At 46.7% G+C, this 72,089-nt stretch overlaps 2 protein-coding genes, 1 long non-coding RNA gene and 1 pseudogene across 5 annotated transcripts in view; 3 read left to right on the plus strand and 1 right to left on the minus strand.

Annotated features, from left to right (window-relative positions):
• Window positions 1-17,043: 17,043 nt before the first annotated feature.
• Window positions 17,044-18,057, plus strand: LOC147970418 (uncharacterized; annotated as a pseudogene).
• Window positions 18,058-29,572: 11,515 nt separating this feature from the next.
• On the plus strand, window positions 29,573-52,518 carry LOC147970419 (uncharacterized). Its single transcript, XM_087523427.1, has 3 exons — window positions 29,573-29,812; window positions 51,263-51,711; window positions 51,858-52,518. Exons 1-3 carry the CDS (start codon window positions 29,573-29,575, stop codon window positions 52,516-52,518), a joined length of 1,350 nt encoding a protein of 449 aa, XP_087379553.1.
• Window positions 52,519-66,384: 13,866 nt separating this feature from the next.
• Window positions 66,385-72,089, minus strand: part of LOC125507995 (nucleobase-ascorbate transporter 3) — an 8,961-nt gene continuing 3,256 nt past the window's right edge. The window contains exons 8-15 of the mRNA XM_048672538.2: window positions 71,877-72,073; window positions 71,681-71,777; window positions 71,511-71,597; window positions 71,223-71,281; window positions 67,423-67,514; window positions 67,263-67,340; window positions 67,018-67,178; window positions 66,385-66,899 (exon numbers count right to left, since the gene is read on the minus strand). Coding sequence (XP_048528495.1) covers window positions 66,672-66,899; window positions 67,018-67,178; window positions 67,263-67,340; window positions 67,423-67,514; window positions 71,223-71,281; window positions 71,511-71,597; window positions 71,681-71,777; window positions 71,877-72,073 — 999 coding nt within the window. The 3' untranslated portion in view covers window positions 66,385-66,671. The remainder of the gene's footprint in view (window positions 66,900-67,017; window positions 67,179-67,262; window positions 67,341-67,422; window positions 67,515-71,222; window positions 71,282-71,510; window positions 71,598-71,680; window positions 71,778-71,876; window positions 72,074-72,089) is intronic.
• Window positions 68,553-70,692, plus strand: LOC147970420 (uncharacterized). 3 transcript variants are annotated; one of them, XR_015604027.1, is made up of 8 exons: window positions 68,581-68,669; window positions 68,783-68,945; window positions 69,059-69,170; window positions 69,270-69,363; window positions 69,487-69,549; window positions 69,644-69,705; window positions 69,798-69,890; window positions 70,591-70,692. It is a non-coding gene; the product is annotated as an uncharacterized LOC147970420 (long non-coding RNA). The 3 variants fall into 3 exon arrangements; XR_015604026.1 differs by having other exon boundaries at window positions 68,553-68,945; XR_015604028.1 differs by lacking the exon at window positions 70,591-70,692 and adding an exon at window positions 70,255-70,335 and having other exon boundaries at window positions 68,553-68,945.

A 72,089-nucleotide genomic window follows, 5' to 3' on the forward strand; every position in this document is an offset into this window, starting at 1 on the left:
CAAGGTTTACGAGTTCAGGCCCTTCTCGAAGGAAGTAACAGCCCTACGTCTCAGAGCCCAGAGGCGGTCGACTGGATTATACGCGTGTGAGTTACAGGGGGTGCGAACCCTTGTCCCAGAGGAGGGGGTGGCTTATATAGAGTACGCCAGGACCCCAGCTCCCCTCCGTTACACAGGGTTCAATATACATTAAGAGGAGGCGTTACAGGTAACGCCTATATTAAAGTGCTACAAATGATCATTAAGTATGTGAATGAATGCTTGACCGTTGCTGTGCAGAGCGGCTTTAGGTCTTCTGATGTGTCGAGTGGCCTGGGTAAGAGAGGTCTCCGAGTGATTGATAGGTCGAGTGGACTTCGCTCGACACCTTTGCGGGTCCTCTGCTTCTGATTCTTGAACTTCTTAGTTCTTAGGACAAGACTTTAGGTGGGGCGTATAGGTCAGGCCTATTACCCTACCCTAGGTCTATGTCTACATCATTAGCCCCCGAATGGATCGAGGTTTGAGTGAAAAAGAAGGATGGTAGTTGACCTGGTTCCCACCCTTGATCTGCCTTGTCTTCTTCTCCAAGTGGAGGTCAGCTGCTGAAAGTTTTGAGTTTGTTTCAGTCGCCTTGATCGATTCAAAAATCACTGACTGGTTTGTTCAGTGGCATCTGTCGAGTGATATCTCTGATTGGAATCTTTGGTGAGATCGGTTACAGAGGATCCCGGATCTCACGGGATTCGAAATTTGGGTGGAAGCGCGCCAGGCGGAGCGTCCCGCAGTAAGTGGAGTAGATAAATTGGACGTTTCGATTTCCGCGCCACCTTTTTCGCCACATATCACGTGTGCAACTGTTGGGGGGATTTGACAGGATTGATCGGGCCCACGCGTCAGCCACTCGGAAGTAGGCCTTTAAAAGCAGCGAGGCCGAGGCATTCGCACTGTGCGTGCTCATTCCCCTTCTTCTTCTCGCGTCTCCACCTCGCCTAGCACGACCACTCTCGACACCGCTGTTCTGCCGCCATGGGGAAGGACAAAACGATGGCGTTAGAGCGTGCGAAGAAGGCGACGGGGGCGGCGAAGAACAAGAAGATGAATCGGGGGTCTTCATCGCGCTCGGAGCTGCCGTCAGGTTGGATCCAGGGAGACTAGATCCGATCTTCGCTCCGGCAAGAGGACTTGGATGATTTGGCCGAGTTAGGGCTGATCGTCCATAAGACCGCGTGCCTGGCGAGGGGGGAATCGGAGCCGCAGCCGCAACCGGGTGAGTGTGTCTTGCTCGCCACCCATGTCGACCGCGGTTTCTCGCTTCCACCACATCCTTTCTTTCGGGGCTTCTTAAACTTTTTCGGTGCCCAACTCCATCACTTTACTCCCAATACCATCACGTAGTGCTGCGTTCGTCTCTATGTGTGAGAATTTCTTGGGGTGCCGACCGCATTGGGGCCTCTTCAAACACATCTTTACCATCCGATCCCAAACCGTGAAGAAAGCAAACTCGAAAGACGAGAAAACCCACGTTATCCAGATGTGTGGGGGCCTGGGCATTCACAACAGGAAGAGGAGCTCTTTTCCTCCGATGACTCTTCCTGAGTCAGTCAGGGGCTGGCAGTCGACCTGGTTCTACTGCCAGGATATCGCGATCCCAGGCCAGTCGACCGGACTTCCCCCTTTTTCTTTTGACCGTGTCCAAACTCCATCTTCCTTGCAAGTGACCGCTGTTGAGAAGGCAGAGACAGGCATGCTAGTTGAGAGAGTAGTCCAACTAATCAATCAGGGCGTCACTGGTATGGACCTGCTCAAGGTGTTCCTCAGTCGGCGGATCCAACCCGTCCAAGCTCGCGATCATTCTATGTGGATGTACTCTGGGGCTGGCAACACTGCTCGGGTTCATCCGGAGGAAGTGGAGGCCAAAACCGTGGCCGAGTGGCTGATGAGCATTACCGGGAACAAAGACAACCCCACGGGTGCCAGGAGAGTCGACCCTTTCAGCGACAGCAACCTGCCAGACAAGGTTTGGTCGTCATAACTGAATTTTTGAACATATTTTCTGACTGATTGGGGTTCCGACTGACTTATGATCGGTTCCTTGTTTTGCAGATTTACACGGAGATGTATTTGATGCCCAATGGTGAACAAGCCCTGGAGCAAGACCAAGAGGGCAGGGACAGCGCCGAGGAGAGCGGTGAGTGGGAGTCCCCAGCTGATGATGATGATGATGATGATGAGAGTGACGAGTCTGACGATGAGGAGGTAGCCGACTCGTCGCCTCGCTCTGAACGTCAATCCAAGCAGCGGCACGATCCCGCGAACAGACGCGGCAAAGCTGTGGCGTCGAGTGCTCCATCTCACAAGTGCGCTCGGTCTCCGACTCCAGAACTGACCGAGACGGTCCCCAAGCAGCCCAAAGCTAATCCTTCGAAGGCTCGGAAGACCTTGCCCAGGATCAAGATGGATGTCCCTATTGCCTCTGGGTAAATGTTCTTCTCATATTTTCTCGTTCCAATCGGTTTTCTTGTTCTGACCGAGCGGATGATGAACCTGTATAGCCCGACCTCGGCTGCGACTGATATGGATGTTGACAAGACCCCTGCCGATGAGGAAGCTGATGACGCTGTCACCTCCAAAGCCAGTAAGTTTGACCAACTTGAAGTTTGTCTGGTCGACTGGAATGTTGGTCAGTTGCCTTTATGGCTCTCTCTATTTATTGCAGCCCCACGAGACATTGTTGTGCTCCCAGATGATGAAGAGGAAGTACCGCTGAGAGGAAGGAGGAGGAAGGACAAGGAGCCGGGCGGGAAGGTGTCTGAAGCCCAAGTTCTTCGTTCGACTGGGACGCCTGGGGCGACGGTCGAGCGATCGACAGATCCGGCTCGAACTGGCGTCACCTTCGTTGTTCCTCTGTCGACTGATTGTCCCTCAGGATCAGCTGCTTAGGCTCCTGCTGCGCCGATGTCACTCCATGCTTCAGATCCGGCGGCTGCTTCGATTGCTCTACCTCCGTCACTTTTTACTGCATATCAAACTCCGGACGATCCACCGGCTGCTGCCAGAGAAGCTCTTCTTCAACTGAACCTTGTGATGGGGCAGATGAAGGTGGTGCATGAGGCCAGTCAGGTGGCCTTCAACGCCGGAGCTGCCATGCAAGCCAATGTCCAGGTTAGTTGATTTTTCAATCGATCGTTTTTCTTGTCTGATCACCCATTGGAGTGTGGATGTTCGAAAATAGTATATCTCTTTGTGTCAGTTCGAACTGATTCTTTGCACTAGTGGGGGCACGCTGAGTGCACCCACTGGGTGTAGTCCCCGAGACCGTAGTTGACTGCGAGCAGTCGACTGTGGTTTGAGAATTTGGATCTCTCTCTCCCTTTTTTTGTGAAAGCCAGTCGACCGTCGACTGTGGTCTGAAAATCAGTGGGGGCACGCTAAGTGCACCCACTGGGTGTAGTCCCCGAGACTGCCCTTGAATGTTTGATTCGGCGGTAGTCTTAGAATAATTATCTCTTTTTATCTCTGTCGACTGATATGTCTATGACTGCAGAAATCTTGTGATCTTGGGGCTCAACTTTCTGTCATGAACAAACAACAAATCAGCCTCAACCTTGATCTGGAACTGGCCAAGAAGAATCTCAAGACCGCTCATGATGAAGTAGCTGCCATGGGAGGTAACCAATCGACCACTTCATATCCCAACACTGGCACTTTTCCTTTCCATCTTTGAACCGAGTGGCTTCACTCGAGCAGATGTATGTAGTGAAAACCGCCAACTCCAAGCTCACCTGAAGAATGTTATTTCTTTAGAGAAAATGAAGGAAGCTTTGGAGAAGAAGGATCTGGATCTTGCCACGGCACAGAAGGAGGCGCGCGAGAAGACAGCGCTTGCTGACAAGAAGCTTGCTTCAGTCGACAAGTTAGAAGAAGAAAACTCCAAGCTGAAGACTGATGTATCTGACACCAATCAGGAGGTCGAGCGACTGAATAAGAACAAAGAGAAGTTGACTGACGAACTTGGAAGCCTCGAGGCCAAGAATGGCGAGCTAGAGTCTTATCTGGGCCAACTTGCTGCGAAGCTAGTCTTGAAACTTGAAGGTATTGACTAATCTGTCTTATTTCTGTCGACTGAGAAGTCTAATGGTGCCGTCGACTCATAATTCACTCGATCATGCAGAACTTTGCCAAGACTTTGAAGCAGAAACCGGGCGGGTCGAGATGGGTCTCGATCCCATCAACTGTCCAGTCAAAGATGATGTTGCAATGAACGTGCTGCGGTTGGAGTCTCGCATGGACAGCGCGGTTGCTTATCTGGCTCGCTTGAAAGCTGCAATGACTCGGGTTGATGCTGTCTTTGGCCTCAGGCGGAGCTGTCTCAAGATCTCGAGTCTTTGATGGCTCGACTGAATCAAATCCCTGAACGCGTGCAAGAATGGAAGAAGTCATCTGCTCGCTGTGGTGCTGACGTCGCTCTGTCTCTGGTTCGGGTGCACTACAAGGATGTCAAAGAAGACAAGCTGGCGGAGCTCAAGGTTGCTAACACGAAGAAGCACACGTTCCAGTCTTTCATGGACACCTTCCTTGATGCCGCCACTCGCATTGCAGACAGCATTGACCTCGACAGTTTCTGTGACCCAGCCAGTCCTTCTCCTGATGCGTGACCGAAAAACATTATGCTCCACTTTTATTTGCCTCGGAATGCCGAGTGATTGTGTAACCGTTAAACTTCTTCGGGCTTGATGCTCGAATACTTTTGATCTGCCATCTGGAACCTTGGGGTTTATCCGAACTTGGTTTATTTCTGAATATGCTGGTGTTTGCTTTCGACTGGAATTTGTTTTTTACTCGGAATACTCTTTGTGCTTGGAATGCAGCTCTGAGGTGGAGAATACTTAGGCGAGTACTTGGACTGTAGCTAAGCCTCCGAGTGGGAGGCTGGCTCACCACTCGGTAGGATTTTTAAACTTAGGCGAGTACTTGGACTGCAGCTAAGCCTCCGAGTGGGAGGATCGCTCACCACTCGGTAGGATTTTTAAAACTTAGGCGAGTACTTGGACTGCAGCTAAGCCTCCGAGTGGGAGGATCGCTCACCACTCGGTAGGATTTTTTAAAACTTAGGCGAGTACTTGGACTGCAGCTAAACCTCCGAGTGGGAGGCTGGCTCACCACTCGGTAGGATTTTTAAACTTAGGCGAGTACTTGGACTGCAGCTAAGCCTCCGAGTGGGAGGATCGCTCACCACTCGGTAGGATTTTTAAAACTTAGGCGAGTACTTAGACTGTAGCTAAGCCTCCGAGTGGGAGGATCGCTCACCACTCAGTAGGATTTTTAAAACTTAGGCGAGTACTTGGACTGCAGCTAAGCCCCAAGTGGGAGGCTGGCTCACCACTCGGTAGGATTTTTCAAACTTAGGCGAAACGGATTCGCAGCTAAGCCCCCAAGTGAGAGGCTTGCTCACCACTCGGTAGGATTTTTACAAACTTAGGCGAAACGGATTCGCGGCTAAGCTACCCACTGGGGGATTTCTCACATAAATAAAAGCAACAACAATCACTGAGAAAATTATAACACTTTTGTCTTTTGATAAATAAACTACAGATGTATTTCTTATTACATCTCATCCGAGTGAGTACTTAAGTATAAAAGGGGCGGAGCAGCTCCGCATTCCAAGCTCGTGGCACATCAATCTGGCGATCGACATTGTAAAGATGGTATGCTCCACTGTGGAGAACACTGGTGACGATGAAAGGACCTTCCCAAGTAAGAGCGAACTTGTGTGGTTTCTGTTGATCCACTCGGAGGACCAAGTCTCCTTCTTGGAAGGCTCGACTCTTCACATTTCTGGCATGGAATCAACGCAAGTCCTGCTGATAGATGGTCGATCGGATCATGGCCATCTCCCTTTCCTCTTCTAAGAGGTCGACTGCATCATGTTGGGCTTTTTCTGCTTCATCCTCAGAGTAGAGTTCGACTCGGGGTGCATTGTGAAGCAAGTCACTCGGCAAAACTGCTTCAGCTCCATAGACCAGAAAGAATAGAGTTCGTCCAGTCGACCGATTAGGGGTGGTCCTCGATCCCCAAAGAACTGATGGAAGCTCGTCGACCCATGCGCCTGCTGCATGCTTGAGATCACGCATCAGTCGGGGTTTTAGTCCTTTGAGAATTAGACCATTTGCTCTTTCTGCTTGTCCATTCGACTGGGGGTGAGCGACTGACGTATAGTCGACTCGTGTGCCTTGAGAGGCGCAAAAATCTCTGAACTTGTCAGAATCGAAGTTTGACCCATTGTCAGTGATGATGCTATGCGGAACTCCATACCTGAATATCAACTCTCTGATAAAGCTGATAGCAGTGCAGGCATCAAGATTCTTGATAGGTTTAGCTTCAATCCATTTAGTGAATTAGTCGACTGCCACCAGCACATGGGTGAAGCCACTCCTGCCAGTTCTCAGCGGTCCAACCATATCCAATCCCCAAATAGCGAAGGGCCAGACGAGTGGAATGGTCTTCAAGGATGAGGCAGGTTTGTGCGACATATTGGAATAGAACTGACATCCTTCACATTTGTCGACTATCTCCTTTGCCATTTCATTTGCTTTTGGCCAGTAAAATCCCGCTCAGTATGCTTTAGCCACGATGGTCCGAGAGGACGCATGATGGCCACAGGTCCCCGAGTGAATATCATCAAGAATTATTTGACCTTCTTCTGGTGTTATACATTTTTGCCCGACTCCAGTCGCGCTTTCCTTGTACAACTGTCCCTTTATCATAGTAAAGGCCTTAGATCGATGGACGATCTGTCGAGCCTCTTCTTCATTCTCTGGGAGTTCTTTCCTTAGGATGTACGCGATGTATGGCACCGTCCAGTCGGGAGTGATGACCAAAACTTCCATGATCAGGTCGACCACCGCTGGAACCTCAACTTCAGTTGGATCCGTGGCACTTTTTGGCTGTGGGGCTTCTTCGGTGAAAGGATCCTCTTGAATTGATGGTGTGTGGATGTGTTCCAGAAACACATTGCTGGGAATGGCTTCTCTCTTGGAACCTATTTTTGCCAAATCATCAGCTGCTTGATTTTTCAGTCGGGGTATATGATGCAACTCTAACCCCTCGAATTTCTTCTCTAGCTTTCTCACTGCATTGCAATAACCAGTCATGGCTGGACTTCTGACGTCCCACTCCTTCATCACTTGATTAACCACCAAATCTGAGTCGCCATAGACCATGAGGCGACGGACGCCGAGTGAAATGGCCATGCGCAACCCATACAAAAGTGATTCATATTCTGCTTCATTATTGGAGGAATCAAAGTGGATTTGGAGAACGTATCTGAGCTTATCTCCTCAGGGGGAGACCAATACTACCCCAGCACCGGAACCATTCAGCATCTTAGAACCATCGAAGAACATATTCCAGTGCTCCGAGTGAACTTGAGTCGGCAGTTGCTATTCAATCCACTCGGCGACGAAATCTGCTATTGCTTGGGACTTGATAGCTTTCTTTGCCTCAAACTTGATATCTAGGGGAAGGAGTTCAATCACCCATTTTGCCACTCGACCAGTTGCATCTCTATTGTGCAGAATCTCTGACAATGGAGCGTCGCTGACGGCTGTAATGGAATGGTCAGAGAAGTAATGTGCAACCTTCTTCGTGGTCATATAAATCCCATATACAAGCTTCTGATAATAAGGATATCTTTGCTTTGATGGGGTCAAAACTTCAGAAACATAATATACTGGGCGCTGAACTCTAAAGGTTTTTCCTTCTTCTTCCCGCTCGACCATAAGTACCGAATTGACGACTTGTCCCGTGGCTGCAATGTAAAGCAGCAAAGGCTCTTTGCTGATTGGGGCAGCAAGCACCGGCTGGGTGGAGAGCAGGGCTTTTAGCTCTGCAAACAATGCATCAGCTTCAAGAGTCCACTCGAACTTGTCTGACTTCTTCATCAGTCGGTAAAGAGGCAACGCCTTTTCACCGAGACGAGAAATGAATCGACTTAAAGCGGCCAAGCAACCAGTAAGCTTCTGGACATCGTGCACACGCACAGGGCGCTTCATTCGGAGTATAGTACCAACTTTTTATGGGTTGGCGTTGATTCCTCGTTCGGAAATGAGAAAACCGAGTAACTTTCCGCCAGAAACTCCAAATGTGCACTTTGATGGATTAAGCTTGATATCATACCTCCTGAGGTTGGCAAATGTCTCAGCAAGGTCAGTCAGCAGGTCAGAACCTTTCCGTGACTTGACCACAATATCATCCATGTATGCTTCCACATTCCGACTGATTTGAGTGAGCAAACACTTCTGACTCATCCTCATGAACGTGGCTCCGGCATTTTTGAGGCCGAATGGCATGGTAACATAACAGAAGCACCCGAATGGAGTGATGAACGCTGTTTTGATCTCATCGGGACCATACAGACGGATCTGATGGTAACCGGAATAGGCGTCTAAAGAAGACAGGCGCTCACATCCCGCAGTCGAGTCGACTATCTGGTCGATGTGGGGGAGAGGAAAATGATCTTTTGGGCAGGCCCGATTGATATGTTTGAAGTCAATGCACATGCGAAGTGACTTGTCCTTCTTGGGGACCATGACAACATTGGCGAGCCACTCGGAGTGGTAAATCTCTCGGATAACCTCCGCTGCTAAGAGCCGAGCCACCTCCTCGCCAACGGCCTTTCTCTTCTGGACGGTGGACCGTCGAAGATGTTCTTTGACAGGTTTCACTTTTGGGTCGACTCATAGACGGTGCTCAGCCAGCCCCTGGGAACACCCGGCATGTCAGAAGGCTTCCATGCGAAGATGTCCCAGTTCTCACGGAGGAACTGGATGAGCGCTTCTTCCTATTTGGAGTCGAGTGTCGTAGAGATATGAGTCGGAGCAGCACTGGGGTCGGTCGGGTGAATGTGAATCGACTTTGTCTCACCGGATGACTGAAACGCTGATTCCGTAGCGGGCTTCTTGGCTCGCAACAAATCACTCGGGTCTGCAGTTTTCTGGTGTTCCTGCAGCTCTACCACTGCCATCTGAGCATCGGTGATCTTTGAGCCTTTCTGAAAGCACTCTTCTGCCTTCTTCCAATTGCCAGTAATAGTGACCACACCTCTGGGACCAGGCATCTTTAATTTGAGGTACACATAACATGGTCGAGCCATGAAATGTGCATAAGCTGGCCTTCCCAAAATAGCATGATAAGCGCTCTGGAAATCCACAACTTCAAACGTCAACTTTTCTTTGCGGTAATTCTTGGAATCACCGAAAACCACATCAAGAGCAATTTGGCCGAGTGACTCAGCCTTCTTTCCAGGAATGACTCCATGGAAACTCATGTTGCTGGTACTGAGTCTGGACATCGGAATGCCCATCCCTTTCAACGTCTCTGCATATAGTATATTCAGGCCACTGCCTCCATCCATCAAAACTTTGGTCAGTTGAGTGCCTTCAACAACTGGGTCGACCACCAAAGCTTGCTTCCCAGGGGTGGCTATGTGCGTCAGGTGATTGGACTGGTCGAATGTGATGGCAGTCTGAGACCATTTCAAATAACTGGGTGTCGCCGGAGCGACCATGTTCACTTCTCGGTTGATAACTTTCAATCGACTTTTGCTTTCAACATCAGCAAAAATCATCAGGGTAGAATTGACCTGGGGGTACCCATCATCACTATCTTCCTTGTCTTCAACTTTGTCCGACTCCTTTTCCTTATCTTTGGGTTGTTTCCCTTGGAATTGCTGGATCAAGAGCCGACACTATCGAGTGGTATGTTTCGGATAAATGAGTTTACCCTCTTCATCTTTCTTTGTGTGAATGTGACATGGAAGATCCAACACATCATTTCCGACTTGGTATTTCACCTTCTTAGGGTTCCAAGGCCCTTTGGGCTTCCCCTTAAACTTTCCTTGAGTCACGGCCAAGGCTTCTCCAGGAGCAGCTGGCTCGGCTTTCCGCTTCTGCTTCCGACTGGAGTTCCCTCCTCCGGTTTCGTGGGCGACTGACTTGTGCTTGCCACTCCGGAGCCGATCCTCTTCTTCACCATTGGCATACTTGGTGGCAATCTCCATCATTCGACTCAGAGACATGTCTCCGGTTCGACCGAATTTCAGGTTCAGTTCTCTGTACTTAACACCTTCCTTGAAGGCACAGACTGCTTGGTGATCAGATATGTTCTCTACTGTGTGATGCAATGTGATCCATCTCTGGATGTAGGCCCTCAAAGTTTCATTCGGCTTCTGCACGCAAGATTGCAGCTCTGTCAACCCTGCTGGTCGCTTGCAAGTTCCTTCAAATGTTCTGACAAACACTCGGGCAAGATCTTCCCAAGTGTAAATGCTGCTAGGTGCTAACTGATTCAGCCATTCTCTGGCCGAACCTTCCAACATAAGAGGCAGGTGTTTCATTGCCACTTCATCGTTACTGCCGCCAATCTGAACAGCCACTCGGTAGTCCTCCAGCCAAGTATTAGGCTTGGACTCACCAGTGAACTTACTGACTCCAGTCGCCAACCTGAAGTTGGGAGGAATCACCGCGGTCCTGATGGCTCTGCTGAAGCACTTTGGTCCTGAGACGTGTACTCTGCTGCTGGTGGGTACGTCTCTGTCATGACCTTCTCGGTGGGCTCTGTTCCTGTCGACCAAACCCTGAACGAGAATGGATCTCGCATCAAAGCCTGGTTCCCTTGGGTCGACTGGAATCCTTCGCCCAACACTGTGAGGGCGTTTGTCATCCTGCTGTCGAGGCACGTACGATCCACTCCTTGGGGGAGGGGTGGGCACTCGACGTCGATCATCTCGATCGACTCGGTGATCATACTGCTCATGGTTCCTGTTCTGATCACGCCGGTCCCCACGTCCCTCACGCCTCGGGGGCGATCTGGCTGTGGGCCAACTGGACTGTATCTGTAGCGACGGATCTGCTGTGGATCCTATTTCGCGATTGTGATACAGCTGAATTCTGATCTCCTGCCGCCCGGAGTGATGCTTTGATCTGTAACAAGCATCTGCCAGCCTCTGGCTGAGAAGGCTGAATCGACTCTGCTATACGGGCTGCAGCTGCTAAATTCTGAATCAGAGTTCGATATACCTGAGTTGGTGGCGGAAAGAGCTGACGTCGACTGGATGTTGGAATCCGTTGTCGCTTACGCTCGTCGAGTACTCGCTGGAGGTTTTCCAGTCGAGTGCGCTCAGCCAAGTTGGCCAAGCGCGCGTCCTCTAAGGCACGGGCCTCGGGGGTTTCTCCAACGATAGGAGTGTGCAGCGCATCCATGTTTCGGCGGCGAAGTTCTTCCCTCTGCAGCGAAGTGAGGGGCTCGGGGAGATACTCTTCATGGGCACGCGACGGATCGCCTCCGCCGTCGCCTCTGTCGGTGTGGGGAAAGCCGGGAGGACTGCGTGGTCCATCGACCATCAGTACCTCCGCCGCTGGATCACTGCTGTCGCACTCGGATGCAGTCTCTGCGGAGCCAGTCGACAGGTCTAACAGGCCGTAGAGAGATTCGTCGGGCTCGATCGCCGCGACTTGGGGGTGGCCAACTGGTGAGCCACCGCGTGTCTCACCCACTGCTGAAGTCTCGACCAACCGGAGCGCTTGCGCCGGCGGGAAACAGGGAGGGAGGACGACCTAGGGGCCGACCGATACTGGGTCGACGGCTGCCGCAAGAGGACGCTGCGAACGCACGCGCGAAAGTGCATTGCCCCCGGACAGGGAGCGCGTCGACGTCGAGCGGAGCCTCCTGAAGCCAAGCGGAGTCGTCGGTGATGAACGTGAGCGCGCCGAGACGGATCTCGCGGCCCTCCACCAAAACTCCGCCAGAAACCATGATGAAGGGGATCGGAAAAATCGCAACTTCTCCAACAAGTCGCTAAGACACCTTCCCCAAGGTGGGCGCCAACTGTCGTGGTTCTAAGTCTGACAGTAGAATATGGGGGTAGGAACGGAGAGGCAAGATCTTGGCTATGGAGGAGTTGTACACACAAGGTTTACGAGTTCAGGCCCTTCTTGGAGGAAGTAATAGCCCTACGTCTCGGAGCCCGGAGGCGGTCGACTGGATTATACGCGTGTGATTTACAGGGGGTGCGAACCCTTGTCCCAGAGGAGGGGTGGCTTATATAGAGTACGCCAGGACCCCAGCTCCCCTCCGTTACATAGGGTTCAATATACATTAAGAGGAGGCGTTACAGGTAACGCCTATATTAAAGTGCTACAAATGATCATTAAGTATGTGAATGAATGCTTGACCGTTGCTGCGCAGAGCGGCTTTAGGTCTTCTGATGTGTCGAGTGGTTTGGTGGTCGAGTGACCTGGGTAAGAGAGGTCTCCGAGTGAATGATAGTTCGAGTGGACTTCGCTCGACACCTTTGCGGGTCCTCTGCTTCTGATTCTTCAACTTCTTAGTTCTTAGGACAAGACTTTAGGTGGGGCGTATAGGTCAGGCCTATTACCTACCCTAGGTCTATGTCTACATCATCGCGTGCTTCCAAAAGTCATGTGCTACAGTGCATGTCAATGGGCCGGCCAAGGCTGGCTTCGCCCTATGCGCCGCACACTCTATTGGACGCAATGAGCCTCCAATAAGCGAAATCACTAATTAAGGAGTACTCGTTGCAAAGAACACTCCACTTTCCCAGGTTGCAACAAGTGGCGCACATGCAGCGCGCCACTTGTCGCAACCTGGGAGTTTTCCCTTTTTTCGTAGATCCATTTATTCAAAACGTTTTATCTTTTAAACCGTGCGTCCAAATCTTGAACCGTTTTCATCATTGGATTCCTCGCATCGAGATCTTCAAAACTAGATCCCATGTTGATAGGTTTTGACAAACTTTTTTTTCATGAAAAAAAACAGACGAAAAAAACCAGGCGAAAAAACCAAACCGGGAGCACGGTATTTTTCCCTTTCCGAAAGAGGCACGCCTGCGCCTCTTGCGAAATCACACCCGTGCCTCTTGTGGAAGCAAAACCTTGACTCTCGTGGAAGGAAAAAAACAGAAAACGCATTTTTTTCGTTTCCGAGAGGCACGACCGTGACTCTCGCGAAAGCACAACTGTGCCTCTCGCGGAAGCAAAACCGTGACTCTCGTGAAAGAAAAAAAACAGAAAACACGTATTTTTCCCTTTCTGAGAGGCATGGCCGTGACTCTCACGAAAGAACAACCGTGTCTCTCGCGGAAGCAAAACCGTGACTCTCGCGAAAGGAAAAATAACAGAAAACGCGTTTTGTTTTTCCCTTTCAGAGAGGCACGGCCGTGACTCTCGCGAAAGCACAACCGTGCCTCTCGCGGAAGCAAAACCGTGACTCTCGCGAAAGAAAAAAAAACAGAAAACGCGTTTTTTTCGTTTCCGAAAGGCACGGCCGTGACTCTCGCTAAAGCACAACCGTGCCTCTTGCGAAAAAACCGTGACTTCCGCAAAAGAAAAAAAATAAAACGTGTTTTTTTCGTGCAAAAAAATCGAATTTTTTTATCGAAAAGCTAAGAAAGACCGGGAGAAAACCAAAACATCGAAAAAAAACTGGGAAAAAACCGTTTAAAAGCCGAAAACGCATGCAGAAAAATAAAAAATAAAAATCGGAGAAAACGTCCAGAGCGCGACACGTGGCGAATGGCTGAGAGCGCGCCAAGTGGCGCTGATCGTTGCGAGGCTCCCGAAGGAGCGCTCGTTAACTAGTTGATCCCATCCAATAAGAGCTTACATGTCAAGTTGTCGCTAAATACACGACGCCAAGAGAAAGGGAAGAAGGCCCAACCACAAGTTCACAAGCCCTGGTGGGTTATGAAATCAAACATATTCATGAGTAAAAGAGGAGTGGCTCAACCACTAGCTATTTAGGGCATCCACAGTGTAGGTATTTGTCGCCTCTAAGGCTGCATCCAAGTCTGTAAACGTCGACTCTATACACTGCACCCTCTGCCTCTAAGTCAAAAAAAACTTGGAGACGCCTCCAAGCTAAGCTCCAGCCTCCAAGGCTTCTTGCTGAATAAAATATTTCATTGTCCCCACTTGTCAGTCAGATAATTGTAGGAGGAATTGATGGGTTGGTTGACAAAGGTAGCATATATTATTCAGTTATTGGTCTAGTTTTGGCATTAAAGATAGAGGCTACACATTGCGCAGTTTTCAGCTGAGATTAAATTCAGGGCTATGGGTCCCAGTTTAGAGGCAGGTTTGCCTCTAGACATTGTGGATGCTCTTAGGTTAAGTCACATCTGCCCCTTCAAAAAAAAGTTAAGTCACATCTGGTTGGGCCTCCTACGCATTTTTCCTCCTCTGCGTTTTGAGGGTGTAAACACTACCCTCTAAGATGGCCCATTAAGGACAGTATAACCACACCTTATCCCTGCCCTCTCAGTGATTTGGGTTTTTGGCCGTCCATTTTATTTATTTGAGAGTTCCTGGCCGTTAGATTTAATGTGAAAAGCAATTTGTTTCGTAGTGTGGCTAATCTGGCCCAGCTGCCCTATGGGCTGCTGCTCCACAGGCCGAAACGAATGCTTCTGGTGCATTGCGCCTTCGGCCAGCCGGCAGCCCATTTGAAGGAGGTAGTCCTACGAGCGACCGGTCCATCCACTCCCAAATCCAGTCATGTTTATCCACTCGCCCAATCCCGATCAGATTGAGCTTGAGGGAACGAGACCGCCGGTCGACCCTAGCGATCAGAGGAGAGGAGCAGTCGGTGTGGCCGATTCCATCCATTGAAGATGGGGCGAGGAATGGGATCGAGACCGCATCAATTCCAGTCCGATTTATACACTCGCCCAATCCCGATCGAGCCTTCCCAGCGACCGGAGAGGAGCAGTCGGTTCCACCCATTGAAGACGGGGTGAGGGATGGAATTGAGTCTATCCGGTCGATCCCAGCGACAGAGGAGCGGAATCTGGGTCGAGGCAATCCAATCCAGTGCATGCCAGATTCAGGATGCCTTGCCTATTTGAAACCGCTCTTCTCTCCTTCAAGCTAGCAATCATGGCCCTCCTCTACTGGAAACTGCTCTGCCCTCCTTGAAGCTCACAATCATGCGTTTATTCATTCATGGCTGGTAAAGTCACAAACCTTCCTTATGCCCGGTGGTACTATATAATGTTTCCCTCCTTGGCTGTGTATGCACACCCTACTTCAGCATCTACATTCGAGCTGCGGCACGCCAGGATGGCGGTGGCGGCCCGTGCCTCAGGCTCGCCCACGAAGCGTGACACGAAGGCCTCCTTTGCCTCCTCTCCCTTCCTTGCCTCCCCACGGGGCGGCGGCGACGGCGGCAAGGACAGCGTGCTGCGCTCGTCCCCTCCGCTCCACCAGAGGTACCTATTAGGTTGATCTCTCCACCGAGTGGGCTCAATGGCTCATCGGGCCCTGATCTATTCGCGCCCTGATCGGGGGCGCCCAACCCTCTTACGGTTGGTGGGCCCCTGTGACCTACGATATATAAAGAGCTGGGGCCTGGGGCACACGGTACGAGGTTCACCGTGCCGCCAGACTCCCCACCGATATCCCCTTCCGATCTAGGGCAATCGCAGTGCTCACGGGAAGCACCACTGCCACCTCTCCATCTCGATCTCTCTGCTATCACCGGCCTCTACATCACCATGGTCGGCTCTGGATCGAGCTCTTCCCCACCCAAGGAAGGTAGGTTACCGGAAAGATCTAGCCTACACGATCAAAGTGGGTCAATCAATGGTATCAGGCCATCTTGGTTAGGTGATCTTCGGTAAAAAGATAGAACAGAGAAAGAAAGTTTACTCCCCCCGAACAACCCTAACCCCAAAACGAAAAAGATGGGAAAAGAAGGGCAAAGAAAAGGTGCGCCGCCGCAAGGCCGCGTCGTTCCTCTCGATCTCGATGCGCATCGGCAAGCTGAGGCATCGAGAAGAAGAACACCACCCCTTTTCAAGGGCAAAGAGAACCACCACCAAGCCGTTTGACGGCGGCGCGTTCACCCTCGTGGTGCTCGCGCACGCCGGCAAAGGGATCAGCGGGGGCGCTGTGTTTGATGGCGCAGGACCTCTCGAGTCTCTCCCTTTTTCTGCATGAAGGAGGAGGTGGTGGATGGGTGAGAGAAGGGGGAAGGGAAAAGGAGAGCACAGCGGGGCGCGGTGGCTCTCGCCGCCGTCGCTGGTGGCCGGAGCGGCCGACAAGGGCGCTGCTCTTTTTTCCCCGACAGAACAGAGGAAAAGAAAGAAGAAGGGAAAAGGAAGGGAGAGTAGGCGCACGCGGCGCGGTGGCAGTCGACGCCGACGCCGGCGGCCGGACCGGGCGGCAGGAGCGAAGCTCCTTGACTCCGCCGTCATGGAGCGAGAGATGCAGAGAGCGGCGCGGGGGAGGGGAAGAAAATGACTAGGGTTTCCCCCTCCCGCGGGCGCTGGCTCATTTTGTTCGAGCGAGGAGGATGCTGGATCGTTCGATCGCATCGGTTGGCTGCGCTGTGACCCTAGCGCCACAGATGGGCTACTGGGCCGAAAGAGGAGGCTTGTGGGCGCTGCCGCGCGAGCTGGGCCGAGGCCTCAGCTGCGGGCGGCCCAGGCCGAGTTTAGGCCAGCACGAGCGCCGCGCCGCGCAGGGAAGGCCATGGGCCGTTCTTTCTCCGCTACGGGCCGCGTGCGCTAGACTGCGCCGCTGCTATTTTTTGAGAATAGAAAAAATTCTGAAAAGAAAGGTTCATGAATTTTTATAAAGAAAATAATAAAGTTCATGATTTTTTATTCGGTCAAAGAAAAGTTTCTGTTAAGAGTAAAAATTCGTGAATTTTTATTCATGATTTTCCGCTGCGTAAATAATTAATAGTGCTCTTTTACAAAGAAAATAAAAGTTTATATGTAGTATTAAGTTTTTTAAGAGCATGTTAAAGTGATTATTAAAATGAATATGATTATGTTATTTTTTATGACCAACGTTGTTTAATAACATGATCATGTTTTATTATTGAAATTTAAAGGTGCATTTATTTCTAGTATTTTGCCCAACGATAATAAAGATTTAATTGCATAGACAATTATATGTTTAATTTGACCAACGTTAGATTAATGCATATGATTGTTATATTGATGTCACTTAAATTGTGATTTCAGGAGGCTTTCACTTGATGAGTTGCCTAAAAGAAGTTCCGACACTCAGAGGTGACAACCACACTGTGTGGAGGAAGAAAGTTGAACTGGCATTTGTGTGTGCTGATCTGGACTGGGTTCTGGATGAACCACAGCCGGTCAGACCTACAGAGCCAGTAAGAGAGACTACTGATGATGATGTTGCATGGGCTAAAAAGAGGGGGGATTATGCTCCTTTGGAGATGTCCTAGACAATCAAAAGTGGGTCAATGCAAATAAAAATGCATGGCCTTTATAAAGAATACAATTGAGAGCACCATTGTGGGCTCCATTGCAGAGTGCACTTCCGCAGGGGAGTTGCTGACAAAAATAAAGAGCCAGTTCACTGGCTCTTTAAAGATATATGCCACCCAGGTGTTAAAACAACTTGTGAAAGAACAATACACAGGTGGTGGAATAAGAGAGCACATCCTGAGGATGAGCAATATGGCAGCAAAGTTAAAGCCCATGGATGAGGATCTGGAGATCGAACCAAAGCTCCTGGTCCACCTGGTCATGGCTTCACTGCCAAAGAAGTTTGAAACTTTTGTTGTGAACTATAATATGTCACCTGGAACATGGGACATAGAAAAGACAATTGCTATGTGTGTCCAAGAAGAGGACAGACTAAAAGCTTCACATGGTGGAACACTCAACTATGTGAAGGATTACAAGAAAAAGAACTACAACCAAAACAACATAAGTTCTCCTTCAAAACCACAAGGAAAAGCTCCCTATCAGCATCAGCGTCAGCAACAGTCTTTCCCAGTGGACAAAGACACTTGTCTCCACTGTAAGAAGACCGGACATTACAAGAAAGACTACCCTGTTTGGCTGAAGTCCTTAATGGCAAAGCAAGGTAACAACATTGTTTCCTTAGTTAATGAATCCTTGTACACACAGTTTTCGAAATCTACTTGGTTGATTGACTCAGGGGCAACTGTTCATGTTGCAAATTGTTTACAGGGATTCCATTCGACCCGGACTACGCTAAGAAGAGAAGGAGGCATTGAAGTAGCCAATGGAATAAAAGTGGAAGTTGAAGCTGTCGGCGACATCTCATTGGAGTTAGCTGATGGATTCAATCTTCTACTTAGAGATGTTCTTTATGTTCCTTCATGTAATAGAAACTTAATTAGCGTTTCATGTTTGGACAAAGAAAATTATGAGTGTTATTTTGGACATGGCAAGTGTGCCATCTGGTATAATAATGCTTATGTGGGTAATGCTTTACTACATGATGAGCTTTATTTGTTATCACTTCGTGAAAAAGTGCATTCTGTATGCAATGTGAATGAACATGTTTCCACGTCGAATAAAGAACAAAAGAAAAGAAAGAGAACATTCGACTCATCGAAATTATGGCACTATCGCTTGGGCCATATTTCGAAGGGGAGAATAGAAAGATTAGTCAAAAGTGAAATTCTTCCACAGTTAGAATTCTCAGACTTAGCACAATGTGTAGATTGCATTAAAGGAAAGTATATAAAACAAATCAAAAAAGGTGCAATCCATAGCACAAGCACACTAGAAATCATCCACACTGACATTTGTGGACCATTTCCGGTGAAAAGTGTGGATGGATATGACTCGTTCATAACATTCACAGATGATTACTCTCGCTATGGTTATATTTATCCAATCAAAGAAAGATCTGAAGCGTTGGATAAATTTAAAATATTCAAAGCTTAAGTTGAGAATCAGCATGATAAAAGAATAAAGATAGTAAGGTCCGACCGTGGGGGAGAGTACTACGGTCGGCACACTCCATATGGCCAAGTCCCTACGGTCGGCACACTCCATATGGCCAAGTCCCTGGACCTTTTGCAAAGTTCTTACAGGAGACTGGCATAGTTGCCCAGTATTCAATGTCGGGTGAACCTCAGCAAAATGGGGTAGCTAAAAGGCGCAACCATACACTTATGGATATGGTGCGCAGCATGATGAGTTATTCCAACTTGCCATTGGGATTATGGATGGAGGCGCTTAAAACCGCCATTCACATTCTCAATAGAGTACCAAGCAAGTCGGTGCCCAAAACACCGTACGAGCTATGGACAGGAAGGGTGCCCTCCCTACATCACTTCAGGGTGTGGGGGTGTCCTACTGAGGCCAAAATGTTTAATCCAAACATTGCAAAGTTAGATCCCAAAACAGTAAGTTGCCACTTCATTGGCTATCTAGACAGATCAAAAGGTTTTCGTTTCCACTGCCCAGACAGATATACAAAGTTTGTCGAAACGAGACATGCAGTCTTCTTTGAGGACGAAATGATGAGGAGGGAGCTTGGTAGCTCGGAAAATTGATCTTGAGGAGAAGAGGGTGCATGCACCTAATCCGATGATTCAGGAGCCATTTTTCTCACTACCAGTTGCAACTCCACCCATGACAACTTTGGGGGTAGACCCAGAACCTGTCCGTCAGGAGCCGACTGAACCCGTTGTTGAGCATGAAAGGGAGGTGCAACAGCAAATTTTAGAAGAAGTGCCAGAAGTTGAGGCACAGAATGTGCCAGAAACTGAGGCCCTTAGAAGGTCTACAAGACCAAGAAAGTCAGCTATTTCTACTGACTTTAAAGTTTATAACATAGAAATGGTTCATATGGAAAAAGATCCCACCTCATATGAAGAAGCCATGAGAAGCTCTCATTCATCAAAGTGGATGAAGGCAATGGAAGACGAGATGAAATCGATGAGTTCCAAAGATGTTTGGGACTTAGAGGAAATTCCTAAAGGAGCCAAAACAGTAGGCTGTAAATGGGTCTACAAAATTAAGTATGACTCTAAAGGGAATATAGAAAAGTATAAAGCACGACTCGTGGCAAAAGGATTTACACAAAGAGAAGGGATAGATTACAATGAGACATTTTCTCCAGTCTCATGTAAGGATTCCTTCAGAATCATAATGGCATTAGTTGCTCATTTTGATTTAGAGTTACATCAGATGGATGTTAAGACGGCATTTCTGAACGGTGATTTAAAAGATGTCTACATGAAACAGCCTAAGGGTTTTATCATGGAAGGCAAAGAAAATATGGGATGCCGCCTGAAGAAATCCATTTATGGATTAAGACAAGCCTCTCGGGAGTGGTATCTAAAGTTTAATCAAACGATTAAAAGTTTTGGATTTAAAGAGAATATTGAGGATAATTGCATTTATGCAAAGTTTAAAAATGGGAAATATATTTTCCTAATCTTGTATGTGGATGATATCCTGCTTGCTAGTAGTGATGTTAGTCTACTACAAGAAACAAAGAAATACTTATCCTCAAATTTTGACATAACAGATCTTGGTGAAGCATCATATGTTTTGGGCATAGAAATTCACCGAGATAGGAACAATGGAGTCTTAGGACTATCGCAGAAAGCATATTTAGAAAAGGTTCTTAAAAAGTATAATATGCATGCGAGTAAAGCCACACCTGCTCCTATAGTCAAGGGCAATAGTTTTGGGAAATTTCAATGTCCCAAGAACCAGTACGAGATCGATCAAATGAAAGCAGTACCATATGCTTCGGAAGTTGGCAGCTTACAGTATGCACAAGTGTGCACTTGCCCTGACTTAGCTTTTATCACCGGGGTACTCGGTAGATATCAAGAGAATCCAGGCATGGAGCACTGGAAGATGGTAAAGAAAGCATTGCGTTATGCGCAAGGCACAAAGGACTACATGCTAATATACAGGAGAAGTGAATCCCTAGAGATAAAAGGGTATTCAGACGCAGATTTTGCGGGGGACAGAGATGATAGAAAATCCACGTCAGGATATGTCTTCACTCTCGCTGGGGGAGCTATTTCGTGGAAAAGCTCCAAACAGTCGATAGTTGCATCATCCACGATGTATGCAGAATTCATAGCATGCTTCGAAGCCACGGGGCAGGCGATATGGCTAAAGAAATTTGTACCCGACTTGAAAGTGGTAGATTGTATTCATAAACCACTAAAGATGTACTGCGACAACCAACCCGTGGTATTCTATGCTCACAACAACAAGTCGAGTAATGCTGCCAAAACAATAGAGATAAGGTATTATGTTGTGAAAGATAAAATTCATGATCAAACTATAAGTCTCGAGCATATAAGGATAAAGGATATGCTTGCGGATCCACTAACAAAAGGCTTACCACCCAATATGTTCAAGGAACACTTAGCCGGCATGGGTTTAAGGGAAAGCCTTATGATTCCTGGATAGGGCCAAAAGGAACAGAATTTGTTTCTGAACATAACGTATGTTGTAGCTGTATGATTCTATCGGAAATTAAGCTTTGACGATGAAACATACTCTATGTACCAATATGTGATGAAACAAATAAACTAGAAAGTATAGAGTTAAAAGTAAAAGTTGAGATCAAGGGGGAGAATGTTAGGTTGATCTCTCCACCGAGTGGGCTCAACGGCCCATCGGGCCCTGATCTATTCGCGCCCTGATCGGGGGCGCCCAACCCTCTTATGGTTGGTGGGCCCCTGTGACCCGCGATATATAAAGAGGTGGGGGCCGGGGCACACGGTACGAGGTTCACCGCGCCGCCAGACTCCCCACCAATATCCCCTTCCGATCTAGGGCAATCGCAATGCTCACGAGAAGCACCACTGCCACATCTCCATCTCGATCTCTCTGCTATCACCAGCCTCTATATCACCATGGCCGGCTCTAGATCGAGCTCTTCCGCACCCAAAGAAGGTAAGTTACCGGAAAGATCTAGCCTACACGATCCAAGTGGGTCTACCAATACCCACTCCCTGTCCCCGTCCGCGCCCCCGTCGCGCTCGAGGACCCCGGTCGCCATCGGCCCTGGCCTCCTACCGGATCCCGCTCGCCGTCCTCACCTGCCTCCTCCTCGGCACGCTCGTGTCCGCCCCTTCCGCCTGGTCGCACCTCGCGAGTCCTTGTCCCATCGATCTACGTTGCATCTCGTCGGGATCCGTCATGCTTACTGAAATTCGTGGTTTTATTGGACCATAAAACGAGCCTTACCTGTGCGGCAAAGATGGGATTCGGCTCCAGTGCCCCGGGGCAATGTGATGTTGAGCTCAGCGTGCATATAGGGGAATCTTTGTGCGGAAATCAGTTTTAACGCTCGGCATATGGCTTCCAAGATGTGGATTCTCCATAGAGAGTTGCTTACCTGAACGGTGACAACACCAAGCCAAGCCCGCAGCGATGAGATCTCAGGCAAGTGCTGACACTGATCCCTCTTTAGAAACACGATGAAAGATGTTTCATAAATGTGACTATCTTCTCAGTGTACCTTTTTTCCTGTTGTGTCTTCATGTATCTTGAATTCCTGATACTACTGCAAAGACAATATGTTGCCAGGGTAGTTGAATTTTTTTTCTTAAGACCATAAGCAAATTGAATAGTTGACCTGCTAGACATAGTATATTTGGTAAGAAGATATTCCAAACGTAAGTTGGGTGGCTGGAGAAATAAAACGTGACTGACTGACTTTGGGATGAGGATAATCATTTGTAAGAGCACAAGTGGAAAAACAACCCAGAAACAATATACTCTGTCTACATTTCTTCTTTAATGGCTGCACCTTTTACAATGAACCTTTAAACCAAAGCCGGATACAGAAGCAATCAAAACTGGCCGATGATATCATTTTTCTTTAACAGAAACCAGGATGCACTGCTGGTGGAGAGAAGTGCAAATGCGGCGGCAGCAACACCTTCACCGGACAAAAAGAAAGCTGGGAGGACAGGAAAAATACAGACGGTAGAAACTACTGCTGATGACATGGAAGGAACCTCTAAAGCTGCTGATAGCAAGAGGACGGGCCTCCTGAATCAGCTGATGGTGCATCACATTATCTCGGAGATGCGTACATATCTCCAACATTTTCAGGGTTTTGATCTGAGTTAGACGTGACGAGAAGCAAATTTTGCTTCTTATACATGTGCTAAAGAGCTCTAGGTTTACAGTCAGACTTTGTTTCTCCCTTTGTAATCCCTGAATTTCTGATTGACGTTCTGCAATCAGATGTGATCCGTCAAGATGAATAAAATGAAGAGGGCAGTTCTCAAAAAAGAAAAAAAAACTGATGGTGCATCGCAGTTGCAAGAGTTCTCCCAGGTAATAGTGATACTCTTGCATGTCTGTGCATGTGTTTTTGGTTTACCTGGGCTATTGGTAAGTTTGGACGTTATTTAATTCGTGCAAGTGTAGCGACACCATTTTCCATGCTGGTTTGTTTTGGTAAGCCTTTTTAATGTATAAATGGAATTGCTGGTCTGCCACTTCCTTACATATATCTTTCAGCCTGGTTGCTCTTTAACAAAACAAGCAAACAAAAATGAACAATATGATTACAACATATCCCCACTGCTGCTTGTATGGTAGTATTTAGTATATCATTATTTGGTATTGCAACTAATTTAATCATTGTTAGGACTGTTGTCCTACGAATGTGTGCCCTCCACAAGAAATAGCCAGGTGCATTAGGCTGACATAATTCTTTTTTGTTTCCAAACATGGTGGCTCTTCGGTAGAGGCATTTGAAGATTTCATTTATGCACCATGAAAGCAATCTATTTCTTATTGCCTATTATCTCATTATCTGTACCGTTTAGTTGTATTTACTATATAAATTGTTGTGTATACTATTATACCAAGTCAATTTATATGTGACCTTGCTTTTACCGATTGTATGTGTATATATATAAGATTTTCTTGGACTACCAACTAATGTATGGTTATGGTACTAAAAAAACTAATGTATGGTTATGTTTAAGCAAGTTCAATTATTTCATATGGCCGTATATTTATTAAAATTTCTACCATTTCATTGTACAAATAGATGGGCGCAACAACGCGCCATCAATGATCTAGTTATTATTAAGGACAGTAAAACTGAGCCTAAAGCGAGCTCTCTCATGCACTCAGCAATTTCGGCCGTCAGATGCATCATTTGGATTGTTTTCGGCCGTCGGATTATTGTTTCAGAGCGAATTTTTCACGACTGGGCCAGCTGTCCTGATGGGCAGCTATTCTAGAGACTTTTTTCAAGGCCTATCGTTGATTGGGTTTCAGTGGCCCATTCAGAGCGCTCGATGCTTCCTTGCCCATTTATCATCTACATCCATCCAATCGACGGTCAGGTGAGGACCAAGCCGAGGCGACGCTAGCGAGGGAACCGGCGGTCGAGGGGATCTAGCGGACGCCAGCCGCGCGAAGGATCCAACGCTCGAGGGAATCGGCGTCGTCTCTCCTGATCTGATGGTGGTGAACGGTGATGGAAGGAGGAGTAACGGGCCAATGGGCTACCGGCGACAAAGGACTTGCGGTGGCGACGGCGGGACTCAACAGATGAGTTCCGGCAGCGAGCTAGCAGGGTTGGGGTGGAGGACTCAACTTCTTTACTCAAGGTACGAACTAAACCAAGTGACATATCCCTTTGTTTCTTAATCTCCCCATCGGCCAGACGAAACCTTTCATAACTGCTTCATCTGATGTCTCTACTCTGCCAGATCCTCTGCACCCACCCCTGGTGCTGCTGCCGCCGGCAGAAACCCTAGCAACGGCGGTCTCGCCTGGCCGCGCCCTTAATCTGTTGTACGCACACCCGAGGCACCGAGGATGACGCCTCCGCGAGGTTGCCACGATGAATCCCACGACAGTGTTCCAGGTACTACCTAAGGGGGCATGCCCGAATTGCAGTGCCTCACGCACTCATCGGTGATGGTGACGGAGCCGTCGGCCATCAGGGTAGGAAAGCACCTCCGAGACGAGCGAGGGGAGTTGAGGTGCGCGAAGCGATCCAGAGGGCAGGTGCACGAGGGAATCCAGCGCGACGCGCATTAGCTCAGGCGCTTGAGGGGAGCCGATCCTGCCGTCGAGGGGTGTCCAGGCGACGAGGACTACAAATGCCACGGACTGGTTCTGATCTGTTGGTTTGGAGGATTCTTGCGGGCTAGATATCCATATTTTGACAACCAGCACTTCAAAACAATGAAAATACGATCTTCTCAGGCTGATAGCATGGACATGCTTCCCACTTTAGTAGGTACTTCTGTGCCACTGATCGATTTCAAGTAATACAACAATTCTACTGTCATTTTTTTTCTTTTTGTGTCCAGTTTGCCTATCATTCTAATCACACTGTCAGTATTTCATATTCATGTTCAGACTTGCATACTCTTATAAACTGGATGAGTATCTGTTTTGTGCGTTCATACTCAGATCTCTTGATTCTCTAGACAATGATGACATAGGTAATTTTAATTGTGTTTGTGATTTCTTTCATGGAAATTAAAATTATGTCTGCAATATCTCCAATTGATTCATGGGTATCTTCACTAGTTGATTCATTATATTAATTTTAATTTTCCAGACAATTAACATTATGGCGTAGTTGATTTGTGGTCTGCCATATTATCTCCAGTTCTGAGATTTGTCGATGCAGTTGACGTGCCTCAGTCGAATGAAGTGAAGTCGCACATAACATAGTTAAATAGTCTCATTCAGATTTAGACTCGGACATGGTCAGTGGCGGACACAGGAATTGAAGTTAGCTGAGGCGAACATTTAACGTCTATTTTTTTTGGCACAAATGCAACTCTATTCAACCAAAACTCATACTCTCTTTGTTCCTAAATATAAGTCTTTTTAGATATTCCTATGCGGATACAGAGCAAAATGAGTGAATCCACATTGTAATATATGTTTGTATATATATCCATATGTATTTTGTATTAAAATCTTTAAAAAGACTTATATTTAGGAATGGAGGGAGTAGCATTCAACAACAAAAGAATAAAAAAGATTTTTAAAACTACTCCCTCCGTTCCAAATTACTCGTCGTGGTTTTAGTTCAAATTTGAACTAAAACCACGACGAATAATTTGGAACGGAAGGAGTAGTAAACTACTAACATAGACTCTTGTTGCTTGAAATGATCACTTATGCCACAATATGATCCCATTTTAATTTCCAAACGAGCTACAAAATTGATTGGGGAACGGCTGGAAGCGATTTTTCTCTATCGATTGGGAATTTCCTTCCCTGTCTCGATTGCAGTACAGATCAATTGGGCACTTGGGCCTGTACAGTGGGCTGTAGTAACTAATAAACGTAGCCCAATCCACCAGCGGACCAGCCCAAATCTCTTTCTCCCTCAACCCTTCGATGCAGTCACACAGAAACAAAGAAACAGCGCCGCCGCCGCTGGCTCGAGCTACAAAATTGATTGGGGAACGGCTGGAAGCGATTTTTCTCTATCGATTGGGAATTTCCTTCCCTGTCTCGATTGCAGTACAGATCAATTGGGCACTTGGGCCTGTACAGTGGGCTGTAGTAACTAATAAACGTAGCCCAATCCACCAGCGGACCAGCCCAAATCTCTTTCTCCCTCAACCCTTCGATGCAGTCACACAGAAACAAAGAAACAGCGCCGCCGCCGCTGGCTTTTTTGTTTTCTGAACTTCTGATGCCTGCCGGAGGAAAGATACGTAGGTGGGGTTCGATACTCCGCTGCCGGCGACCCGGGGCGGCCGTCCCAACTCGCCCCAATGATGGGTCCGCCACTGGACATGATGTCATCTCATCTGTATATAATCTTACATTGCATATTGTGGAAAATCTGAATGTCTTTTCACCACACGTGTGTTGATAATCCACAACACAAACAAAAAGGTATAAAAAGGTTGATTGCCAATTCTTTTACTTTGTCTTTGTCCCTTTTTCTATGTTCTTTATTTATGTCACTTCTAGATAATTGGTATAATAATTTTAGGTCATGGCTTCACCTTATGAAAATAAATCTTTTGTAGAGAAGATATTTCAACCGAGGTATCTGCTATAAAACTTTGGAGATGGAGCATACCTGGAATATTGTGTTCTCTTCCTGAAAGTTTTCTCAAACTATTCATAGACAATGAAATGAAACTCAATTATTCAATTTCCTTGCGATTCGGGGTGATTGAAACAAGTATCATTGTATCTGTGTTTTTCCCATGCGATTCAGAATGATTGAAACTATTATATTTGACTGTGTCCTACCTTTTCAAATATTGGATGGGCTTAAATTCTTACTACTTGGCTTTCTTAGGGAAGAATGTGATCTGGTGAATTTTAGCTTTATCGAAAATATTTGTGGATGATAAAGTGGGTTTGAGACATAACATGTCACGATGTTTCTACTATTATTTCTTCAAGTGCCTTCATGTTGTAGGCATATGTAGTTTCAGTGGTGCACTGTTTTTGCCTCAAATATTGGGAAATGATAATGCAACCAATGTCGAGCTCCAATATGGTTTCACTATTGTTAATTTTTGAACAAACACAAACTACACTCAACCATATATGTTCATGTAAATATTACTTTCATGTTTTCCATCCTTCCATATTTACATAATTCCTATCATTATATTGTAAAAATAGACGGACACAGCGCGCGTCATCAATGATCTAGTCTATTGAAAAAACAACCCAGAACGATAACACAAGCCCCCGCGTTGTTAATCTAGGCGACATGGACAGCGTCCCGATCTTCAATGCCCTTGAATCCCAAAATCACTAGTTGAAGTACTTGTTGCAAAGATCACTTGAATTCTCTTTGAAGTACTTGTTGCAAAGATCACTTCAACTCTCCTGGGAGTTTTCCTTTTTTTCGTACATCCGTTTATTCAAAATGTTTTATCTCTCAAATCGTGCGTCCAAATCTCGAACCGCTTTCACCGTTGGATTCCTCGTGCCGAGATCTTCAAAATTAGATCTTATGTTGATAGGTTTCGACGAACTTTTTTCACGGAAAAAACCGGACGAAAAAACCCAGACGAACCGAATCGGGAGCACGGGTTTTTTCCCTTTCCGAAAGAGGCACGCCCGTGCCTCTCACGAAACCATAACCGTGCCTCTCGCGGAAGCAAAACCGTGACTCTCGCGAAAGAAAAAAAAGAGAAAACACGTTTTTTTCGTTTCCGGGGAGGCACGGCCGTGACACTTGTGAAAGCACAACTGTGCCTCTTACGGAAGCAAAACCGCGACTCTTACTAAAGGAAAAAAACAAAAAACACGTTTTTTCGTTTCCGAGAGGCACGGACGTGACTCTCGCGAAAGCACAACCGTGCCTCTGGCGGAAGCAAAACTGTGACTCTCGTGAAAGAAAAAAAACAGAAAACGCATTTTTTCCCGTTTCCTAGAGGCACGGCCGTGACTCTCGCTAAAGCACAATCGTGCCTCTCACAAAAGCAAAACCGTGACTCTCGCGAAAGGAAAAAAACAGAAAACACGTTTTTCTCGTTTCCAAGAGGCACGGCCGTGACTCGCGAAAGCACACCCATGCCTCTCACGGAAGCAAAACCGTGACTCTCGCGAAAGGAAAAAAACAATAAACGCGTTTTTTCCGTTTCCGAGAGGTATGGTCGTGACTCTCGCGAAAGCAAAACCGTGCCTCTCGCAAAAGCAAAAACGTGACTCTCACGAAAGAAAGAAAAAAAGAAAACACGTTTTTTTGCGTAAAATTTTTATTTTTATCGAAAAGCTAAGGAAGACCGGTGGAAAACCAAAACGTCAAAAAAACCGAAAAGCGTTTAAAAAGCTTAAACGCGTGCGGGAAAAAATAAAAAAACCAAAGGGAGCGCCTACAACGCGACACGTGGCAAATGGCTGAGAGCGTGCCCAGTGTCGCTGATCGTTGCGAAGCTCCTGAAGGATCGCTCGTTAACTAGTTACCGAAAAAGGGTTCCCCCCGCTTTGTATTCCAAAGCAACCAACACCGAGTACAGATATCGCTGTGGCGAGCAGCACAACACACCAAAAGAAAAAAAAAGAAACAAATGCCAACCACAGCAGCTCGGCAAAGCGCGGATGACCCGCTACCGCGGCGCCCACCGGATTCAAATCACCACATATCGAGGCTCCGATCCGCCGCGTACCAAGCAGCACCTCCAAAAAAGGATGCGACACCGACGACACTGCTGCCCGGACGAGTCCTCAGGTTTCCCCGGGCACGCGGAGGAAGGTGGGGGTGGATACCACCGACACCCTCCAGGAAGGAATGGTAGCACCCGTAGGTGTCACCGCGTCGGGGCCGAAGCCGGCAGGGATTTCTCTCGCATTCCAACCCCCACCGCCCAACCGGACGGAACCGACCCGCCAAACTGTCGCCCACCACCATGCGCCAACGCAGTAGCGCCGCCACCCACGCCACCTCACTATGAACACCACCACGAGGCCAAGAGGACCGGAGAGAAGCTCATGACGACGGGAGCAGCAACACCGACGCCGAGCGGGAGGGAACCACCTCCACCGCCATCGTGCGGGAGGCCCGTGCCTCCGGCACCATCATGGTAGCCGTCCGGATGCGGCAGCGGGGCATGTCGGGCCACCCCTGGCCCAGCCAGGCCCGAGGTGGGCCCGTTAAGCCCCACCGGCCGCTATGCAGCAGGCCGGCGTCGGCGCCGCCGGCACCCAGCCACTCGTCGCATCTTCCCCGCCTCCCAGAAGCCACACCGGAGACCATCCCCGCCGACGGCCCGCCCAGGCCCAGATGGGACCCGAAGGGCCCACATATGGGCCGAGCGGACGATGCCAGATCCCGCCACCGCGCCGCCCAGCTGCTTTCCTGCATGCGCCACGAAACCCTGCCGCCACGCCAGACCTCCGCCGCCTAAATGCACCCCCGGGGCCGCTCCGCCCACGCCGGAGAGCGACCGGGAGGGGAAGGGCCAGGAGGCCGCTTCCACCAGCAGCCCCGGGACCAAGCCGGCCATGGGTGACGGCGACGGCGACGGGAAGGGAGGAGGGAGGAGGCCTGGCGCGCGGCCGGTCGCCCGCGGGGGGGAGGGGGGGGGGGGGGGGGGCGACACGGTCGTGATAGATCAAATCGCATCGTCTTAGACTATTTCCACTTGAATCCTTGAATCCTGTTGCCGGCTCCTTCCCATTGTCGCTTCCGGATGCCATGGCCTGGTGAAGCCTGTGCGATGGTGGCGTGGTGGTGGATGGCAGCTTCTATTTTTGGAGGCTGGCTGTGTGTAGAGCTGACGTGGTGGGCGACGCGCAATGGCCATCAGATCCTCAGACATCAACTATTGCGAGATGCTCTCCCTCGACCTAAATCGGCACATTGAGTCGTATGGTCATCCATTTCCCAATATGGGTGATTGGCGTCATCTCCCTGTGCCCGTGCGTGCTTAGAAGGATGCGTCCAGCCGCTCCAGGACATGCACAAGGCCACACCAGATGCGTTGCACCCTTGGATCTGTCGGCTGCTTCTGCTCCTGATCCGCCACGGTTAGACTGCCAGGCCACCTAGGCAGTGGTCAGTTATAGTGGTTGCCGATGACGGGCTACGCCAGTTGGCAGCGGCTTGCAGATCATCTGATGGTTTGGTTGGCAGCTGCTACAACACAATGCCAACAACGACGACTTGTTTGTGAAGAAAATATGCCCTAGAGGCAATAATAAAGTTATTATTTATTTTCTTATATCATGATAAATGTTTATTATTCATGCTAGAATTGTACTAACCGGAAACATGATACATGTGTGAATACATAGACAAACAGAGTGTCACTAGTATGCCTCTACTTGACTAGCTCGTTGATCAAAGATGGTTATGTTTCCTAGCCATAGACAAAGAGTTGTCATTTGATTAACGGGATCACATCATTAGGAGAATTATGTGATTGACTTGACCCATTCCGTTAGCTTAGCACTTGATCATTTAGTTTGTTGCTATTGCTTTCTTCATGACTTATACATGTTTCTATGACTATGAGATTATGCAACTCCCATTTACCGGAGGAACACTTTGTGTGCTACCAAACGTCACAACGTAACTGGGTGATTATAAAGGTGCTCTACAGGTGTCTCCAAAGGTACTTGTTGGGTTGGCGTATTTCGAGATTAGGATTTGTCACTCCGATTGTCGGAGAGGTATCTCTGGGCCCACTCGGTAATACACATCACTTAAGCCTTGCAAGCATTGCAATTAATGAGTTAGTTGCGGGATGATGTATTACGGAACGAGTAAAGAGACTTGCCGGTAACGATATTGAACTAGGTATTGAGATACCGATGATCGAATCTCGGGCAAGTAACATACCGATGACAGAGGGAATAACGTATGTTGTTATGCGGTTTGACCGATAAAGATCTTTGTAGAATATGTAGGAGCCAATATGAACATCCAGGTTCCGCTATTGGTTATTGACCGGAGACGTGTCTCAGTCATGTCTACATAGTTCTCGAACCCGTAGGGTCCGCACGCTTAAAGTTCGATGACCGTTATATTATGAGTTTATGGTTTTTTATGTACCAAAGGTAGTTCAGAGTCCCGAGTGAGATCAGGGACATGACGAGGAGTCTTGAAATGGTCGAGACGTAAAGATCGATATATTGGATGACTATATTCAGACATCGGAAAGGTTCTGAGTGATTCGGGTATTTTCGGAGTACCGGGGAGTTACGGGAATTCACCGGGAGAAGTATTGGGCCTTATTGGGCCATACGGGAATAGAGGAGAGAGGCCAAAAGGAAGGAGGTGCGCGCCCCCCTTCTGGTCCGAATTGGACAAGGGGTGCAGCCCCCTTTTCCTTTTTCCATCTCCCCCTCTTTCCTTCTCTCCTACTCCGGAAAGGAAAGGGGAATCCTACTAGGACTTGGTGTTGGGGAACGTAGTAATTTCAAAAAAAATCCTACGCGCATGCAAGATCATGGTGATGCATAGCAACGAGAGGGGAGAGTGTGATCTACGTACCCTTGTAGACCGACAGCGGAAGCGTTAGCACAACACGGTTGATGTAGTCGTACGTCTTCACGGCCCAACCGATCAAGCACCGAAACTACGGCACCTCCGAGTTTTAGCACGTGTTCAGCTCGATGACGATCCCCGGACTCCGATCCAGCAAAGTGTCGGGGAAGAGTTCCGTCAGCACGACGGCGTGGTGACGATCTTGATGTTCTAACGTCGCAGGGCTTCGCCTAAGCACCGCTAGAATATTATCGAGGATTATGGTGGAAGGGGGCACCGCACACGGCTAAGAAAACGATCGCGTGGATCAACTTGTGTATCTAGGGGTGCCCCCTGCCCCCGTATATAAAGGAGCAAGGGGAGGAGGCCGGTCGGCCCTATTGGCGCGCCAAGGAGGAGTCCTACTAGGAGGGGGAAAGGAAGTGGGGAGGGAGAAGGAAAAGGCCCCCCCTCTCCTAGTCCAATTCGGACCAGGGGGAGGAGGCGCGCGGCCCACCCTGGCTGCCCCCCTCTCTCTCCACTAAGGCCCATATGGCCCATTACTTCTCCCGGGGGGGTTCCGGTAACCCTCCGGCTCTCCGGTTCTCTCCGAAATCACCCGGAACACTTTCGGTGTCCGAATATAGGCGTCCAATATATCAATCTTTATGTCTCGACCATTTCGAGACTCCTCGTCATGTCCGTGATCACATCCGGGACTCCGAACAAACTTCGGTACATCAAAATGCATAAACTCATAATATAACTGTCATCGAAACCTTAAGCGTGCGGACCCTACGGGTTCGAGAACAATGTAGACATGACCGAGACATGTCTCCGGTCAATAACCAATAGCGGAACCTGGATGCTCATATTGGCTCCCAGATATTCTACGAAGATCTTTATCGGTCAGACCGCATAACAACATACGTTGTTCCCTTTGTCATCGGTATGTTACTTGCCCGAGATTCGATCGTCAGTATCTCAATACCTAGTTCAATCTCGTTACCGGCAAGTCTCTTTACTCGTTACGTAATACATCATCTCGCAACTAACTCATTAGTTGCAATGCTTGCAAGGCTTGTGTGATGTGCATTACCGAGAGGGCCCAGAGATACCTCTCCGACAATCAGAGTGACAAATCCTAATCTTGAAATACGCCAACCCAACATTTACCTTTGGAGACACCTGTAGAGCTCCTTTATAATCACCCAATTACGTTGTGACGTTTGGTAGCACACAAAGTGTTCCTCCGGCAAACGGTAGTTGCATAATCTCATAGTCATAGGAACATGTATAAGTCATGAAGAAAGCAATAGCAACATACTAAACGATCGGGTGCTAAGCTAATGGAATGGGTCATGTCAATCACATCATTCTCCTAATAATGTGATCCCGTTAATCAAATGACAACACATGTCTATGGTTAGGAAACACAACCATCTTTGATTAATGAGCTAGTCAAGTAGAGGCATATTAGTGACGTTTAGTTTGTCTATGTATTCACACAAGTATTATGTTTCCGGATAATACAATTCTAGCATGAATAATAAACATTTATCATGATATAAGGAAATAAAATAATAACATTATTATTGCCTCTAGGGCATATTTCCTTCAGTCTCCCACTTGCACTAGAGTCAATAATCTAGATTACACGGTAATGATTCTAACACCCATGGAGCTTTGGTGCTGATCATGTTTTGCTCGTGGAAGAGTCTTAGTCAACGGGTCTGCAACATTCAGATCCGTATGTATCTTGCAAATCTCTATGTCTCCCACCTGGACTAGATCCCGGATGGAATTGAAGCGTCTCTTGATGTGCTTGGTTCTCTTGTGAAATCTGGATTCCTTTGCCAAGGCAATTGCACCAGTATTGTTACAAAAGATTTTCATTGGACCCGATGCACTAGGTATGACACCTAGATCGGATATGAACTCCTTTATCCAGACTCCTTCGTTTGCTGCTTCCGAAGCAGCTATGTACTCCGCTTCACATGTAGATCCCGCCACAATGCTTTGTTTAGAACTGCACCAACTGACAGCTCCACCGTTTAATGTAAACACGTATCCGGTTTGCGATTTTGAATCGTCCGGATCAGTGTCGAAGCTTGCATCAACGTAACCATTTACGATGAGCTCTTTGTCACCTCCATATATGAGAAACATATCCTTAGTCCTTTTCAGGTATTTCAGGATGTTCTTGACCGCTGTCCAGTGATCCACTCCTGGATTACTTTGGTACCTCCCTACTAGACTTATAGCAAGACACACATCAGGTCTGGTACACAACATTGCATACATGATAGAGCCTATGGCTGAAGCATAGGGAACATCTTTCATTTTCTCTCTATCTTCTGCATTGGTCGGGCATTGAGTCTTACTCAATTTCACACCTTGTAACACAGGCAAGAATCCTTTCTTTGCATGATCCATTTTGAACCTTTTCAAAACTTTGTCAAGGTGTGTGCTTTGTGAAAGTCCAATTAAGCGTCTTGATCTGTCTCTATAGATCTTAATGCCCAATATGTAAGCAGCTTCACCGAGGTCTTTCATTGAAAAACTCTTATTCAAGTATCCCTTTATGCTATCCAGAAATTCTATATCATTTCCGATTAGTAATATGTCATCTACATATAATATCAGAAATGCTACAGAGCTCCCACTCACTTTCTTGTAAATACAGGCTTCTCCAAAAGTCTGTACAAAACCAAATGCTTTGATCACACTATCAAAGCGTTTATTCTAACTCCGAGAGGCTTGCACCAGTCCATAAATGGATCGCTGGAGCTTGCACACTTTGTTAGCTCCCTTTGGATCGACAAAACCTTCCGGCTGCATCATATACAACTCTTCTTCCACAAATCCATTCAGAAATGCAGTTTTGACATCCATCTGCCAAATTTCATAATCATAAAATGCGGCAATTGCTAACATGATTCGGACAGACTTAAGCATCGCTACAGGTTAGAAGGTATCATCGTAGTCAATCCCTTGAACTTGTCGAAAACCTTTTGCGACAAGTCGAGCTTTCTAGACAGTAACATTACCGTCAGCGTCAGTCTTCTTCTTAAAATTCCATTTATTCTCAATTGCTTGCCGATCATCGGGCAAGTCAACCAAAGTCCATAATTTGTTCTCATACATGGATCCCATCTCAGATTTCATGGCTTCAAGCCATTTTGCGGAATCTGGGCTCACCATCGCTTCTCCATAGTTCGTAGGTTCATCATGATATAGTAGCATGACTTCTAGAACAGGATTACTGTACCACTCTGGTGCGGATCTTACTCTGGTTGATCTACGAGGTTCAGTAGTATCTTGTTCTGAAGTTTCATGATCATCATCATTAGCTTCCTCACTAATTGGTGTAGGTGTCACAGAAACTGGTTTATGTGATGTACTACTTTCCAATATGGGAGCAGGTACAGTTACCTCATCAAGTTCTACTTTCCTCCCAGTCACTTCTTTCGAGAGAAACTCCTTCTCTAGAAAGTTTCCGAATTTAGCAACAAAAGTCTTGCCTTCGGATCTGTGATAGAAGTTGTATCCAATAGTTTCCTTTGGATATCCTATGAAGACACATTTCTCTGATTTGGGTTCGAGCTTATCAGGTTGAAGCTTTTTCACATAAGCATCGCAGCCCCAAACTTTCAGAAACGACAACTTTGGTTTCTTGCCAAACCACAGTTCATTAGGCGTCGTCTCAACGGATTTTCATGGTGCCCTATTTAACGTGAATGCAGCCATCTCTAGAGCATGACCCCAAAACGATAGTGGTAAATCAGTAAGAGACATCATAGATCGCACCATATCAAGTAAAGTACGATTACGACGTTCGGACACACCATTACGCTGTGGTGTTCCGGGTGGCGTGAGTTGCGAAACTATTCCGCATTATTTCAAATGTACACCAAACTCGTAACTCAAATATTCTCCTCCATGATCAGATCGTAGGAATTTTATTTTCTTGTTACGATGATTTTCAACTTCACTCTAAAATTCTTTGAACTTTTCAAACATTTCAGACTTATGTTTCATTAAGTAGATATACCCATATCTGCTTAAGTCATCTGTGAAGGTGAGAAAATAACGATATCCGCCACGAGCCTCAACATTCATCGGACCACATACATCTGTATGTATGATTTCCAACAAATCTGTTGCTCTCTCCATAGTACCGGAGAACGGCGTTTTTGTCATCTTACCCATAAGGCACGGTTCGCAAGTACCAAGCGATTCATAATCAAGTGGTTCCAAAAGTCCATCAGTATGGAGTTTCTTCATGCGCTTTACACCGATATGACCCAAACGGCAGTGCCACAAATAAGTTGCACTATCATTATCAACTCTGCATCTTCTGGCTTCAACATTATGAATATGTGTGTCACTACTATCGAGATTTAATAAGAATAGACCACTCTTTAAGGGTGCATGACCATAAAAGATATTACTCATATAAATAGAACAACCATTATTCTCTGATTTGAATGAATAACCGTCTCGCATCAAACAAGATCCAGATATAATGTTCATGCTTAACGCTGGCACCAAATAACAATTATTTAGGTCTAATACTAATCCCGAAGGTAGATGTAGAGGTAGTGTGCCGACCACGATCACATCGACTTTGGAACCATTTCCCACGCACATCGTCACCTCGTCCTTAGCCAATCTTCGCTTAATCCGTAGTCCCTGTTTCGAGTTGCAAATGTTAGCAACAAAACCAGTATCAAATACCCAGGGGCTACTGTGAGCATTAGTAAGGTACACATCAATAACATGTATATCACATATACCTTTGTTCACCTTGCCATCCTTCTTATCCGCCAAATACTTGGGGCAGTTCCGCTTCCAGTGACCAGTCTGCTTGTAGTAGAAGCACTCAGTTTCAGGCTTAGGTCCAGGTTTGGGTTTCTTCTCTTGAGTAGCAACTTGCTTTCTATTCTTTTTGAAGTTCCCCTTCTTCTTCCCTTTGCCCTTTTTCTTGAAACTAGTGGTCTTGTTGACCATCAACACTTGATGCTCCTTCTTGATTTCTACCTCCGCAGCTTTCAGCATTGCGAAGAGCTCGGGAATAGCCTTATTCATCCCTTGCATATTTAGTTCATCATGAAGCTCTTGTAGCTTGGTGGCAGTGATTGGAAAATTCTGTCAATGACGCAATCATGTGGAAGATTAACTCCCAATTGAATCAAGTGATTATTATACCCAGACATTTTGAGTATATGCTCACTGACAGAACTGTTCTCCTCCATCTTGCAGCTATAGAACTTATTGGAGACTCCATATCTCTCAATCCGGGAATTTGCTTGAAATATTAACTTCAACTCCTGGAACATCTCATATGCTCCATGACGTTCAAAACGTCGTTGAAGTCCCGATTCTAAGCCGTAAAGCATGGCACACTAAACTATCGAGTAGTCATCAGCTTTGCTCTGCCAGACGTTCATAACATCTGGTGTTGCTGCAGCAGCAGGCCTGGCACCCAGCGGTGCTTCCAGGACGTAATTCTTCTGTGCAGCAATGAGGATAATCCTCAAGTTACGGACCCAGTCCGTGTAATTGCTACCATCATCTTTCAACTTTGCTTTCTCAAGGAACGCATTAAAATTCAACGGAACAACAGCACGGGCCATCTATCTACAATCAAACATAAACAAGCAAGATACTATCAGGTACTAAGTTCATGATAAATTTAGGTTCAATTAATCATATTACTAAAGAACTCCCACTTAGATAGACATCCCTCTAATCCTCTAAGTGATTACGTGATCCAAATCAACTAAACCATGTCCGATCATCACGTGAGATGGAGTAGTTTCATTGGTGAACATCACTATGTTGATCATATCTACTATATGATTCACGCTCGACCTTTCGGTCTCCGTGTTCCGAGGCCATATCTGTATATGCTTGGCTCATCAAGTATAACCTAAGTATTCCGCATGTGCAACTGTTTTGCACCCGTTGTATTTGAACGTAGAGCCTATCACACCCGATCATCACGTGGTGTCTCAGCACGAAGAACTTTCGCAACGGTGCATACTCAGGGAGAACACTTCTTGATAATTAGTGAGAGATCATCTTAAAATGCTACCGTCAAACAAAGCAAGATAAGATGCATAAAAGATAAACATCACATGCAATCAATATAAGTGATATGATATGGCCATCATCATCTTGTGCTTGTGATCTCCATCTTCGAAGCACCGTCATGATCACCATCGTCACCGGCGCGACACCTTGATCACCATCGTAGCATCGTTGTCGTCTCGCCAATCTTATGCTTCCACGACTATCGCTACCGCTTAGTGATAAAGTAAAGCATTACAGCGCAATTGCATTGCATACAATAAAGCGACAACCATATGGCTCCTGCCAGTTGCCGATAACTTGGTTACAAAACATGATCATCTCATACAATAAAATTTAGCATCATGTCTTGACCATATCACATCACAACATGCCCCGCAAAAACAAGTTAGACGTCCTCTACTTTGTTGTTGCAAGTTTTACGTGGCTGCTACGGGCTTAAGCAAGAACCAATCTTACCTACGCATCAAAACCACAACGATAGTTTGTCAAGTTGGTGTTGTTTTAACCTTCGCAAGGACCGGGCGTAGCCACACTCGGTTCAACTAAAGTTGGAGAAACTGACACCCGCTAGCCACCTTTGTGAAAAGCACGTCGGGAGAACCAGTCTCACGTAAGCGTACGCGTAATGTCGGTCCGGGCCGCTTCGTCCAACAATACCGCCGAACCAAAGTGTGACATGCTGGTAAGTAGTATGACTTATATCACCCACAACTCACTTGTGTTCTACTCGTGCATATAACATCAACACATAAAACCTAGGCTCGGATGCCACTGTTGGGGAACGTAGTAATTTCAAAAAAAATCCTACGCACATGCAAGATCATGGTGATGCATAGCAACGAGAGGGGAGAGTGTGATCTACGTACCCTTGTAGACCGACAGCGGAAGCGTTAGCACAACACGGTTGATGTAGTGGTACGTCTTCACGGCCCGACCGATCAAGCACCGAAACTACGGCACCTCCGAGTTTTAGCACACGTTCAGCTCGATGACGATCCCCAGACTCCGATCCAGCAAAGTGTCCGGGAAGAGTTCCGTCAGCACGACGGCGTGGTGACGATCTTGATGTTCTACCATCGTAGGGCTTCGCCTAAGCACCGCTAGAATATTATCGAGGATTATGGTGGAAGGGGGCACCGCACACGGCTAAGAAAACGATCACGTGGATCAACTTGTGTATCTAGGGGTGCCCCTGCCCCCGTATATAAAGGAGCAAGGGGAGGAGGCCGGCCGGCCCTATTGGCGCGCCAAGGAGGAGTCCTCCTCCTAGTAGGAGTAGGACTCCTACTAGGAGGGGGAAAGGAAGTGGGGAGGGAGAAGGAAAGGGCCCCCCCTCTCCTAGTCCAATTCAGACCAGGGGGGAGGAGGCGCGCGGCCCACCCTGGCTGCCCCTCTCTCTCTCTCCACTAAGGCCCATATGGCCCATTACTTCTCCCGGGGGGGTTCCGGTAACCCTCCGGCTCTCCGGTTTTCTCCGAAATCACCCGGAACTCCGGTGTCCGAATATAGCCGTCCAATATATCAATCTTTATGTCTCGACCATTTCGAGACTCCTCGTCATGTCCATGATCACATCTGGGACTCCGAACTAACTTCGGTACATCAAAAACTCATAAACCCATATAACTGTCATCGAAACCTTAAGTGTGCGGACCCTACGGGTTCGAGAACAATGTAGACATGACCGAGACATGTCTCCGGTCAATAACCAATAGCGGAACCAGGATGCTCATATTGGCTCCCACATATTCTACGAAGATCTTTATCGGTCAGACTGCATAACAACATACATTGTTCCCTTTGTCATCGGTATGTTACTTGCCCGAGATTCGATCGTCGGTATCTCAATACCTAGTTCAATCTCGTTACCGGCAAGTCTCTTTACTCGTTACGTAATACATCATCTCGCAACTAACTCATTAGTTGCAATGCTTGCAAGGCTTGTGGGATGTGCATTACTGAGAGGGCCTAGAGATACCTCTCCGACAATCGGAGTGACAAATCCTAATCTCGAAATACGCCAACCCAACATTTACCTTTGGAGACACCTGTAGAGCTCCTTTATAATCACCCAATTACGTTGTGACGTTTGGTAGCACACAAAGTGTTCCTCCGGCAAACGGTAGTTGCATAATCTCATAGTCATAGGAACATGTATAAGTCATGAAGAAAGCAATAGCAACATACTAAACGATCGGGTGCTAAGCTAATGGAATGGGTCATGTCAATCACATCATTCTCCTAATAATGTGATCCCGTTAATCAAATGACAACACATGTCTATGGTTAGGAAACATAACCATCTTTGATTAATGAGCTAGTCAAGTAGAGGCATACTAGTGACGTTTAGTTTGTCTATGTATTCACACAAGTATTATGTTCTCGGATAATACAATTCTAGCATGAATAATAAACATTTATCATGATATAAGGAAATAAAATAATAACATTATTATTTCCTCTAGGGCATATTTCCTTCACCTGGGCGTCCTAGTAGGACTCCTCACACTTGGCGCGCCCCCTCTAGGGCCGGCCTCTCCCTCCCTCCTTTATATACGGGGGTAGGGGGCACCTCTAGAGACAACAATTGATCGCTTGGATCTTTTAGCTGTGTGCGGTGCCCCTCTCCACCATAGTCCACCTCGATAATATTGTAGCGGTGCTTAGGCGAAACCCTGCGATGGTAGAACATCAACATCGTCATCACGCCATCGTGCTGATGGAACTCTCCCTCAAAGCTCGGCTGGATCGGAGTTCGAGGGACGTCATCGAGTTGAACGTGTGCAAAACTCGGAGGTGCCGTGCGTTTGGTACTTGATCGGTCGGATCGTGAAGACGTACGACTACATCAACCGCGTAGTGCTAACGCTTCCGCTTTCAGTCTACGAGGGTACGTGGACACACTCTCCCCTCTCGTTACTATGCATCACCATGATCTTGCGTGTGTGTAGGAATTTTTTGAAATTACTACGTTCCCCAACAGTGGCATCCGAGCCTGGTTTTATGCGTTGATGTTATATGCACGAGTAGAACACAAGTGAGTTGTGGGCGATACAAGTCATACTGCTTACCAGCATGTCATACTTTGGTTCGGCGGTATTGTTGGATGAAGCAGCCCAGACCGACATTACGCGTACGCTTACGCGAGACTGGTTCTACCTACGTGCTTTGCACACAGGTGGCTGGCGGGTGTCAGTTTCTCCAACTTTAGTTGAACCGAGTGTGGCTACACCCGGTCCTTGAGAAGGTTAAAACAGCACTAACTTGATGAACTATCGTTGTGGTTTTGATGCGTAGGTAAGAACGGTTCATGCTCAGCCCGTAGCAGCCACGTAAAACTTGCAACAACAAAGTAGAGGATGTCTAACTTTTTTTTGCATGGCATGTTGTGATGTGATATGGTCAAGACATGATGCTATATTTTATTGTATGAGATGATCATGTTTTGTAACCGAGTTATCGGCAACTGGCAGGAGCCATATGGTTGTCGCTTTATTGTATGCAATGCAATCGCCCTGTAATGCTTTACTTTATCACTAAGCGGTAGCGATAGTCGTAGAAGCAATAGTTGGCGAGACGACAACGATGCTACGATGGAGATCAAGGTGTCACGCCGGTGACGATGGTGATCATGACGGTGCTTCGGAGATGGAGATCACAAGCACAAGATGATGATGGCCATATCATATCACTTATATTGATTGCATGTGATGTTTATCTTTTATGCATCTTATTTTCTTTGATTGACGGTAGCATTATAAGATGATCTGTCACTAAATTTCAAGATAAACGTGTTCTCCCTGAGTATGCACCGTTGCCAAAGTTCGTCGTGCCCAGACACCACGTGATGATCGGGTGTGATAAGCTCTACGTCCATCTACAATGGGTGCAAGCCAGTTTTCCACACGCAGAATACTCAGGTTAAACTTAACGAGCCTACCATATGCAGATATGGCCTCGGAACACTGAGACCGAAAGGTCGAGCGTGAATCATATAGTAGATATGATCAACATAGTGATGTTCACCATAGAAAACTACTCCATTTCACGTGATGATCGGTTATTGTTTAGTTGATTTGGATCACGTGATCACTTAGATGATTAGAGGGATGTCTATCTAAGTGGGAGTTCTTAAGTAATATGATTAATTGAACTTTAATTTATCATGAACTTAGTCCTGGTAGTATTAGCATATCTATGTTGTAGATCAATAGCCCGCGTTTAGCTCCTCTATTTTATTTTTTATATGTTCCTAGAGAAAACTAAGTTGAAAGATGTTAGTAGCAATGATGCAGATTGGATCCGTGATCTGAGGATTATCCTCATTGCTGCACAGAAGAATTATGTCCTTGATGCACCGGTAGGTGACAGACCTATTGCAGGAGCAGATGCAAACGTTATGAACGTTTGGCTAGCTCAATATGATGACTACTTGATAGTTTAGTGCACCATGCTTAACAGCTTAGAATCGGGACTTCAAAGACATTTTGAGAGTCATGGATCATATGAGATGTTCCAGGAATTGAAGTTAATATTTAAAGCAAATACCCGAGTTGAGAGATATGAAGTCTCCAACAAGTTCTATAACTAAAAGATGGAGGAGAATAGCTCAAGCAGTGAGCATGTGTTCAGATTGTCTGGGTACTACAATCGCTTGAATCAAGTGGGAGTTAATCTTCCAGATAAAATAGTGATTGACAGAATTCTCTAGTCACCATCACCAAGTTAGTAGAACTTCGTAATGAACTATAGTATGCAAGGGATGACGAAAACGATTCCCGAGCTTTTCATGATGATGAAATCGATGAAGGCAGAAATCAAGAAAGAGCATCAAGTGTTGATGATTAACAAGACACTAGTTTCAAGAAAAGGGCAAAGGGAAGAAAGGGAACTTCAAGAAGAACGGCAAGCAAGTTGCTTCTCAAGTGAAGAAGCCCAAGTCTGGACCTAAGCCTGAGACTAAGTGCTTCTACTACAAAGGGACTGGTCACTGGAAGCAGAACTGCCCCAAGTATTTGGTGGATAAGAAGGATGGCAAAGTGAACAATGCTATATTTGATATACATGTTATTGATGTGTACTTTACTAGTGTTTATAGCAACCCCTCGGTATTTGATACTGGTTCAGTTGCTAAGAGTAGTAACTCCAAACGGGAGTTGCAGAATGAACAGAGACTAGTTAAGGGTGAAGTGACGATGTGTGTTGGAAGTGGTTCCAAGATTGATATGATCATCATCGCACACTCCCTATACTTTCGAGATTAGTGTTAAACCTAAATAGATGTTATTTGGTGTTTGCATTGAGCATGAATATGATTTGATCATGTTTATTGCAAAACGGTTATTCATTTAAGTTAGAGAATAATTGTTGTTTTGTTTACATGAACAAAACCTTCTACGGTCATACACCCAATGAAAATGGTTCGTTGGATCTCGATCGTAGTGATACACATATTCATAATATTGAAGCCAAAAGATGCAAAATTAATAATGATAGTGCAACTTATTTGTGGCATTGCCGTTTAGGTCATATTGGTGTAAAGCGCATGAAGAAACTCTGTGCTGATGGGCTTTTGGAATCACTTTATTATGAATCATTTTGATGCTTGCGAACCATGCCTCATGGGCAATATGACTAAGACTCCGTTCTTTGGAACAATGGAGCAAGCAACTGACTTGTTGGAAATAATACATACTGATGTATGCAGTCCGATGAGTGTTGAGGCTCGCGGCGGGTTCGTTATTTTCTGACCTTCACAGATGATTTGAGCAGATATGTGTATATCTACTTGATGAAACATAAGTCTGAAACATTTGAAAAGTTCAAAGAACTTCAGAGTGAAGTGGAAAATCATCGTGACAAGAAAATAAAGTTTCTATGTCTGATCGCAGAGACAAATATTTGAGTTACGAGTTTGATCTTCAATTAAAACAATATGGAATAGTTTCACAAAATCGTGCCACCTGGAACACCACAATATAATGGTGTGTTCAAACGTCATAACCGTACTATTATTGGATATAGTGCAATCTATGATGTTTCTTACCAATTAATCACTATAGTTTTGCGGTTATGCATTAGAGACAACTGCATTCACGTTAAAAAGGGCACCATCTAAATCCGTTGAGACGACACCGTATGAACTATGGTTTGGCAAGAAACCAAAGTTGTCGTTTCTTAAAGTTTGGGGTTGCAATGCTTATAAGAAAAAGTTTCATCCTGATAAGTTCAAACCCAAATCGGAGAAATGTTTCTTCATAGGATACCCAAAGGAGACAGTTGGGTACACCTTCTATCACAGATCCGAAGGCAAGACATTCGTTGATGAGAATGGATCCTTTCTAGAGGAGTTTCTCTCGAAAGAAGTGGGTGGGAGGAAAGTAGAACTTGATGAGGTAACTGTACCTGCTCCCTTATTGGAAAGTAGATCATCACAGAAATCTCTTTCTGTGACTCCTACACCAATTAGTGAGGAAGCTAATGATGATTATCATGTAACTTCAGATCAAGTTACTACCGAACCTCGTAGGTCAATCAGAGTGAAATCCGCACCAGAGTAGTACAGTAATCCTGTTCTGGAGGTCATGTTAATTGACCATGACGAACCTACGAACTATGAGGAAGCGATGATGAGCCTAGATTCCGCAAAATGGCTTGAGGCCATGAAATCTGAGATTGGAACCATGTATGAGAACAAAGTATGGACTTTTATTGACTTGCCCGTTGATCGGTGAGTCATTAAGAATAAATGGATCTTCAAGAGGAAGACGGACACTGATAGTAGTGTTACTATCTACAAAGCTCGAATTGTCGCAAAGTGTTTTCGACAAGTTCAAGGTGTTGACTACAATGAGATTTTCTCACTCGTATCGATGCTTAAAAGTCTGTCCGGATCATGTTAGAAGTTGCCACATTTTATGAAATCTGGCAAATGGATGTTAAAGTTGTATTCCTTCATGGATTTCTTAAAAAGAAGAGTTGTATATGATGCAACCAGAAGGTTTTGTCGACCCTAAAGGTGCTAACAAAGTGAGCAAGCTCCAGCGATCCATCTATGGACTGGTGCAAGCATCTCGGAGTTGGAATATATGCTTTGATAAAGTGATCAAAGTATATGGTTTTATACAGACTTGCGGTGAAGCTTGTATTTACAAGAAAGTGAGTGGGAGCACTACAACGTTTCTGATAAGTATATGTGAATGACATATTGTTGATCGGAAAGAATGTAGAATTTTCTGGAAAGCATAAAGGAGTTCTTTTAAAGAAAGACCTCGATGAAGCTGCTTACACATTGAGCATCAAGATCTATACAGATAGATCAAGACGCTTGATAAGTTATTTCAATGAGTACATACCTTGACAAGATTTTGAAGTAGTTCAAAATGGAACAGTCAAAGAAGGAGTTCTTGCCTGTGTTGCAAGGTGTGAAGTTGAGTAAAGACTCAAAATCCGACCACAGCAGAAAATAGAAAGAGGATGATAAGTCATTCCCTATGCCTCACTCATAGGTTCTATAAAGTATGCTATGTTGTTTACCAGTCCTATTGTATACCTTAGCATCTTTCTGGCAAGGGAGTACAATAGTGATCTAGGAGTAGATCACTGGACAACGGTCAAAATTATCCTTAGAGGACTAAGGAAATATTTCTCGGTTATGAAGGTGATAAAAGAGTTCATCGTAAAGAGTTACGTCCATGCATGCTTTTTACATCGATCTAGATGACTCTAAGTCTCAATCTGGATACATATTGAAAGTGGGAGCAATTAGCTAGAGTAGCTCCGTGCAGAGCATTGTAGACATAGAAATTTGCGAAATACATATAGATCTGAATGTTACAGACCTGTAGACTAAACTTATCTCACAAGAAAAACATGATCACTGAGGGAGTCCTGGATTAGGGGGTATCCGGACAGCTGGACTATATCCTTTGGCCGGACTGTTGGACTATGAAGATACAAGATTGAAGACTTCGTCCCGTGTCCGGATGGGACTCTCTTTGGCGTGGAAGGCAAGCTTGGCAATACGGATATGTAGATCTCCTTCTCTGTAACCGACTCTGTGTAACCCTAGCCCCCTCCGGTGTCTATATAAACCGGAGGGTTTTAGTCCGTAGGACAACAGACAATCATACCATAGGCTAGCTTCTAGGGTTTAGCCTCTTCGATCTCGTGGTAGATCAACTCTTGTACTACTCATATTATCAAGAACAATCAAGCAGGACGTAGGGTATTACCTCCATCAAGAGGGGCCGAACCTGGGTAAAACATCGTGTCCCCTGCCTCCTGTTACCATCCGCCTTAGACGCATAGTTCGGGACCCCCTACCCGAGATCCGTCGGTTTTGACACCGACATTGGTGCTTTCATTGAGAGTTCCGCTGTGTCGTCACCGTAAGGAAGGATGCCTCGTCTTGTCGTTAAAAACAACATTACCACCGGGGGAGCCCTGGCTGTCGGCCAAACTCTCCGGCTAGGCAGTTTCATCATGACCGCCCGTTCGGCTGCTGCACCGACGATGACTTCTCGAGTCATCGAAAACAGCCTCCACGTCGGCTCGGAATTCGCCGAGCAGATGGATCCAATGGAGCTCTATTCCCTAAACGAACTCTTGGATCGCATCACCGCCTTGGAAGTTGCTACGGACTATGATCGGATTGGGCTTAAACCCGATCAAAGGGAGATTAACTCTCCACCGGTCACCCATCATATTGCGATGGTGGAGGAACAATGCGGCGATTCTCCCTCTATCTTGAGGACTAACTATGTCCGGATTCCTGAGCTCTCTGAGCCGGATACCCGTTTACGGGAGGACATCACCCAAGCCCTGAACCTAGAGTCAGGCAGCGGGCCAGACTTATCGGGCAACATCTCGAAACCTGAACTTCCAAGATTGGAAACTCCTCGGCCCCTGGGTCTCAGATCGGGTAAGGGTTCGGACTCAAATCCACCCACCCACCCAAGCATAGACGATCTTTCCCACATCAGGCAAGAGCCCCAGGAAATAGTACATCACTATTGGGCCAGATTCCTCCTTGTGATGAACAAGGTTAAGGACTGTCGCGAGGAAGACGCAGTCTCATTTTTCTGCAATAATTGCACGGACAAGGGAATCCTTAACGCCATAAGTCGCCATGACATATCACGCTTCGCTGACTTGGCGTCCATCGTACGAAAGTATTGTGCGATGGAAAGCGCCTGGAAAACCGAAACGAAATTTTGGGATAATCCTGCTCCGAATATACACCCAGTCCGAAGCAAAAGGGTGCACTATCATAAGACACCCAAGTTAATTACAAAGAAGCAAAAACCCTTTACAGGGCGTGGAACCGTATTGGAGGGATGGCTCAACGGACCCTGCAAAATTCATAGTACAGCGGATACCATACCAACACACAGCCTTAGAGCATGTTGGGTACTCCGGCAGGTGGCCAAAAGTGATGAGGATCTTCTCATCCCAGATGCCACAGAGCACCATCCCGGGGATAACAATACAGTATTCACAGTCTTCGATACCTTCACATCAAATAATAGGCACAAGCGAACACTCCGCAGCCTTGCCGTTCTGCCACATGGCAGCAATAAATCCATGGAGTGACACGGCTATTACCTTCAATGCCAGTGACAAACCCAAATTCCGAATAGCCCGAGCACCAGCCGCACTGGTCCTCAGTCCAATTGTGGACGGCTTTCGACTCACCAAAGTACTCATGGACGGCGGCAGTGGATTAAACCTCATTTATGAGGAAACTCTTCAAAAAATGGAAATAGACTGGAACCGCATTGAGCGAAGCAGCACCACCTTCAGAGGAATCATCCCCAGTCAGGAAGCACACTGTGCTGGGAAAATCACACTAGATGTGCTATTCGGCACGCCGGAGAACTATAGGTCCGAAGAAATTACATTCCAAGTGGCCCCGTTCAGTAGCGGATACCACGCCCTTTGGGTGTTAATCACATAGCGATGTGAACTAGATTATAGACTCTAGTAAACCCTTTGGGTATTAGTCACATGGAGATGTGAACTAATCACATAAAGATGTGAACTAGATTATTGACTCTAGTGCAAGTGGGAGACTGAAGGAAATATGCCCTAGAGGCAATAATAAAGTTATTATTTATTTCCTTATATCATGATAAATGTTTATTATTCATGCTAGAATTGTATTAACCGGAAACATGATACATGTGTGAATACATAGACAAACAGAGTGTCACTAGTATGCCTCTACTTGACTAGCTCGTTGATCAAAGATGGTTATGTTTCCTAGCCATAGACAAAGAGTTGTCATTTGATTAACGGGATCACATCATTAGGAGAATGATGTGATTGACTTGACCCATTGCGTTAGCTTAGCACTTGATCGTTTAGTTTGTTGCTATTGCTTTCTTCATGACTTATACATGTTCCTACGACTATGAGATTATGCAACTCCCGTTTACCAAAGGAACACTTTGTGTGCTACCAAACGTCACAACGTAACTGGGTGATTATAAAGGTGCTCTACAGGTGTCTCCGAAGGTACTTGTTGGGTTGGCGTATTTCGAGATTAGGATTTGTCACTCCGATTGTCGGAGAGGTATCTCTGGGCCCACTCGGTAATACACATTACTTAAGCCTTGCAAGCATTGCAACTAATGAGTTAGTTGCGGGATGATGTATTAAGGAATGAGTAAAGAGACTTGCCGGTAACGAGATTGAACTAGGTATTGAGATACCGACGATCGAATCTCGGGCAAGTAACATACCGATGACAAAGGGAACAACGTATGTTGTTATGCGGTTTGACCAATAAAGATCTGCATAGAATATGTAGGAGCAATATGAACATCCAGGTTCCGCTATTGGTTATTGACCGGAGACGTGTCTCGGTCATGTCTACATAGTTCTCGAACCCGTAGGGTCCGCACGCTTAAAGTTCGATGACCGTTATATTATGAGTTTATGGTTTTTGATGTACCGAAGGTAGTTCGGAGTCCCGGATAAGATCGGGGACATGACGAGGAGTCTCGAAATGGTCGAGACGTAAAGATCGATATATTGGATGACTATATTCGGACATCGGAAAGGTTCCGAGTGATTCGGGTATTTTCGGAGTACCAGGGAGTTATGGGAATTCACCGGGAGAAGTATTGGGCCTTATTGGGCCATACGGGAATAGAGGAGAGAGGCCAAAAGGAAGGAGGCGCGCGCCCCCCTTTTGGTCCGAATTGGACATAGGGTGCAGCCCCCTTTTCCTTTTTCCCTCCCCCTCTTTCCTTCTCTCCTACTCCAGAAAGGAAAGGGGAATCCTACTAGGACTTGGGAGTCCTAGTAGGACTCCCCACACTTGGCGCGCCCCCTCTAAGGCCGGCCTCTCCCTCCCTCCTTCATATACGGGGGCAGGGGGCACCTCTAGAGACAACAATTGATCTCTTGGACCTTTTAGCCGTGTGTGGTGCCCCTCTCCACCATAGTCCACCTCGATAATATCGCAGCGGTGCTTAGGCGAAGCCCTGCGACGGTAGAACATCAACATCGTCACCACGCCGTCGTGCTGACGGAACTCTCCCTCAAAGCTCGGCTGGATCGGAGTTCGAGGGACGTCATCGAGTTGGACGTGTGCAGAACTCGGAGGTGCCGTGCGTTCGGTACTTGATCGGTCGGATCGTGAAGACGTACGACTACATCAATCGCGTTGTGCTAACGCTTCCGCTTTTGGTCTACGAGGGTACGTGGACACACTCTCCCCTCTCATTGCTATGCATCACCATGATCTCTGCGTGTGCGTGCGAAATTTTTGAAATTACTACGTTCCCCAACAGTTTGAAGAGGTGTGGCTATGAGCAGGATCGGTACAACCATTTGAAGGGCATTATTTGCCAGATCTGGCTTCTCCAGCTCCGGTCGCTGTACCGGCAATGGTGACTGCACTGAATTATGTTGGTCAACCCACTATAGATTGTAGTGGCCAAATTTTCGTGAGAGTTCATCTCTCCAGATCTGGCGGTTGTCTTTGGCGATTTGATGCAACAACAGACATCGACTTGATGTAGAGGGTATGGTAGTGCAGCAGCGGCGACGGTTTCCTAACCAACGCACGTAGCTGTTGGGTTTGTGAAAAAGTGGTGGTGACAACACATATTGACTTCGACGAACTCCAGGATGAAAACCTAGGTCTAACTCAAGTTGGTTAACTGGCAATGGCGATGTTTTGCATCGTCACTTTGTTGAAGGCATTGCTCGTATATGCTCATGATTGTTCTTCAGGTGAAAATCTAGAATGTAGCCTTTAATGGTTGGATCTAGTAAGGGCGGCACTTGAGCGACGCTCCCTTCCTGAAGATTTTGCTATTGAAAAACCTCATTGTCCTTTGTGGTGTCATGAGATGATTGGTGCGGATATGGCCATAGCTATAGTTTGTCGATGGTGGTTTTGGTTAGTTCGGCTTTTTTCTCGCTTGCGCATGACTATGGTCTTCTATGACTTTGCTATCTGCCGACATGTTTTCTGTGCGTGTGCGTTAGTGTTGACTGTGTGCATCCTAATTATGCAGATGTCGGATGTGTGCTCATCGTATTTGTATCCTCTTGATGCTTCATTTTGAGTCAATAAAATCCACTCTGTCGAAAAATACTACCACTAGGGTCCTGAGAGCTACTGGTTCAGACATGGATATAGAGAGCGGCCCTAAGTCCTAACAAGTATGATCATCAAGACTATCTCTGGCAATAGTAGCACAGTTGTGGGACACAAGCACACAGCCGTCTGGCCAAGCATTCTAGTTTTTAGGACCTGTCTTGAACAGTTCGACAACCTCAACCATAGCAGCAAAGCAGAGAGAGTATCTAGTGATACGGGAGGCTAGATGCTCCAATGATACGAGATGACGCGAGTCATTGGATATGAAATCCAAAGGTTAGAGGATAGGCTACTGAAAATTTTCAAAAAAGACCTCTAGAAATTTGATATTCATGCACAAGTCCAGGAGCTCATCCTGTGGCCCTTGGATTTCAGATCCAACAACCCACATTGTCTCATATCATGGGAGCATGTAACCTTTGGTATCACCTGATACTTTCTCCAACAAAGCAATGCTTGGTCCTCCGAAGTACTCCGTACTATGGGAGGGGCAATAGGAGAGCTCCGTATTCCCATGCCTCACAAGCTCACAATACTCCCATGCAATAGAGAAAGTCGTGTCTCATTGCCCAATAATCTGTTGCAACACTTCCTCTACTTGGACTGCTCTTTTATAGACTGCAGATTCTTGATTGATCTCTTTGACTTTCTGGAAGAAAACCGTGTCCTCTCCTCAGGTGAGGCCGCCCTCCGGCGTGACGCGCGGCTCGCCCTCGCCGCGTCGATCCAGCGGTAGTGCGCGCACTGGCGCCAGCGAGGGAAACGCTGGGCGGTGTGTGAGGGTGATGAGAACACACGGTTCTTTCACGCCTCGGCTACGCAGCAGCGCCGCCGCAACTCCATCAGCGTCCTGGAAGTTGAAGGTGTTCGGGCGGTGGATCATGCGGGGAAGGCCGCGGCGCTGCTGGCCTTCTACTCTGCGCTACTGGGCCGTCCCAGGGAGCCGGTGTGGCGCTTTGACCTGGCGGACCTCTATGCCCAGGCTCCTCGAGTCGATGGCGCGAAGGTGGTGGCCCAGTTCGATCTGGCTGAGATCAAAACGGCTATCGACAAGCTCGATCGTTCGAGCGCGCCAGGCCCCGATGGGCTTGGCCCCGCCTTCTACCAGGCGGCGTGGGGGTGGCCACCGATCTTCTCCGGCTATTCAACGAATTCCATGCCGGCGCCGCTCGGTTGGATGGGATCAACCAAGCCTACGTCGCCCTGCTCCCCAAAGGAGTTGGCGTGCCGACCCCCGCCTCCTTCCGCCCGGTCTCGCTGCAAAATGGCGATGTAAAGATCCTGTGCAGAGGGCTCACATCGAGGCTACAGCAACAAATCGCCCTCTTGATCGATGAGGACCAATCTGGCTTTGTGCGGGGGTGAAGCATCTCCGAGAATTTTGTCTATGCCATCGAGCTCGTACAGTGTTGTCACAGGTGGGCGGCGCTCGTGGTGGTTCTTAAGCTCGACTACGCCAAAGCTTTCGACTCCATCAACTGGGAGAGCCTGCGCACGATCATGATGGTGCGGGGGTTCCCGTCTCGGTGGTGTGACTGGATTGATGCTCTCTTCCACTCCTCGAGCTCGGTCGTTCTGCTCAATCACGTGTTGGGGCGATGGTTCCAGGTGAAATGCGGGCTCCGGCAGGGGGACCCCATTTCCCCCTACCTCTTCCTCATCGTCGCTGACGTCCTCCAGCAGCTCATTCGTCAGGATGATGTGCTGCGGCACCCTCTACTGCCTGAGGCACCTGCGGTTGTGCTTCATTATGCCGATGACACGCTGATAATCATGCATGTGTGCGCGGATGGTGCCGCTCGCCTGCAGCAAATCCTCGACCAGTTCACCGACGCCACGGGACTGATGATCAACTTCTCCAAAAGTACCTTGGTACCGATGCATATGGAGGGCGAGGTGCTGGAGCGGGTGGTGACCGCCCTTGGCTGTGCCACGGGCACGTTCCCGCAAACTTACCTTGGCCTCCCGCTGTCATGGGACAAACTATGCTTCACAGATTTCCTGCCCATGATTGCGAAGGTGGACAAGTACCTAGCTGGATGGGCGGCGCGCCTTCTTCTTGAAGGAAATATGCCCTAGAGGCAATAATAAAGTTATTATTTATTTCCTTATATCATGATAAATGTTTATTATTCATGCTACAATTGTATTAACCAGAAACATAATACATGTGTGAATACATAGACAAACAGAGTGTCACTAGTATGCCTCTACTTGACTAGCTCGTTAATCGAAGATGGTTATGTTTCCTAACCATAAACAAAAGAGTTGTTATTTGATTAACGGGATCACATCATTAGGAGAATGATGTGATTGACATGACCCATTCCATTAGCTTAGCACCCGATCGTTTAGTATGTTGCTATTGCTTTCTTCATGACTTATACATGTTCCTATGACTATGAGATTATGCAACTCCCATTTGCCGGAGGAACACTTTGTGTGCTACCAAACGTCACAACGTAACTGGGTGATTATAAAGGAGCTCTACAGGTGTCTCCAAAGGTACATGTTGGGTTGGTGTATTTCGAGATTAGGATTTGTCACTCCGTTTGTCAGAGAGGTATCTCTGGGCCCTCTCAGTAATGCACATCACATAAGCCTTGCAAGCATTGCAACTAATGAGTTAGTTGCGAGATGATGTATTACGAAACGAGTAAAGAGACTTACCGGTAACGAGATTGAACTAGGTATTGAGATACCGACGATCGAATCTCGGGCAAGTAACATACCGATGACAAAGGGAACAAAGTATGTTGTTATGCGGTCTGACCGATAAAGATCTTCGTAGAATATGTAGGAGACAATATGAGCATCCAGGTTCCGCTATTGGTTATTGACCGGAGACGTGTCTCAGTCATGTCTACATTGTTCTCGAACCCGTAGGGTCCGCACGCTTAAGGTTTCAATGACAGTTATATTATGAGTTTATGCTTTTTGATGTACCAAAGTTTGTTCGGAGTCCCGTATGTGATCACGGACATGACGAGGAGTCTCGAAATGGTCGAGACATAAAGATTGATATATTGGAAGCCTATATTTGGATATCGAAAGTGTTCCGGGTGAAATCGGGATTTTACCGGAGTACCGGGAGGTTACCGGAACCCCCCGGGAGGTATATGGGCCTTAGTGGGCTTTAGTGGAAGAGAGGAGAGGTGGCCAGGGCTGGGCCGCGCGCCCCTCCCCCCCCCCCCTAGTCCGAATAGGACAAGCAGAGGGGGGCGGCGCCCCCTTCCTTCTCTCTCTCCTCTTTCCCCCTTCCCGGATCCTATTCCAACTAGGAAAGGGGGGGAATCCTACTCCCGGTGGGAGTAGGACTCCTCCTGGCGCGCCCTCCTCCTGGCCGGCCGCACCCCCCCCCCCTTGATCCTTTATATACGGGGGCAGGGGGCACCCCCTAGACACACAAGTTGATCCACGTGATCATATTCTTAGCCGTGTGTGGTGCCCCCTTCCACCATAATCCTCGATAATATTGTAGCGGTGCTTAGGCGAAGCCCTGCGACGGTAGAACATCAAGATCGTCACCACGCCGTCGTGCTGACGGAACTCTTCCCCGACACTTTGCTGGATCGGAGTTCGGGGATCGTCATCGAGCTGAACGTGTGCTAAAACTCGGAGGTGCCGTAGTTTCGGTGCTTGATCGGTCGGGCCGTGAAGACGTACGACTACATCAACTGCGTTGTGCTAACGCTTCCGCTGTCGGTCTACAAGGGTACGTAGATCACACTCTCCCCTCTCGTTGCTATGCATCACCATGATCTTGCGTGTGCGTAGGAAATTTTTTGAAATTACTACGTTTCCCAACAGTGGCATCCGAGCCTAGGTTTTATGTGTTGATGTTATTTGCACGAGTAGAACACAAGTGAGTTGTGGGCGATATAAGTCATACTGCTTACCAGCATGTCATACTTTGGTTCGGCGGTATTGTTGGACGAAGCGGCCCGGACCGACATTACGCGTACACTTACGCGAGACCGGTTCTCCCGACGTGCTTTGCACAAAGGTGGCTAGCGGGTGACAGTTTCTCCAACTTTAGTTGAACCGAGTGTGGCTACGCCCGGTCCTTGCGAAGGTTAAAACAGCACCAACTTGACAAACTATCGTTGTGGTTTTGATGCGTAGGTAAGATTGGTTCTTGCTTAAGCCCGTAGCAGCCACATAAAACTTGCAACAACAAAGTAGAGGACGTCTAACTTGTTTTTGCAGGGCATGTTGTGATGTGATATGGTCAAGACATGATGCTAAATTTTATTGTATGAGATGATCATGTTTTGTAACCAAGTTATTGGCAACTGGCAGGAGCCATATGGTTGTCGCTTTATTGTATGCAATGCAATCGCGCTGTAATGCTTTACTTTATCACTAAGCGGTAGCGATAGTCGTGGAAGCATAAGATTGGCGAGACGACAGCGATGCTACGATGGAGATCAAGGTGTCGCGCCGGTGATGATGGTGATCATGACGGTGCTTCGAAGATGGAGATCACAAGTACAAGATGATGGTGGCCATATCATATCACTTATATTGATTGCATGTGATGTTTATCTTTTATGCATCTTATCTTGCTTTGATTGATGGTAGCATTATAAGATGATCTCTCACTAATTATCAAGAAGTGTTCTCCCTGAGTATGCACCGTTGCGAAAGTTCTTCGTGCTGAGACACCACGTGATGATCGGGTGTGATAGGCTCTACGTTCAAATACAACGGGTGCAAAACAGTTGCACACGCAGAATACTCAGGTTATACTTGACGAGCCAAGCATATACAGATATGGCCTCGGAACACAGAGATCGAAAGGTCGAGCGTGAATCATATAGCAGATATGATGAACATAGCAATGTTCACCAATGAAACTACTCCATCTCACGTGATGATCGGACATGGTTTAGTTGATTTGGATCACGTAGTCACTTAGAGGATTACAGGGATGTCTATCTAAGTGGGAGTTCTTAAGTAATATGATTAATTGAACTTAAATTTATCATGAACTTAGTCCTGGTAGTATTTTGCAAATTATGTTGTAGATCTATAGCTCGCGTTGTTGCTTCCCTGTGTTTATTTTGATATGTTCCTAGAGAAAATTGTGTTGAAAGATGTTAGTAGCAATGATGCGGATTGGATCCGTGGTCTGAGGTTTATCCTCATTGCTGCACAGAAGAATTATGTCCTTGATGCACCACTAGGTGACGGACCTATTGCAGGAGCAGATGCAGACGTTATGAACGTTTGGCTAGCTCAATATGATGACTACTTGATAGTTTAGTGCACCATGCTTAATGGCTTAGAATCAGGACTTCAAAGACGTTTTGAACGTCATGGAGCATGTGAGATGTTCCAGGAGTTGAAGTTAATATTTCAAGAAAATACCCGAGTTGAGAGATATGAAGTCTCCAACAAGTTCTATAGCTAAAAGATGGAGGAGAATCACTCAACTAGTGAGCATGTGCTCAGATTGTCTGAGTACTACAATCGCTTGAATCAAGTGGGAGTTAATCTTCTAGATAAGATAGTGATTGACAGAATTCTCTAGTCACCATCACCAAGTTAGTAGAACTTCGTGATGAACTATAGTATGCAAGGGATGACGAAAACGAATCCCGAGCTTTTCATGATGATGAAATCGATGAAGGTAGAAATCAAGAAAGAGCATCAAGTGTTGATGGTAGACAAGACCACTAGTTTCAAGAAAAGGGCAGAGGGAAGAAGGGGAACTTCAAGAAGAACAGCAAGCAAGTTGCTGCTCAAGTGAAGAAGCCCAAGTCTGGTCCTAAGCCTGAGACTAAGTGTTTCTACTGCAAAGGGACTGGTCACTGGAAGCGGAACTACCCCAAGTGATTGGCAGATAAGAAGGATGGCAAAGTAAACATAAGTATATTTGATATACATGCTATTGATGTGTACTTTACTAGTGTTTATAGCAACCCCTCGGTATTTGATACTGGTTCAGTCGCTAAGAGTAGTAACTGAAACGGGAGTTGCAGAATGAACAGAGACTAGTTAAGGGTGAAGTGACGATGTGTGTTGGAAGTGGTTCCAAGATTGATATGATCATCATCGCACACTCCCTATACTTTCGGGATTAGTGTTGAACCTGAATAAGTGTTATTTGGTGTTTGCGTTGAGCATGAATATGATTTGATCATGTTTATTGTAATACGGTTATTCATTTAAGTAAGAGAATAAATTGTTGTTCTGTTTACATGAATAAAACCTTATATGGTTACACACCCAATGAAAATAGTTCGTTGGATCTCGATCATAGTGATACACATAATCATAATATTGAAACCAAAAGATGCAAAGTTAATAATGATAGTGCAACTTTTTTGTGGCACTGCCGTTTAGGTCATATTGGTGTAAAGCGCATGAAGAAACTCCATGTTGATGGGTTTTTGGAATCACTTGATTATGAATCAGTTGATGCTTGTGAACCATGCCTCATGGGCAAGATGACTAAAACGCCGTTCTCGGGAACTATGGAGGAAGCAACTGACTTATTGGAAATAATACATACTGATGTATGAGATCCGATGAGTGTTAAGGCTCGTGGCGGGTATCATTATTTTCTGACCTTCACAGATGATTTGAGCAGATATGGGTATATCTACTTAATGAAACACAAGTCTGAAATATTTGAAAAGTTCAAAGAATTTCAGAGTGAAGTGGAGAATCATCGTAACAAGAAAATAAAAGTTTCTACGATATGATCGCAGAGGTAAAATATTTGAGTTACGAGTCTGGCCTTCAGTTAAAACAATGTGAAATAGTTTCACTACTCACGCCACCTGGAACACCACAGCATAATGGTGTGTCCGAACATCATAACTGTACTTTATTAGATATGGTGCGATCTATGATGTCTCTTACCGATCTACCACTATCGTTTTGGGGTTATGCATTAAAGACAGCTGCATTCACGTTTAAAAGGGCACCATCTAAGTCCGTTGAGACGACACAATCTGAACTGTGGTTTGGCAAGAAACCAAAGTTGTCGTTTCTTAAAGTTTGGGATTGTGATGCTTATATGAAAAAGTTTCATCCTGATAAGCTCAAACCCAAATCGGAGAAATATGTCTTCATAGGATACCCAAAGGAGACTATTGGGTACACCTTCTATCACAGATCCGAAGGCAAGACATTCGTTGCTAAGAATGGATCCTTTCTAGAGGAGTTTCTCTTGAAAGAAGTGAGTGGGAAGAAAGTAGAACTTGATAAGGTAATTGTACCTTCTCCCTTATTGAAAAGTAGTTCATCACAAGAAATCTGTTCCTGTGACTACTACACCAATTAGTGAGGAAGACTAATGATGATGATCATGTAACTTCAGATCAAGTTAATACTGAATCTCGTAGGTAAACCAGAGTGAGATCCGCACCAAAGTGGTACGGTAATCCTGTTCTGGAAGTCATGTTACTAGACCATGACGAACTTGCGAACTATGAGGAAGCGATGATGAGCCTAGATTCCGTGAAATGGCTTGAGGCCATGTAATCTGAGATGAGATCCATGTATGAGAACAAAGTATGGACTTTGATTGACTTGCCCGATGATCGGCAAGCCATAGAAAATAAATGGATCTTCAAGAGGAAGACGGACGCTGATAGTAGTGTTACTATCTACAAAGCTAGACTTGTCGAAAAAGGTTTTTTGACAAAGTTCAAGGTGTTGACTACGATGAAATTTTCTCACTCGTAGCGATGCTTAAGTCTGTCCAAATTATGTTAGCAATTGCCGCATTTTTATGAAATCTGGCAAATGGATAAACAAAACTACATTCCTTAATGGATTTAAAGAAGAGTTGTATATAATGCAGCCGGAAGGTTTTGTCGATCCAAAAGAAGCTAACAAAATATGCAAGCTCCAGCGATCCATCTATGGACTGGTGCAAGCATCTCGGAGTTGGAATATACGCTTTGATAAGTTGATCAAAGCATATAGTTTTATACAGACTTGCGGTGAAGTCTGTATTTACAAGAAAGTGAGTGGGAGCACTACAGCATTTCTGATAAGTATATGTGTATGACATATTGTTGATCGGAAATAATGTAGAATTATTCTGCAAAGCATAAAGGAGTGTTTAAAAGGATTTTTTCAAAGAAAGACCTCGGTGAAGCTGCTTACATATTAAGCATCAAAATCTATAGAGATAGATCAAGACGCTTGATAAGTTTTTTCAATGAGTACATACCTTGACAATATTTTGAAGTAGTTCAAAAATGGAACAGTCAAAGAAAGAGTTCTTGGCTGTGTTACAAGGTATGAAATTGAGTAAGACTCAAAGCCCGACCACGGCAGAAGATAGAAAGAGAATGAAAGTCATTCCCTATGCCTCAGCCATAGGTTCTATAAAGTATGCCATGATGTGTACCAGATCTATTGTATACCCTACACTGTGTTAAGCAAGGGAGTACAATAGTGATCTAAGAGTAGATCACTGGACATTGGTCAAAATTATCCTTAGTGGAATAAGGAAATATTTCTCGATTATGGAGGTGACAAAAGGTTCGTCGTAAAAAGTTACGTCGATGCAAGTTTTGACACAGATCTGGATGACTCTAAGTCTCGATCTAGATACATATTGAAAGTGGGAGAAATTAGCTAGAGTAGCTCCGTGCAGAGCATTGTAGACATAGAATTCGCAAAATACTTACGGATCTGTATGTGACAGACCCGTTGACTAAAATTATCTCACAAGCAAAACATGATCACACCTTAGTACTCTTTGGGTGTTAATCACATAAATGATGTGAACTAGATTATTGACTCTAGTAAACCCTTTGGGTATAGGTCACATGACGATGTGAACTATGGGTGTTAATCACATGGTGATGTGAACTCTTAGTGTTGAATCACATGGCGATGTGAACTAGATTATTGACTCTAGTGCAAGTGGGAGACTGAAGGAAATATGCCCTAGAGGCAATAATAAAGTTATTATTTATTTCCTTATATCATGATAAATGTTTATTATTCATGCTAGAATTGTATTAACCGGAAACATAATACATGTGTGAATACATAGACAAACAGAGTGTCACTAGTATGCCTCTACTTGACTAGCTCCTTAATCGAAGATGGTTATGTTTCCTAACCATAAACAAAAGAGTTGTTATTTGATTAACGGGATCACATCATTAGGAGAATGATGTGATTGACATGACCCATTCCATTAGCTTAGCACCCGATCGTTTAGTATGTTGCTATTGCTTTCTTCATGACTTATACATGTTCCTATGACTATGAGATTATGCAACTCCCGTTTGCCGGAGGAACACTTTGTGTGCTACCAAACGTCACAACATAACTGGGTGATTATAAAGGAGCTCTACAGGTGTCTCCAAAGGTACATGTTGGGTTGGCGTATTTCGAGATTAGGATTTGTCACTCCGTTTGTCGGAGAGGTATCTCTGGGCCCTCTCGGTAATGCACATCACATAAGCCTTGCAAGCATTGCAACTAATGAGTTAGTTGCGAGATGATGTATTACGAAACGAGTAAAGAGACTTGCCGGTAACGAGATTGAACTAGATATTGAGATACCAACGATCGAATCTCGGGCAAGTAACATACCGATGACAAAGGGAACAAAGTATGTTGTTTTGCGGTCTGACCGATAAAGATCTTCGTAGAATATGTAGGAGCCAATATGAGCATCCAGGTTCCGCTATTGGTTATTGACCGGAGACGTGTCTCGGTCATGTCTATATTGTTCTCGAACCCGTACGGTCCGCACGCTTAAGGTTTCGATGACAGTTATATTATGAGTTTATGCTTTTTGATGTACCGAAGTTTGTTCGGAGTCCCGGATGTGATCACGGACATGACGAGGAGTCTCGAAATGGTCGAGACATAAAGATTGATATATTGGAAGCCTATATTTGGATATCGGAAGTGTTCCGGGTGAAATCGGGATTTTACCGGAGTACCGGGAGGTTACCGGAACCCCCCGGGAGGTATATGGGCCTTAGTGGGCTTTAGTGGAAGAGAGTAGAGGTGGCCAGGGCTGGGCCGCGCGCCCCTCCCCCCCTAGTACGAATAGGACAAGGAGAGGGGGGCGGCGCCCCCCTTCCTTCTCTCTCTCCTCTTTCCCCCTTCCCGAATCCTATTCCAACTAGGAAAGGGGGGGGAATCCTACTCCCGGTGGGAGTAGGACTCCTCCTGGCGCGCCCTCCTCCTGGCCGGCCGCACCCCCCCCCCTTGATCCTTTATATACGGGGGCAGGGGGCACCCCTAGACACACAAGTTGATCCACGTGATCATATTCTTAGCCGTGTGCGGTGCCCCCTTCCACCATAATCCTCGATAATATTGTAGCGGTGCTTAGGCGAAGCCCTGCGACGGTAGAACATCAAGATCGTCACCACGCCGTCGTGCTGACGGAACTCTTCCCCGACACTTTGCTGGATCGGAGTCCGGGGATCGTCATTGAGCTGAACGTGTGCTAAAACTCGGAGGTGCCGTAGTTTCGGTGCTTGATCGGTCAGGCCGTGAAGACGTACGACTACATCAATCGCGTTGTGCTAACGCTTCCGCTGTCGGTCTACAAGGGTACGTAGATCACACTCTCCCATCTCGTTGCTATGCATCACCATGATCTTGCGTGTGCGTAGGAAATTTTTTGAAATTACTACGTTTCCCAACACTTCTCGCCTGCCGACCACCTGGTTCTGATCAATGATGTCTTGGACGCGCTGCCCACATACGCCATGGCGGCGCTACTCCTTCCTTCTTCGGTGGTTCGCGCTCTGGACGCCCTGCGCCGCTCCTTCCTCTGGAACGTGGCTGAGCGGGCCACAGGGGCTCAGTGCTTGGTCGCGTGGGAACAGGTGTGCCGGGCCAAAAGCGAAGGCAGCCTCGGCGTTCGCCACCTTGCCACCCAGAACGCATGCCTCCTCCTGAAGATGCTCCATCGCCTCCATGCGGCGCCCCGGTCGCGCTGGGCTAGGTGGATTTGGAGCAGTGCGGGCGGTCGCTCCCTCCTCGAGCGTGGTGAGCTGGCGCTTGGAGAACACCGAGCCTCAGTGGCGAAATTGTTACCGCTCTACCGCGTGATCACCAGGGTGGAGGTCGAGGACGGGAGAGTCTGCTCTTTCTGGTGGAATTGCTGGCTTCCCTACGGGCCTATGGCGGTGGCTTACCCCGCTCTGTACTCTCACACCACGGACGTCGAGGTGACCGTTTGGCAGGTGCGCAGGCGAGGCCTGGCCGAATGCCTGGTGCCCAGGCTGACTAGGACGGGTGAGCGCAAGCTCCAAGCTATGTCGGCTCTACTGGTGACGGCCCCCTCAGGAGACGGGCCGGACATGAGGCGGTTGCGCCATGCTGTTGCGCCCCGTAACGCCCTGTCGTCTAGCGCCGCTTACAATCTGCTGCGGTTTGGCAGTGCGCAGGCCGGCTTCGCGGACATGATCTGGAGCGCGAGGGTCCCCTCGCGTGTGCAATTCTTTTGCTGGCTGCTGGTCCAAAGGCGTATCCACACAAGGGACGTCCTGCTTCGCAAGTGCATCGTCAACACGGAAGAGGCCGGTTGTCCGCTGTGCTCAGCGCCCCTGGAAACTGCCGATCATATGCTCTTCGCCTGCCCGTTCGCGAGTGACTTCTGGAACAAGCTAGGCGTCGACACCAGCAGGGTTACGGTGTGCAGGCTGCCTCGCCTTGTCACCATAGTGGCCGCGGTGGACGATTCGGTGGTGGAGTTCGCCTTGCTGTGCTGCTGGCAAATCTGGAAACACAGGAACGCTGTGGTCTTCCAGCGACAACAGCCATCTCTCCCGCGTGCGCTTGGATGCTGCCGTGAAGACGCCGCTCTTTGGCGTGGGCGGCTTCCTGAGAACCGAAGAGGGCATGTCGAATCCTGGCTGCATGCCCTCTCCCTCTAGTGGGTGTGTCTCTTGCTGTCACCCTGCAAAAACCCTCTCTCCCCCTCTCGATGTGTAATTGGATCCATCTGTATTCACTGCCTGGGGTTTGGCCCTGATGATCAATATATTAAGGTGGGGGAAACTCCCCCCCCCCCCTCGCGTGAAATTTCAAAAAGAAAAACCCACTTGAATATGTACACCTACCAATTGTGAACTATCATAGCTTCCTATCGTTTTGATCATTTTACAGTAATAAAATGCAGAAAAAACAGAACATCTACTTGCAAAGATTTTCATTGAGAGTTCATCAACACATCACAACCTCGGTAACAGATAATTGAGGCACTATCCTTTTGCATTCATTTTCCTCAAAAGACAACATACAACCGGACAATAAAACACTATGTCAACCATGTAACCAACTCCTCAGCTCAAACGGCCAACCACAATAAGCTGAAACTTGTGACCGCACCAATCACTACGGGCCATGGGGGTAAAACGGCTAACAAGAACAAAGGGGATTTACATTGCACAACAGCACAAGATAATTAACAGCACCCCTTCTAGAATTAGGTAAATCGGTTCGGAACCAAATCATGGACCCGGGTTGGGCAGTGGCAGAGCCAAGAATATAGTATGAGGAGGGCCAAGTGTAGTAAATCCTTATTAAGGAGGGCCAGCTCATAAGAATACATCATTTTTGCAACCATTGATCATCTATTAGCATGCATATTAGGCTTAATACAACAATGTTAGGGGGGCCAGGGTCCGTGCTGGTCCCCCCTGTCTCCGCCACTGGGGTTGGGTAGCTGTAGAACTCCCCGTTTCTAGGATCCGAGTACCCATTATGGCGGCGCGGAAATGGTGTGAACCATGAGAGCCCTCGGTGCGACTCGTTCGCCCGAGGCTTCAACGCGTTGTCCAGAAGTGATGCGACCATCAGCGCTAATGTTGGGCCGGAGCCAAAAACTGTGTTGAAATTTGCAAGAATTTTTTGAAATTTGAGAACAATTGGAAATTTGCAAACATTTTTTGAAATTTGAGATTTTTTTAAAATTTGGAAATAATTTTTAACATTCATAAACATTTCTTGAATTTGTGAATACTTTTGGCATCAACGACCATTTTTAGAAATTCGTAAACATTTTTTTGAACTCATAAACATCTACTGAATTTGTTAACATTTTACAAATTTATATACATTTTAAAATTCAAGATTATTTTTCTAAAACCGAGTTCATATTTGAAACACATTGATGTTTCTGAAATCTAAAACATATCCTGAAATCAAAAAATATTATTAAATTTCAGAACATTTTCTAGGAATTTAGAACATTTTTTAATTCATGAACAGTTTTTGAAATTCAAAAAATCCGGAAACTCTTTAAAGAAGAAACAAAAGCAATATTGCCCCGCCCCGCACATGAACCGGCTCAAAAGCGCGTGCGGGAGAGCGGAGTGTGCGCATTGGCTTGATTTCCGCCGCATGGTTCGAGGAATCGGAGCTCCCGCCGACACCAGCAATCTGGTCGTGGCGACAACAGGGCTCAGTTCTGACAACGCGTGGTCGTCTGCGTGTAGAAGCATGACAATATGTCCCATTCTCGTCCCCATCGGGTAAACCGAAGCTCGAGCCTCCACTTGCGCCGAGATGGCCAGCCACCTCGTCCATGCGTGTAGGGGGAGGCACGTTTCAAATATCCATAACGATGGAAGGTGATGGCTATCATCAGGATTATTTGGTAGCACAGATGTGAATCGTGAAGAAATACAACTATATAAGGCCCTGTTCGGTAAAGATCCGTTTCCGAAATCTGTAGAGTGGCTAAATGGCAACTCCACCATTTTAGACTACAGCTCCACCAACTCCGTTCCAGGAGTTGTGGAGCGGAGCGTTTTCGAACAGCCCCTAAGTACTGAATAAATTATGCTCAGTTGAATCCACAATCGAAAGTTTCAGGAAGAATGAAAAGTTTCAGAAAGGAGAGGTGACTATCATAAGTTTGGAACATGCCTCCTGCACAAGTAGTGAATTGATGACACTGTGTTTAGGGTCATGTTTAATCGCCCCAACCTTTCAAGTTGGACGTTGTCATAGAAATGATCTGATAGGTCCGCAACCAACTCAAGCACTTCAATTTATAAGAGGAACAAACAATTACAGACAAAAGAATAACCCGAATTGGCCAGGAAAGAACACCAAGAGCTCTAAAATTTTATAGTCTCACAAGTCCACAAAAGTGAGGCTCCACAGCAAATTTGTTTCATTAACATCCAAAGCATCATAAGCTTGCTTTCTCTCCCCCTAACCGACTAAGAAAGCCAGGAATCTAATAGAATGTTCATCTCTCTAGCAGCGTTTGGCCCGGCTGAGAACACAGACTGGCATGAGCTGCTAGAGTGCATCGCGCTCCATGAGCCGGATCTTGCGATTGGCGCTGACCGGGCCAGGTGGCGGCTAGAGCCATCTGGGCAATTCTTCATCAAATCTCTTTACCAGGCCATCGCTCCCTCTCTAGGGCCTAAGGCCCTCACCACCATCTAGGAGATTAGGCTCCCCTTGAAGATTAGGATTTTCTTATGGCAGTGGATTCGCGGCCGTCTCCCCTCTGGCGTGGAGGTCCTGAAGCGCAATGGCCCAGGAGATGGGCGATGCCCGCTCTGTGGGCCTGAAGAAGATTCGAACCATATCTTCTGCACCTGCATGTCCGCGCAGTTCCTATGAAGTTGTTTCCGCGAAATAATGGATGGAAGCTGGGACCACAACAACTTCCCCGCTCTTTTCGCCAAACTCCAGGCGTTAGCTCCCCCAATTCGCCACATCAGGTGGCTGGTCATTGGGGTGCTCACCTAGACGTTGTGGACTGTTAGGAATAAACTTGTGATTCAGCGCATTCCTCTGTGACGTGCTACTGACGCTTTGTTCAAATGGTCGGGTTTCTTGCAGCTTTGCGGCCGCTTAGCCGTTCCCGGGAGAGAGACGCCATCACCTCCATCATCACCCAGCTTCGCTCGATGGCTCTCCAGATGACTCCTCCGCTACCCCCTCCATCGCCGGAGCCGGATTAGTTCTCCTTCACCTAGCCGCCCCTGTTATGTATGTTGTGTGTGTTTTGTGCCGGTGTTGGGCTTGTTGTGCTATGCCCACAGCTGAATCTGGGTGTCGTGTGAGTGTTTGTTCGTTTGACCTGCCTGCGGTGGCTTTGTGTGCGTGTATTTGTGTGGTTGGACCCTTGTTACTTTGTGCTCGGCGGTTGCTTTATTTATAAAACGCGGCGAAAGTCTTTTTCAATAATATCGTAGAAATGAAGGTGTAACCAGAAGGGGGGCGGCCACTCTTGTATAGACTACTAGATGATATCATAGCACTGCACCAGTGATGCGCTATGTGATCTCTTGCAATACATTATAGCACCTGTGCTCAAACATGATGATATGCTTACATCACAACTCTGCAAATGGGTATTAGAGTATGCACAGCACTGAGACTAGGTCTAGGAGCGTCGCATAAGGGTGTAACGGGACATTCACCATAACACAGGCACTATAGGCTGCTGTTCTTGAAAGGAAAACAGGCACTATAGGCTGCTGTTCTTGAAAGGAAAACAGGCGCTATAGGCTACAAAACAGTGCAACCCGGCTGCTCAAGCACTCCAGTTGACAGGAGGGCTCCGAGATTCAACTTCCCGGGCGGACGTAAAAGCATGCCCTGCAGTTTCAGCTGCCCCGACCATAGCAGCAAAGCGTTGCTTGCCACATGGAAGTGCTGTGAGCAGGGCAACACGAAAGCTCCATATTCCCAATGCCTCACAATCTCACAATAGCAAATGCAGGCCTTTGCCAAACGAAAACCGTGCTTCATTTTCCTGTCATCGGTCGTCTCTTCAGGCTGCTCTTTTATAGACCAAAAGATATCGACCATGTGAAACCTGCAAGTTCATCAGAGTACGCATACCTACCAGCCTTTGATTTTGAGCATCTTATGATAAAATGCAGAAGAAAATTAGGCCAGTTTACTTGCAAAGATTTCATAAACCAATGCACGCACTGAAGGTTCATCAACACATCGCTGCCTCGGTAACCGATAATTGAGGTACTATCATCCTTTTGCATTCATTTTTCCCCAGAGACAGCATTACACCCGGACAATAAAACTCTACGTCAACCATGTAACCAACTCCTTGGCCCAAACGGCCAACAACAGCAACGACGGAAGTCCTAGCATCCTTGTACCATATATCCCACTAAGCTGAAACCTGTGACCGCACCAATCGCTACGGGCCACAGGGGGTAAAAGGCTAACAAGAACAAAGGGGATTTACATTGCACAGCAGCACAGGATAATTAGCAGCACCCCTTCTAGAATCAGAGAAACCGGTGCGGAACCAAGTCATGGACCCGGATCGGGTAGCTGTAGAACTCCTCGTTCCTGGGGTCCGAGTACCCTTTACGGCGGCGCAGAAATGGCATGAACCATGAGAGCCCTCGGTCGTTCTCGTTGGCACGGGGCTCCAGAGTGTTGTCCAGAAGCGACGCGACGATCAGCGCCACCGTTGGGCCGGAGGCAAAAACTGTGTTGATGATGTCATTGAACTGCGGCAACAAAGAACGTAGAGATGAATTTTAGAAATCAAAATTCACACACCAGGAACTCGAGGCTCAAACTGACATGATAACTAAACAATGATGCAAAGGGGGTTGCTTAACATACCCATCCTGCATTTGTTCGGGCAGGTCCGCGGCCAGCAGAAGCGGTGTACTCCGCGAAATATTGAGGGATCGAGATGCCAAGGAACAACGATAGTCCAATGATGTAGATGTTCCTCATGGAGTTTTTGTTTGCAAACTGGCTGAACGAGATTCCCACAGCAGCTGGTATCAGCAAAATACATTGGTTAGGCCAAATATAGTGAAAAAACACATATGCAACAGCACAGAAAGGAAGTTCTGGCTCACCTACGATACCAAACAAGATGCAGTAAATTGCCGCGAAGATTGGCAACGGGATTGATGCGAAGAACGCCCCAAACTTCCCTGCAAGAATGAAAGTTCTCAAATTTGAGCCAGAATTTACTTTTCTTTCCTTAAGTAACACAAGGTGGGAACAGAGAATTACCAAATATGGAGAAGAATATCATGAAGCCAGTTGATATCTGGATCACTCTCCTACTTCCAACTTTTGTTAATCCAAGTAGCCCGATGTTTTCGCTGCATTTATATAGGAAGATAAGTCTAGTGCGTGCAGTTGACAAGGCATAGCATAAATAGTTCTAAAGGGAAACTTTGTCTTGAGAAACAATATACTGGGTTATATTCAGATGTGATGTGCTAAAGGATCATCAGTGTAGTATTTCTAAGTTCTAACTAGAAATCCCCGGCCTAATATATGGACGCCTGTCGCAATATTACAGTGCGTGCATGAACCACCATCAGATTGCACTGCTGCTTTTTTTTAAACGTTGGATTGCACCATAGTTATGAAGTCATTGACCAGATGAAGACTAGTTCCATTTATCCCTAAAAAATGATTAGTTGCATTTAGCTTCCCAGTCATTGAGGGCTGCCAACTGGAGCCTGCAGCCCGGCGCAAATGGTAAGTCAAGCAGCCTAAATTTCAGGTTCACAAACTGGGCAAAACTCTTTGCACAACAAGGTGGGCAGTTTTGGCAACTTGGCACCACCGTGGAGTGAGAGACTACGGTGACAGGAGAAGCACGTGTGAACAGCATCGGCATCGCGAAGGAAATGCTAGAAGCACAAGACAGCAGTCGAGGCGAAACATTCTACCCTGACTTCCTTGCCGTTGCTGATTCAGTTGGCTGTCGGCCTGCTTTGCCGGCCCAACTAGCCCAGATGGCCGGCTCGGAAGGTGGGGCTATTACGTTTTCGCTCCGCTCCTTATAAAGCCACCACACACAAAGAGAAATTAGGTTTTCACTCCCCTCCTCCTTGAGCCGCCGCACCCAACTCATCCCTTCCCGTAGAACTTCTGCAACGGAGAACCGCAAACCATCGCCACCAGCGGCCTAACCCGGCGACGATGTCCTAGGGAAGAACTCACTACCTCTTACTGGTAAGGCACCCTTGTCGCCAGTCCAAGAAGCAGATCTAGGCGGGGATGGTGTTGGCGTGCTGTGATGGCTGACTCCACCTCCTTGAGCCGCCGCACCCAACTCATCCCTTCCCGTAGAACTTCTCCAACGGAGAACCACAAACCATCGCCACCAGTGGCCTAACCTGGCAGCGACGTCCTAGGGAAGAACTCACTACCTCTTACCGGTAAGGCACCCTTGTCGCCAGTCCAAGAAGCAGATCTAGGTGGGGATGGCGATGGCGTGCTGTGATGGCTGACTCCACCTCCCGGTTAGTCTCTCGTCTCCTCTATTTTACTACTCTAGATCTCGATCTAGCTCTTTGTTTTGCCACTCCTTCCTCTACCTTCCTCCAATCGACTATGTCCCGTTGCTTTGTTCTAGATCGGAAGAACTCGCTATCGGTAAAGGCTCTGTCACCCACCCAGGAAGCAAATCTAGGCGGGGATGGCGATGGCGGGTTGTGACTCAGTCTTGTCGCCAGTCCAAGAAGCAGATCTAGGCGGGGATGGCGATGGCGTACTATGATGGCTGACTCCACCTCCTGGTTAGTCTCTCGTCTCCTCTATTTTACTACTCTAGATTTCAATCTAGCTCTTTGTTTTGCCACTCCTTCCTCTACCTTCCTCCAATTGACTATGTCGTGTTGCTTTGTTCTAGATCGGAAGAACTCGCTATCGTTAAAGGCTCTGTACCCGCCTAGGAAGCAGATCTAGGCGGGGATAGCGATGTCGGGTTGTGACTCAGTCGTGTTGCTTTGTTCTAGATCAGGGTATCTGTTTTACAACTGATCTCGATCTAGTTGTTTTCTTTGTTTTGCTAATCCTTCCTCTGATCGATTTTGCCTTATTGCTTTGTTCTCGATCGGAAGAACTCGCTACCAGTAAAGCACCTTTGTGGCCCACCCAAGAAGCAGATCTAGGCGGGGATGGCGATGGCGTGCTGAGGGTTGAATCCAGCTCCCAGTTAGTTTCCCATCTCCTCTATTTTACTACTCTAGTCTCTAGACTAGATCTCAACCTAGTTGTTCTCTCTTTTTTTGGCTACTCCTTCCTCTAATCTGACTCAGTCTTGGTGCTTTGTTCTAGATCAAGGTATCGGCTATTCTTCCTCTAATCGACTTGGGTCTTATTGCTTTGATCTAGATCAAGGTATCTATTTTACTACTCTAGATCTCGATCTAGCTGTTACCTTTTATTTGCTACTCCTTCCTCTAATCGACTCGGTCTTGTTGCTTTGTTCTAGATCAAGGTATCGGCTATTACTCCTCTAATTGACTCGGTCTTATTGCTATGTTCTAGATAAAGGTATCTGTTTACTACTCTAGATCTCGATCTAGTTGTTCTCTTTGATTTGCTAATCCTTTCTCTAATTGATTTGGTCTTATTGCTTTATCCAGATCAGAAGAACTCGCTACCGGTAAAGCACCTTTGTGGCCCACCCAAGAATCAGATCTAGGATGGTGTGCTGTGATGGCTGAATCCACCTCCCGGTTAGTTTCCCATCTCCTTTCTCTGTTTTACTATAGATCTGATCTAGCTATTCTCTGCTACTCCCTCCGTAAATAAATATAAGAGCATTTAGATCACTACTTTAGTGATCTAAACACTCTTATAATTCTTTACAGAGGGAGTACTATTCTACTCGTCACCTCCTCCTGCTGCTACCTAGGATAGAAGAGGAAGAATAACCAATACCTTGATCTAGAACAAAGCAACAAGATCGAGTCGATTAGAGGAATGTTTAGGAAGGAGTAGCAAAATAAAGAGAACAGCTAGATGAAGATCTAGAATAGTAAACTAGGTACCAATAAGACCGCGTTGATTAGACGAAGAATAACAAATACCTTGATCTAGGAGAAAGAAACAAGACCGAGTTGATTGGAGGAGGGTAGAGGCAGTTCCTCAGTCTGCTCTGCCTCCGTCACCATCATGGGGAGGATGATCAATTGGGTGTGCTTATCATGACTTCAGGCAGATAACAAGGAGCAATCAAGAAAGAGTGGGTGCGTCTGGTGTTCCTAAGGTGCTAAGTGCCATTGTCCCAAGCTCTTCTGAGCTTGGCATACAACAACCAGAGCTCGTGATTAGAACTTTTGCTTTTAACTCTTGTAAAGTTCAAATCTTAGATTCCAAAGTTGATTTTCAAGGAAGGTGGAACTTTTGGATTTGAAGTCTTGGCACATTTTGTAGGTGAGCTGGAATTTGTCCTACTAGCCGGATGGCAACTAAGGCTTCCGATAAAGAACGTGCTCCTCCTTGCTAGATCCCCCACCTTTGTCATGTCTGTCCTTCTCCACCACCAGATCCATCGAGGTCCGGGCAACATTAAGCACCTCCTCCTTGGATCAGATAATTCAAGTCATCGTCATCACTCGCTCTGGTAGCGAAAGAGTTGGGAGTGGCAGGCGCCATGGATGGAGGCTCTGGTGCTATTGGCCTAGACAGGTATGCCATTTCCACTCTTTTTTCTTGCTTGCATCCTCTTCCTTTCTTCATTGTGTGAGGTTATCACCAGACTAGCACCTAAACAGTAGATGGAAGTATATTTCCTACACGAACAGCCTCGAGATTACGTGATAAGTTCTGATGGCATGAAAAAAGCTGTTTTTAAGGCAAATACGGTTGCTAATAATAAGTCAACAACCAGCCCCAAGATAAACTTGGCTACAATGTTGGATCATCATACCTACAATGCAGCAATACATTTCAGTTTCATTTACGCGTGAGACTATTCTATAATAGTAAAACCCTACACGTGACTGTGCCACATGAGGGGGCGCGCAGGGGGGGGGGGGGGGGGGGGGGAGGAGTTGTTCCCTTACACTGATACAGATGAACCGGCTGGAGCACCACACAGTCCTGCCAGGAATATCCCAATGCCCTGCACGTAGACACTTTAATAGCAGCCCAGAAGAATCCGCACAAGAGTCAAAGAAAGTATGGCACAATCAATCATCACATCACATAGGAAGTATTTGAAACTATTTGTGCTCTAGCATATACATCCAGTTAAAGCATTTGTAAGGAGAAGGAAAGCATTCAAATTCTAGTATTCATGGATAACCATATTTCACTAGCCCTTATAAGACAACTTCTGAAATGACAGTCACCTGTAAACCAATACTTCGAGTAAGAACATGAGCTGGGGGTGGTGTTGCACCGGCTAGACGTGCAGTTGCAAAGTGTGCACCGGTTGACTACACAAGATAGCACAATTAGGTTCCAGCAGAAAGAATGCACGAAAGAAGATAGAACAAAGGGAAATCCAATTAGTCTTAACCTCAAAAGATGAAACAAGCACAGCACCCATCATTCCAAATGAATGACCTGCAGTGAAGATTGGTGGACCCCAATGGAAGGGGTATGAAATTTTGATCCTGAAAGTGCAGGCATGCAAAGAGTGGATTAAAAATGGCTGCTTCAAACATTTGCGATTCGTAAAGTTAGTCCATAAGAAATATCCTCAAGAACCATACCATGGTGCAGATGATATAAGGAAAGACTTGTCAGTGCGGCAGTGCTGTTGTGTCTTGAGCGAAACATGGTTGTATGCACCAGCAGCAGTAAGGATAGCTGCAAAGGCCCACACGATGCCGATACAAAGAAGCAACGAATACCTCTCAAACAAGAAGGTTGTGCGCTCATGGATATGTCTGAAGTAAAGTGGCGCATACTGCATAGAGCAAATT

The sequence above is a fragment of the Triticum urartu genome, chromosome 5A, assembly GCF_056163025.1.
Source record: "Triticum urartu cultivar PI428250 chromosome 5A, HENAU_Tu73, whole genome shotgun sequence".
NCBI classification, from domain to species: domain Eukaryota; kingdom Viridiplantae; phylum Streptophyta; class Magnoliopsida; order Poales; family Poaceae; genus Triticum; species Triticum urartu.

Excerpts from the sequence above, each read along its gene's own strand:
- LOC147970419 (XM_087523427.1), top strand. The coding sequence starts at position 29,573 with ATGCCAGATCCCGCCACCGCGCCGCCCAGCTGCTTTCCTGCATGCGCC. Across the intron at positions 29,813-51,262 it reads GGAGGCCTGGCGCGCGGCCG|CAGCGCCGCCGCAACTCCAT; the intron begins GTCGCCCGCGGG and ends TCGGCTACGCAG. Across the intron at positions 51,712-51,857 it reads TCTCGCTGCAAAATGGCGAT|GTGGGCGGCGCTCGTGGTGG; the intron begins GTAAAGATCCTG and ends GTGTTGTCACAG.